The sequence below is a fragment of the Phaseolus vulgaris genome, chromosome 8, assembly GCF_000499845.2.
Source record: "Phaseolus vulgaris cultivar G19833 chromosome 8, P. vulgaris v2.0, whole genome shotgun sequence".
In the NCBI taxonomy this organism is placed as follows: Eukaryota; Viridiplantae; Streptophyta; class Magnoliopsida; order Fabales; family Fabaceae; genus Phaseolus; species Phaseolus vulgaris.
Window position 1 is genome coordinate 48,063,605 of NC_023752.2, and position 72,089 is coordinate 48,135,693.

At 38.1% G+C, this 72,089-nt stretch overlaps 2 protein-coding genes and 1 long non-coding RNA gene across 14 annotated transcripts; 2 read left to right on the forward strand and 1 right to left on the reverse strand.

Moving 5' to 3' along the window:
- The first annotated feature begins 27,684 nt into the window (after positions 1 to 27,684).
- LOC137824697 (2,3-bisphosphoglycerate-dependent phosphoglycerate mutase 1-like) lies at positions 27,685 to 36,456 on the forward strand. 4 transcript variants are annotated; one of them, XM_068630366.1, is made up of 9 exons: positions 27,685 to 27,859; positions 28,064 to 28,319; positions 28,530 to 28,753; positions 29,087 to 29,205; positions 29,304 to 29,460; positions 29,665 to 29,766; positions 29,859 to 29,978; positions 30,447 to 30,503; positions 36,201 to 36,456. In XM_068630366.1, the coding sequence occupies exons 2-8, from the start codon at positions 28,067 to 28,069 to the stop codon at positions 30,489 to 30,491; spliced, it is 1,020 nt and encodes a 339-aa protein (XP_068486467.1). In that variant the 5' UTR covers positions 27,685 to 27,859; positions 28,064 to 28,066; the 3' UTR covers positions 30,492 to 30,503; positions 36,201 to 36,456. The 4 variants fall into 4 exon arrangements, with proteins under 4 accessions (XP_068486467.1, XP_068486466.1, XP_068486465.1 ...); XM_068630365.1 differs by lacking the exon at positions 36,201 to 36,456 and adding an exon at positions 34,406 to 34,863; XM_068630364.1 differs by lacking the exon at positions 36,201 to 36,456 and adding an exon at positions 30,603 to 30,920.
- A 752-nt stretch (positions 36,457 to 37,208) lies between these two features.
- Positions 37,209 to 42,639, reverse strand: LOC137824698 (uncharacterized). Of its 2 annotated transcripts, none has more exons than XM_068630368.1 (6): positions 42,486 to 42,639; positions 39,781 to 39,893; positions 39,506 to 39,682; positions 38,986 to 39,084; positions 38,216 to 38,458; positions 37,209 to 37,795 (listed from the first exon to the last, which is right to left on the reverse strand). In XM_068630368.1, the coding sequence occupies exons 2-6, from the start codon at positions 39,853 to 39,855 to the stop codon at positions 37,394 to 37,396; spliced, it is 996 nt and encodes a 331-aa protein (XP_068486469.1). In that variant the 5' UTR covers positions 39,856 to 39,893; positions 42,486 to 42,639; the 3' UTR covers positions 37,209 to 37,393. The 2 variants fall into 2 exon arrangements, with proteins under 2 accessions (XP_068486469.1, XP_068486470.1); XM_068630369.1 differs by lacking the exon at positions 42,486 to 42,639 and adding an exon at positions 42,053 to 42,482.
- Positions 42,640 to 45,021: 2,382 nt separating this feature from the next.
- LOC137827088 (uncharacterized) lies at positions 45,022 to 48,556 on the forward strand. 8 transcript variants are annotated; one of them, XR_011083654.1, is made up of 7 exons: positions 45,022 to 45,841; positions 45,965 to 45,998; positions 46,214 to 46,523; positions 46,651 to 46,750; positions 46,949 to 47,137; positions 48,174 to 48,243; positions 48,341 to 48,556. It is a non-coding gene; the product is annotated as an uncharacterized lncRNA (long non-coding RNA). The 8 variants fall into 8 exon arrangements; XR_011083648.1 differs by having other exon boundaries at positions 45,022 to 46,370; positions 46,446 to 46,523; XR_011083651.1 differs by having other exon boundaries at positions 45,022 to 46,300; positions 46,446 to 46,523.
- The last annotated feature ends 23,533 nt before the right edge of the window (positions 48,557 to 72,089 follow it).

A 72,089-nucleotide genomic window follows, 5' to 3' on the forward strand; every position in this document is an offset into this window, starting at 1 on the left:
GTTATCACGTTATAAGTTGAAACAAAAAGATGATGATACTATTGAAGATATAGAAAAACATGGATCGCCAATGAAGGTTATGTGGTATCTTCCCATCATTCCAAGGATGAAGCGTTTGTTTGCAAACCCAAACGATGCTAAGAATCTTAGATGGCATTTAGATGAGAGGAAATGTGATGGCATGTACCGACATCTAGCTTATTCTATTCAATGGAAGAAATTTGATGATGAGTTTACAGAGTTTGGTAAAGAATCAAGAAATATCCAACTTGGTTTAGCTATAGACGGAATGAATCTGTTTGGTAATATGAGTACAAATCACAGTTCATGGCCTGTTTTACTAGTTATTTATAATTTACCTTATAACTTACCTCCTGGATTGTGCATGAAGCGAAAATACATGATGTTGTCTAAGATGATATCCGGTCCGAAATAGTCAGGGAATGATATTGATGTTTATCTAAGTCCCCTAATTGAAGATTTGAAGTTAATGTGGGACCAGGGTGTTGAAGTATTTGACGGATTTGCTAATGAAACTTTCAAGCTTCATGCCATGTTATTTTGCACCATCAATGACTTTCCGGCATATGGTAACTTATCAGGTTATAGTGTTAAGGGTCATGATCCTGCCTGTTGACCAGAACACTGGAACCTGCCTCGTCAAAGGATCGACGTGCGCACCGCTTCAAGCTTCCGTTCTTCTTTGAGATCCACCTCAAGAACCTGCAAAAGAACAGAGCGGCGCCGCTGCGGCCGATCGCACTCCAACGCCCAAGTCAGTGACAGAACCACCAAATACTGAGAGCAAGAACGCTCAAGAAATCTCAAGGAACCGTGCAATGTTCTCTCTTACAGTGTGCTCTAGAACTCGCAAGCGTAAAGAGTATAATCTGAACGTGCGTACCTCGAAAGTTCGTTGAGAACTCTTATATACCTGGTTACTTTCTCTCTCCTGGCAGTTACAGACCTGGACACGTGGCTCGCGTCCAGTCGTACACGTGTCACCATCTGGAGCCTCCTTGACTTGGACGTTGCTTCTACTCTCATTTTGGCTAAGTTACTTATGCATGGTACTGCCCAGTGCATAGCTAACTTGGGAGTGCGATCTTTACTGGAACGGGCGAGTTAGGGTGCTCTCGTACACCTTCCCTGTGGTCTCGCCGGCCGCCTTCATAATCTGCACCGCCTTCGTCTTCGGCGATGTGCTTGTTCTGGCGATCTCCAATCACTTAGTCGCCTGAGTTTACCATCTGGCGACTTCATCTTCAACTGGCGATCGCCTGGTATGCTGGAGATCGGAGCACGCCAACTTAGTAACTGGCGATTACACGAACCACCCGACTTCCTTCCCTTCTGCAACTCTGGCGCCTTGTCCACACGCCTACTCTGTGGCTTGGTGCCACGTCATCACTTCTGACTACCAGGGCGGTACACAAGCCCCCCAGTCTTAAGCGAAGACTTGTCCAGCGAAAAGACTGAAAGAGTCACGTCAACACCGGTCTACGTGGCACTGACGCAGAATTCCAAGCGGTTGTACTTTCTGCTTCTCTGACGCTCCACCAAACCCCTCACCCATCGCTCGACACGTGGCTTCATCAACGGTTACCTTCAGTTACCGTTTGCGCTTCCCAAACCCATTTCGAAAAAACTTTTAAACCCATTTTCACTCTACTGTTCCATCACTTTTCTTCGTATTCTCAAACGCTCTCACCTTCTCCTGCAAAAAACTCTCTCAGCGCTCTTCAACATTCTGAACCACCATCATCCTTCATCGTCTTCCTGATCATCAAAAGGTACCTATTTTCCTTCTTCTGCTGGTTTTTCTTGCATTTTAACCGATTCGCATCATCCTGTAACTCTCTGGTGCATACGTTGTGGGTTGTTTTTCCATTTCTCCTTTCTCGTTACTTAGGGCTTCGTCTATCGTTACAACGAACCTCCGTTCGTTCGTTTTTCACCCTTCTCCCATGATCGAGTCAGCCTCTGCGAACCCTGATCGTTTTTCCCTTTTCTTCTTCCTTTGCAGCTTCGAGAATGACTCGCTCAAAGATCACCCCGAACCCTCCTCCTTCATCGCGAAACCCTTCTTCTCAAGCACTCAACCCGCCGCGAGCACGCGGTGCTTCATCTTCCCAGGCTGAGAGGCCTGCACCTTCCCGCCCCAACCTGGCCCGCATCCGTAGACGTATTTTTGTTTCTCTTTGAAGCCAAGCACCCAGGAGACCGCCTGTGGGTTAGCTTGAATGGGATCGCTGGGAGGTTGATCTTCTCCATCTTTCAGCAATCCTATAAAGATTGGAAAGGGAAGTTCGTCCAAGTGCGCCCTAACAACAAGGACGCCTCCCTACTCGACGGCTTCCCCTTGTACTGGGTGGACAAGGGGAAGAAAGAGTCCAAGAGCTGCTTCAGGAGACCCAGAAGTCCTGACAGCATGGGTGCATTGGACAGAGATCTCTGCCTCTTTTGGAAGAGTGTGGCGGAGGCCAACATCACCTTCCTTACCACCACCCTGATCTGCTTCGAATTCTACGAGGACCAACTCGAAATTCGAATAGGTTAGAACATTTAAACTGTTGTTTTAATACTGCTTTTGTCAACTGTTTCTGGGCGTCTTGTGCGTTACGCGCAAGACTTTGGTTTTATTTTCCTGCACTATTTATCTGCTTTGCTGCATACTGCCTTATGCACTTATTTCCTCTCTGAGTTAACCCATGCATTTTCGCTCTATGCAGATAACATGTTGGGCAAGGGTATGCTCGCTGAATTGAGGGCGCTCGCCCGAACCCACGGGTTGGCGACGGGCTCTCAAACAGTACCAAATTCGGTGGTGGAAATCGCCGTCGCCCAGGGTCGATCGCCACCTAAGGGCCCAGCTCCCTCCGATGTCCAGCCCGCCGCCCAACGTAAGAAACTCGTCCTCAAAAGGCCCAAGAGGAAGGCTCCCCAGGTAGTCCACGAGGATGAGGAAGAAGATGACGAGGTCACCGAAGATGGCCTTATCACAAAGAGGAAGAGGGTGGCACCTTCTTCACCACCTGCCCCACCCCCTCTTCCAACCTCAACACCACCATCCACGCCTGCTCCTCCTCCATCATCGCCACCCCCACAAGCTCCTGTTTCACCAGTCCAAGCGATCCCGCTGGCCACTGCGCCACCTGCGGTTGAGGCCCCCGAGCAAAACTTCATGGAGGACCCCCCGAGCGCTTCCACGCCATATGTATCAGCTGGAGGGGGTCCCCCTTCAAATGCCTCAGCCGCAGAGGTTGCCCCAATCGGGGATGAGGTTGCTAATACCTCTCCAATTCTAATCACCGAATCCCCGACGTCGCCACCACGCCCAGAAGCGCATACTGAAGCACCAACTAAAGAAGGTGGCGACGAAAATCAACAACAGGCGCACCTGGTGCCTCTCCAAGCAGCAAACCTCCCTCTTGAGGTTACGAGGATGTGGGAGCCTCTTTCTGCCAAGCTGAAGACGATAGCAGAAGACATCCCCACCATCATAACCAGAGCTGTGGAGAGCTCCACCAGGAAACTCCAGGACGACCTCTTCAACCTTAAAACTGAAAACAGCACCATGAGGGTTGGGGTGGAGAAGTTGTCCTTCAACTTGACACTCGCGGAGATTGAACACTCCCGAGTAGAAGACGCAATGAGCACCGAGCTCAGATTGGCGCGCAAGGAGGCCACTGATCTCCACCATAAGGTGCAGCAACTTGCTCAAGAAAAGATTGAACTGGAGAGCAAGATTGTGCCTTATCGCGTCAAGGTGGCTGACCTGGAGGCTCTTATAAAAACTGACGCCGCCAAGGTGAAGAAATTGGAGAAAAGGTCAGCCGACCGAGAGACCCTCCTTGGGCAGGTGGAAAAGGCGAGGGATGACGCCATGGCTGAGCTCGACGAAGCCAACAAGGAAAAAGGGAAACTCGCTGCCGAATTGGGACAAGCGCAAGCAGAATCCAAGAAGGTTGCTGAAGACCTTCTCCAGGCTCAAGAAACCAATGAACAACTCAAGAAGCAAGTCGAGGAGCTGGAGCAGCAGAATAAGGAGCTGAAAGAACAAACTGAAGATCTCAAGAAACGGATTGAGGAACTTCAGAAGCAGATTGAAGAACTCAAGCTGAATTCTGCTCAGATTCTGGCAGCTGGATTCGAAGCTGCGCGGGAACAATTTGCCTGCTTGTTCCCCGACCTGGACCTCAGCATGGTGTCTCTTGATAACGAGGTAGTGGATGGAAAAGTGGTTCCCGCTGAAGACTAATCGATTCTCTCCATCTGCTACCTTCGTGCCTTTCCCTTGTATATAATTCTGTAATAAACTCGTATTTTCATGTACAGATGTTTGAACTGATATTTACTATTAATGACAAAAGTCTGTGTGTTTTCTCTTGCGACTTTTTCAACTGTTTTAACTCTCCTTGCGTGTTTTGCTTCAAAGAAATGACTTAGCAAAACTGTAGGCACGATCTTTGACTTAACTGCTTCGAACCACTTCAATTTTAAGCAACAATCACTTTAACAACTCGTAATCTTAAGGCAATTAACCTTATCATAAAAATATTCCTCAAGCAACAACTTTAACTCAGCTACTGGCTTAAACACTGCTTCACCCGATCTGCTTCATCAAAACGGGTCTTTTAACTTTCTTGCCACTGTTTGAACTTTTCCTGATCGCCAAAGACTCTTGGCGATCAGCTTCTTTCTAGCTTCACACCTTGGCCATCGTTCTTTAATCTGGGGGTAGAGGCGCCTTTCGGATCCTCCTCTACCTTCCTGAACTTCAGGACCAAAGGCCGGGTGGCTAGGCGCTCTCTTCGAACCTACCTTAGCCACCTTCCAAACTTCGTCCACCCTTAACACCATACCTGAACTCGTTCGAGACGAGAAGGATTTTATCTTGCCTGAACTCGCTCATAGGCGAGAAGGTCTTTAACTCGCCTGAACTCGCTCATAGGCGAGAAGGTCTTTAACTTGCCTGAACTCGCTCATAGGCGAGAAGGTCTTTTACTCGCCTGAACTCGCTCATAGGCGAGAAGGTCTTTTACTTGCCTCTACATTGTCCCAGGGGTTACATCTTCTCGCCCCCAAAAACACTGAGGACTTTTTACTGGTGCCTCTACATTGCCCCAGGGGTTACATCTTCTCGCCCCCAGAAACACTGAGGACTTTTCACTGGTGCCTCTACATTGCCCCAGGGGTTACATCTTCTCGCCCCCAGAAACACTGAGGACTTTTCACTCTTCCTTGCCTGCACTCGCTCGACGACGAGGAGGTCTTTAACTTGCCTCAGGACGCGCGAGGGCGTTGAGGTCTTTTAACTGGTGCCTCCGATCGCCGAAAGACGATGAGGACTTAAAAAACTTTAACTGATGCCTCCAATCGCCGAAAAACGATGAGGACTTAAAACTTTTAACTGATGCCTCCAATCGCCGAAAAACGATGAGGACTTAAAACTTTTCCAGAAAGCGTGCAATATATCTTTAACTTGCCTTAAGTCGCATATGAGTGACAAGGTCTTTCTTCAAAACTTTCTAAAAACAACAGGCACGCAATCTAAAATAACTTGTACTTGAAAACTCTTCTTTTATTGGGTGGCCTCGTTAAAAACCCTCCTTAGGGAAAAAAGAGTGCCCCCTTCAAACTGTTTTAACAGAGACATTGTAATGTAACTTCGTGTTTATCTTTACTTACAAAGTTCTTAACTGTAATACAACTTCAAGTGCGTGGCGTTCCAGGTGCGAGGAATCGCCCCTCCTTCCAATGTCTCTAAGCGGTAGGCGCCGTTCCCGAGCGCCTCGGTTATTCTGAACGGTCCAGTCCACTTGGGCGACAGTTTATTCTCCATCTCGTACTGGTGGGCTTTCCTCATCACCAGGTCGCCTTCTCTAAACTGTCTCGGCATCACCTTCGAGTTGTATCTTCGTTCAATCCTTCTCTTCACCGCCTCAGCCTTCAATCTCGCCTCTTCCCTGACCTCATCCAGTAGATCCAGGTTCAGCCTTCTCTCTTCATTCGAGTCTTCCCCTACAAAGTTCTGGAATCTCGGCGAGCTCTCCTGGATCTCTACTGGAATCATCGCGTCACACCCATAGACCAAGCTGAACGGGGTCTCGTGGGTTCCTGACTGCTCAGTGGTGTGGTACGCCCAGACTATACGGGGCACTTCCTCAGCCCAGCTTCCCTTGGCTTTCTCTAGCCTTCTCTTCAATCCTCCCAGCAACACCCGATTAGCTGACTCCACCTGGCCATTTGTCTGAGGGTGCTCGACGGATGCAAACACTTGTTGAATTCCCACCCCTTCGCAAAGCTTCTTCAACAAATGGCTTGCAAACTGAGTCCCATAGTCCGACACCAGGCGCTTGGGCACTCCAAACCGGCACACAATGTTCTTCCACACGAAACCTTCGATCTTGTGTGCGGTGATCTGGGCCACTGGTTCTGCTTCGATCCACTTGGTGAAATACTCAATCGCCACCACCAAGTACTTCATCTGCCTGATCGCCAGCGGGAAAGGCCCCAGGATGTCGATTCCCCAGGTATGAAACGGCCAAGGACTGTAGATCGACTTCAACTCCTCGGGAGGCGCTTTGTGCCAATCGGCGTGCTGTTGGCACTGTTTACAACACTGCGCATACTTCTTACAGTCTTCTCTCATCGTTGGCCAGTAAAAGCCTGCACGGAGAGTCCTCGCGGCCAGAGCTCGACCCCCGACGTGGCTTCCGCATATCCCTTCGTGGAGCTCTGCCATGATTCTCGTGCACTTCTCGCCATGTACGCATTCCAGGAGTGGGTGAGTGAACCCAAACCTGTACAGATCGCCATCAATCAATGTGTATTTGCTAGAATTTTTCTTTACCTTCCTAGCCTCTGTCGGATCCAGTGGGAGAAGGCCATCTGCCAGGCATCGCTTGTACTGTGTTATCCAGGTGTCTGGCTCATGGATAGCACACACCTGCGTCATGTTCGCCTTCTCTCCTCGACATGCTCTAATTCTCGGCGATCTCAGAGTTTCTTGCGTCAGGGACTTATGACTTCTCGCTGCTTTCTCCGTCGACTTGCTTATCTGAAGAACCAGGTGATCTGCCACAAATGCTCTTGGCGTCTTCAGAGTTTCTTGAATCACCGTCCTCTGTCTACCCCCCTTGCCTGAGATGGCGAGCTTAGCTAGCAAGTCAGCTCGGGCATTCTGCTCTCTGGGCACATGCACTACTTCAAAGGAGGCAAAGGAACTCTTCAATTCCTGCACATACTCCAAGTAAGCCGCCATTTGTGGATCTTTAGCCTGGAACTCGCCTGTTACTTGCCCCGTGACTAGCAGCGAGTCACTCTTAGCCATTAGCACCCTGGCTCCCATCTCTTTGGCCAGCAAAATCCCGGCGATCAGCGCTTCATATTCTGCTTGATTGTTACTGGCTTTGAAGGCAAATCTCAAAGATTGTTCGATCAGCACGCCGTTGGGTCCTTCCAAAAAGACTCCAGCACCGCTACCCTGCTGGTTCGACGATCCATCCACCGAGAGTACCCAACGGAAGTCGTCCCCTTCAACTCGCGTTGCCTCAGATGAGAGCTCGACCACGAAATCTGCAAAGATTTGCCCCTTGATCGGGCCTCGGGGCTCATATTTAATATCAAACTCTGACAATTCTACTGCCCACTTCACCATCCTTCCCGCAACGTCAGGCTTCTTCAAGACCTTCTGGATGGGCAGGTCAGTCATCACCAGTATGGTGAAGCTATGGAAATAGTGGCGCAGCCTCCTCGCCGAAAATATCACAGCCAGTGCAGCCTTTTCTAGGGCCTGATATCTCGTCTCGGGACCCTGCAACACCTTACTCACAAAATAAATAGGCTTCTGAGCCTGATCTTGATCCTGGGCGAGCACCGCACTCACCGCCCTCTCAGTTACAGCAAAATACAACCTGAGAGGGGTTCCCACCAGCGGTTTGCACAGAACCGTCGGGCTCGCCAGATATTCCTTCAGCTTGGCGAAGGCTTCCTCACACTCCTTCGTCCAAACAAACTTATTATTGCGCCTCAGGCACTGAAAATAGGGATGGCCCTTTTCTCCGCTAGCTGACACGAAGCGAGACAGGGCTGCCATCCGACCTGTTAGTTGCTGGACCTCTTTCACCGTAGCTGGGCTCCTCATCGCCAAGATGGCGGCACACTTATCAGGGTTGGCCTCTATGCCTCTTTCAGTCAAGAGGAAACCCAAAAACTTTCCAGCCTCCACGCCGAAAATGCATTTCTCTGGATTAAGCTTTAATCTGAACTTGGCGATCGTCGTGAACAATTCTTCCAAGTCTGCAACGTGCTTGCTCTTTTCCGGCGAGGTCACGACCATGTCATCGACGTACGCTTGCACGTTCCTTCCTAGCATTGGTGCAAGTACTCGATCCATCAGCCTCTGGTACGTGGCCCCCGTGTTCTTCAGCCCAAACGGCATCACCTTATAGCAATAGCACGATCTCTCCGTCATGAAGGCTGTCTTCTCCTCATCCATGGGATGCATCTTGATCTGATTGTACCCCGAGAAGGCATCCAGGAAGCTCAGCAACTTACACCCTGCAGCACTATCTACCAGGGCGTCTATACTTGGTAAAGGATACGAATCCTTTGGGCAAGCTTTGTTCAGGTCGGTGAAATCGACGCACATGCGCCATTTCCCGTTACTCTTCTTCACCAGCACGACATTTGCCAGCCATTCAGGGTACTGGACTTCCCTGATGTGGCCCGCAGCGAGGAGTTTCTGTGTTTCGTCCCGGATCGCCTGCCTCCTTTCTTCGTTGAACTTTCTTCTTCTTTGTCGCACTGGTCTCACCAAGTTATCCATCGCCAGATGATGGCACAAGAAGTCGGGGTCGATCCCGGGCATGTCCGAAGCGGACCATGCGAACGCATCCAGATGCCGCTCAATCACCTTGGCGATCTGGTCCTAGAGCTCAACCTCCAGGGATCTTCCTAGCTTGAAGATCTTACCCCCGATTTCTCTCTCGAGCCACTGCTCGACGGGTTTTGGCCTGGTTTCTCTGGCGATCACCGCCCTGACGATTCCCAGTTCTCTCGCTTCCTCAGGGCGATTCCTCGCTTCTTCCTCTTCCAAACCGGCATTCCCCTCCCCTAGCTCAGCATCCACCATCTCCACGTCCCTTCCGGCGGTCTCTTCTGTTACCGTCGATCTGGGCTTCACACCAGGAGGCGGGGTGGTTGTTACGTAACTCACCGATCTCTTGTTTTTCAGGCTATTCTCATAGCACTTCTTTGCTTCCTTCTGATCGGATTTGATGGTGATAACCACCCCCTCCATGGACGGCAACTTCACCTTCATGTGCCGGGTCGATGGTATGGCACCTATCCTGTTGAGCGTGGGCCTTCCCAACAGGATGTTGTATGCTGAAGGAGCGTTCACAACGAGGTATTTGATTTTCTCCGTTCTTGAACCCGCCACATCTGTAAACGTTGTCCTCAATTCTATGTACCCCCTGACCTCCACCTGGTCACCAGTGAACCCATACAAACACCCTCCATAGGGCCTCAGCTGGTCAAGGGGCAACTCTAGCTGTGTGAAAGTCGGCCAAAACATCACATCTGCCGAACTTCCTTGGTCCACCAGCACCCTGTGGACCTTTCTTCCTGCTGTAATCAACGAAATTACTATGGGATCGTTGTCATGAGGCACAACATCCCAGAGATCTTGCTTGGTGAATACAATATCCACTTCTGGCGAGTGGTCTTCAAACATATCCACCGTCATCACAGACCTCGCGTACCTCTTCCTCTGAGATGCGGTGCATCCACCTCCTGAGAAACCCCCTGCAATGGTATGGATCTCTCCGTGCGTAGGCATCTCGTGCTGCTGAGCTTCAGCACCTGCTGGCTGGGAGCTCGATGCACCCCCCGTCCTTCTGTCCAGCAAATAGTCATTTAGAAACCCGCTCTTTACCAAATCGTCGAGCTGGTATCCTAATGCTAAGCACGAGTCCACTGTATGGCCAAAGCCCTGGTGAAACTCACACCAGGCGTCTGGCTTTGGTCCCAGCACCTTGTCGCCCACCTTTTCTGGTGCTTTCAACCTAGCGGATATGTTGGGAATGGCGATCAGATCCGCCAATCCCATGACAAACTTGTGCTTAGGCGGGCGATTGTATTCCCGACGTGCTGGTTGCTGGCGTCCTTGGCCCCTACCCTTGTTCTTCCTTGGATCATAAGGATGGCGAGTCCTCTGATCCCTCCTGGCCGCCGCTGTCTCCAGCACCCTCTGTAGCTGGATCCTCGTCTGGGCGCGTGGCCTAGCGGGAGCCACGCTTCCTCTCTTCTCGGCGACTTCGCTCTCGTCGGCGATGTGAGCCACCGCAAGTCGCCTAACCTCAGCAAACGTGGCGGGGTGTGCCCTGATCAACGCCTCGCAGAATGGTCCCGGCAACACGCCCTTCTTGAATGCATAGACCAGCATTTCTTCATCTTTGGCCGTGATCTGACCATCTGCGCCCCAAAGCGATTCAGGTAGTCTCTGAGGGACTCTCCCTGATATTGCCTTATATCAAACAAATCATAAGACACTCTGGGCGGTGCCTTATTCACAATGTACTGCTCGACGAAAATCTTCGAGAACTGTTGAAAATTGGTTATGTGACCGTTAGGCAGGCTCACAAACCACTCCAACGCTGTTCCCTGGAGCGTACTCACGAACATCTTGCAGTAGACGGCGTCTGACCCTCCTGACAGCATCATCTGCGTATGGAACGTGGTGAGATGAGCCTCGGGATCCTCCACACCGGTAAAAACAGCCTTAACCGGAACCACGCTCGCAGGAATGGGCGTGTCAGTAATCGCCTGATCGAAAGGCATAGGAAAAACGCGAGGTGGCGACGACGGCGCGACCTCTTCGGCAACAGAACACCCCTGCTGCTCCTGAAGGGCTTGACGCAGCTCCTCAGTCACCTTGCTGAGCTCCTCATTCCTGGCGCGAGAGGCGACCAGGTCCTCGTGCATTCTCGCCTGTTCTATGCGCGAGGCTTCCACAGTTGCCTGCAACGAACGCATCATCTCCGCCATCTGCGCCATGGTCATGGCGGCGGCGCCTTCAGCAGCGACGGGCGCAACTGGACTTGAACGATTGCTTCTCATTTTTCTCATGAAACTCAGCGAATCACAGAATGCAGCGAACAACACTTACTTCAGCTACGATCGATTCAGCGATCAATCGGAGAAAACTGTGCGAAACTCCGCAAGAAAACTCAAGAACACCGCAAACCTTCAAACAAACCTGCAACTCCACTAGAAACCACCGCTTTTCCCGCGGATAACCAAACGAGCGAAAGAACTCAACTCCACCGAACAAATTACGCGTAAACAGCAGAAAAACCTCACTTCACCGATCGAAAACCCAAACGAACGGTATGAAAGGCGAATTCACCGAACAAATCTCGAGCAAACAGCGAACGACGGTTGCACCAGCACACAACCACGCAGAAAGCTTCGAAAACCTTCAAGAACTCACGCTGTGGATGGGAGCAAGTTTTACACGTCCCCACGGTGGGCGCCTGATGATCCTGCCTGTTGACCAGAACACTGGAACCTGCCTCGTCAAAGGATCGACGTGCGCACCGCTTCAAGCTTCCGTTCTTCTTTGAGATCCACCTCCAGAACCTGCAAAAGAACAGAGCGGCGCCGCTGCGGCCGATCGCACTCCAACGCCCAAGTCAGTGACAGAACCACCAAATACTGAGAGCAAGAACGCTCAAGAAATCTCAAGGAACCGTGCAATGTTCTCTCTCACAGTGTGCTCTAGAACTCGCAAGCGTAAAGAGTATAATCTGAACGTGCGTACCTCGAAAGTTTGTTGAGAACTCTTATATACCTGGTTACTTTCTCTCTCCTGGCAGTTACAGACCTGGACACGTGGCTCGCGTCCAGTCGTACACGTGTCACCATCTGGAGCCTCCTTGACTTGGACGTTGCTTCTACTCTCATTTTGGCTAAGTTACTTATGCATGGTACTGCCCAGTGCATAGCTAACTTGGGAGTGCGATCTTTACTGGAACGGGCGAGTTAGGGTGCTCTCGTACACCTTCCCTGTGGTCTCGCCGGCCGCCTTCATAATCTGCACCGCCTTCGTCTTCGGCGATGTGCTTGTTCTGGCGATCTCCAATCACTTAGTCGCCTGAGTTTACCATCTGGCGACTTCATCTTCAACTGGCGATCGCCTGGTATGCTGGAGATCGGAGCACGCCAACTTAGTAACTGGCGATTACACGAACCACCCGACTTCCTTCCCTTCTGCAACTCTGGCGCCTTGTCCACACGCCTACTCTGTGGCTTGGTGCCACGTCATCACTTCCGACTACCAGGGCGGTACAGGTCATAAAGCATGTCCAATATGCGAAGAAGACACTGCTTCTCAACAATTGAAACATGGAAGGAAGACAGTATATCTTTGGCATCGGAGGTTTCTTAGAATTCATCATCCTTACCGGAGGTTGAAAAAAGCCTTTAATGGACACCAAGAGGCTAGTGGTCCACCAACTCCATTAACTGGAGTTGAGGTATACGAAAAGGTAAATAACATAGACCACACCTTCGATAAGTCAAAAAAAAAAGTCATATGTGACAAACATTTGGAAGAAGAAATCAATCTTCTTTGATCTTTCGTACTGGTCGAGGTTGTTGAACCAAGTGATGTTCAAGCTTTGAAGAATCCAAACCCTCTGAAGGATGTTGATGGCTAGGCTATGCTTGTTGTTACTGAGTTGTCTTAGATAGGATCTGGGGTAGATTGTTTATGTAATCCACTCTTTATTCAATCCAAAGCATAAGCACTCTCAATCCTTTTAAAAGAAAAGTGTTTTTCAAGCTAAGTGAAAAACAATCGATTGTTTTGTCGAAACAACAGATTGTTTTATACTTAGGTGTGTTTAGAAAAGATTGAAAACTGTTTTTCAAATGGTTGAGCTGTCAAAACCAAAACAACCGATTGATTCGTGGAAACAACCGATTGTTTGTTTTGGTACCATAATAGAAAAATGGTTTGTGCTTTGACTGAGCATTAAATGATTTTTTAACTGTTTACGCTCCAGGTTTTAATGCTTTGACCAATCTTTAAATGCAATTAATAGTTTGTTAAGATTTGATAACAAACAACATCTTTGATATATACAGAAAAACAGATTTGAGTTTTTCACAGATTTTGAGTTTTTGAAAGAGTTGAAATTGCTTAGAGATTAAGATTGATCAAAGTGTGTGAGCTAGGATTTTCTCTTGTATTGATTTCAGATTTTCTTCTGTAACAAGTGTAATCCTTGTATCTGTTGAAAGAAACCTTGTGTGTTTGCTGAGAAGTGTTGTGTGTTCTTGAGGGGATCAAGATCAGCATTTTTAGTGTTGGTGTGTTAACCGAGAGAAGTGTGTGTCTTGAGCGAATCAAGGTCACTTTTTTGGTTGTGGTGTAAGTGATATAGGTTTGATTGCTTAGTGAAGTTCCTCAGTGGTTTCTGAGAAGACTGGATGTAGCTCTGGGTTAAGAGTGAACCAATATAAATCTTTGTGTGCATTTTCTCTATCCTTGATCTCTTTAAATTCAGTTTTAATATTTGCAAACTGGTATAAACAACCGATTGTTTCTGCGAAACAACTGATTGTTTTTCTGGTGCTGTGCTTTTTGCTTTGTGTTTTGAAAAACCGATTTCTTAATTAATATATTCTCAAAGTAATTTCATTCGAGGCTTAAAAGATTGCGAAAATCCTCTTTAAACCATTCACCCCCTCTCTAGTTTAAAGCCATACATTCTAACAATTGGCATCAAGAGTTTGGTTCTTGAAAATTATTCAAGTTGATCCAAAAATCTTTTTTCTATGGCTAGAAAACAATCTTTTGAGGAAGGTGTTTCAATCTACAAACCACCTTTATTCTATGGACTGAATTACAAGTATTGGGAGGCCAGAATGAAAATCTTTGTGGAATCTATTGATCAAGGAATTTGGGATTCAATTGAGAATGGTCCTTACATTCCAAAGTTTAAAAAGAATGGTTCTTTCATTGCAAAACCTTGGTCTCAATGGACCAATGATGAATGTAAAATGGCCAAGCTTGATTGTACTGCTCAAAACATAATAGCTTCTGCACTAGATACTAATGAGTTTTTCAGGATATCAAAATGCAAAATTGCTAAAGAGATGTGGGACACACTCAAGGCTGCTCATGGAAACAATGAACCAAAGGAGGCAAGGTCAAAGACTCAAGCAAGAAGGAAAAGAAGGCAAAACAAGAAAAGCCTCAACCTCTGCTTCATGGTCAGAAAGGAAGATGACTCAAGTAGTGTAAGTTCATCTAACTCATCAAACTCTAAAAATTATGGTCAATTGCTTCAAGCCTTTCAAGAAACGCATGAAGAAGCCAAATGATTGGCCCTCTTGAATAATTGGTTAAAGGGAAAGAATAGCTGGCTTGAAAACAGAGTCAAATCACTGGAAGAGGAATTAGAAAATTCAAAAATAGATTTTGAAAACCTTGAAATTGTTTACAAAAACTCCTCTTGCAAGTGTGATACTCTTGTTTGTGAAAATTGCGAAAATCTTGAAAAGAAGGTCCACTATCTTGTTAAAACTGTGGATAAGCTTTTTAAAGGTCAATCCAACTTTGAGAATGTCTTGGCATCTCAAAACTGTGTTTTTGGAAAAGCCGGATTGGGTTTTAACCCACAAAACAAACAAGATAGATTTTCAAAATCATTTTCGAAAATGCCAGAAAAACAATCGATTGGACCATCGAAACAACCGATTGTTACATGCTTCTATTGCATGAAAAGAGGCCATTCTGTGAGGTTCTGTAAAATCAAAAAATATGTTGTTCATAGGGGCTTTATGAAGTGGATTCCTAAGTGCAGTAAAGGTTCAATTGACGAATGTAAACCAAATGGACCCACATTCATAAGGGGACCAAATCTTTGTACTTGAAAATCTTCTTTGTAGGAAATCTTGGAGGAGAGCAAGCAGCGATGATACTTGGACAATGGATGCTCCAAGCATATGACAGGGGACAAATCAAAGTTCCTAAGTATCTCCTTTAGGCAAGAAGGGCATGTCACCTATGGGGACAACAACAAGGGAAGGATTCTTGGGAGAGGATCCATAGGAGACAAAGACATCTTGGTCATCCATGATGTGCTCTATGTAGAAGGTCTAAAGCACAATCTGCTGAGCATTAGCCAACTATGTGACAAGGGATATCAAGTGATGTTCAAGATATCTCTTCACCATGTTCAATTGGTTGTCTTCTATCCAAGCAAGATGAGTCTTGGCTTTGGCATAGAAGAATTGTTCATATTCACATGAATCACTTGAACAAGTTAATTTCAAGGGATCTTGTGATTGGGCTACCAAAGCTCAAGTTTGAGAGGGATCACATTTGTGAAGCTTTCCAAAAAGGGAAACAAGTGAAAATCTCTTTTAAAATAAAAAATTTTGTTTCTTCTTTAAAACCCCTTGAGCTTCTTCACATGGATCTTTTTGGACCCTCAAGAACTATGAGCCTTGGTGGAAATTATTATGCTCTTGTTATTGTTGATGACTTTTCTAGGTTCACTTGGACTCTTTTCTTGGAATCAAAGAGTGATGCCTTTTCTGCATTCAAGAAGCTAGCAAGAAGGTTGCAAAATACAAAGAACAACAACATAGATTCTATTAGAAGTGATCATGGAGGAGAATTCCAAAATGAGAAGTTCAGCAAGTTTTGTGAAAAGATCGGGATTCTACACAATTTCTCTGCACCAAGAACTCCACAACAGAATGGTGTGGTAGAGAGGAAGAACATGTCTCTTGAAGAGCTAGCAAGGACAATGCTTAGTGAATCATATCTTCCTAAGTACTTTTGGGCGGATGCAGTGAGCACTTCTTGTTATGTGATGAATAGAGTGCTTATTAGGCCTATTCTGAAGAAGACTCTCTTCAATGGAAGGAAGCCTAACATCAACCATCTCAGAGTTTTTGGCTGCAGTTGTTTCGTTCTCAACAATGGAAAGGAAAACTTGGGGAAGTTTGATGAGAAAGCGGATTTTGGCATCTTCATAGGGTATTCTCTCACAAGTCATGCATACAGAATCTACAACAAAAGGTTGATGATTGTAGAAGAGTTAGTTCACATTGTCTTTCATGAGGTAGATCGCAAAAACATCCAAACCCCGAAGACCAGTGCTGAAGAGGATGAACAGAGCATCAGTTTGGAGAAGCTGGAAATCTGTGCAGAAAAACAATCGGTTGATTCGCAGAAACAACCGATTGAAATTCTGCAACAGAGTGAGATGCCCAAAGAGTGGAGGATTCCTAGAGATCTGTCAGTGGAAAACATCATTGGGCCGATAAAGAAAGGTGTCTCCACACGTAGCTCCATCTCAAACTTCTACAGGCACACAACTTTCGTCTCACAAATTGAACCGAAGACAATTGATGAAGCTCTCAAGGATGAAAAGTGGGTTGAAGTTATGCATGAAGAGTTGAATCAGTTTGCAAGGAATGAGGTATGGTTTCTTATCCCTATAACAGCTGAAATGAACATTATAGGTTCGAAGTGGGTGTTCAGAAACAAGTTGGATGAAGATGGCGTGATCACAAGGAACAAAGCAAGGCTAGTTGCCAAGGGCTACAATCAAGAAGAGGGCATAGATTATGGTGAAACCTTTGCCCCTGTTGCAAGGTTGGAGGCTATAAGGCTGTTGCTGGCTTTTGCTTGTATGAGTGGTTTCAAACTCTTCCAAATGGATGTCAAGAGTGCCTTCTTGAATGACTACATCAATGAGGAAGTGTATGTGGATCAACCACCGGGCTTTGAAGATCATCAACATCCCAACCATGTCTTCAAGTTGAAGAAGGCTTTGTATGGACTGAAGCAAGCTCCAAGGCAGTGGTATGAGAGGCTTAACAACTTTCTTCTATCTCATGGTTATCAAAGGGGAATGGTAGACAAGACTCTCTTCATCAAAAAAGTCAAATTCAAAAATAATTCTTGTGCAAATCTATGTTGATGACATCATCTTTGGTGCTACACAAGATAGTTTGTGTGAAGAATTTGTGGTTGCAATAAAAGGTGAGTTTGAAATGTCTATGATGGGAGAATTGTCTTTCTTTCTTGGATTTCAGGTTAAGCAAACAAAGGATGAGATCTTTCTATGTCAATCAAAGTATTGCAAGGAGATTCTCAAGAAATTTGAAATGGAGAGTTGCAAAGAAGCAAGCACTCAAATGCCATCAAGCTGCTACATGGATGTTGATGCTGCTGGAAAGAGTGTAGATCAAACCAAATACAGAGGACTGATTGGCTCTTTGCTATATCTAACAGCTAGTAGGTCGGACATCATGTTTGCGGTGTGTCTATGTGCAAGATATCAAGCAAATCCTAAAAAGTCACACTTCAAAGCTACAAAAAGAATTCTGAAATATCTCAAAGGAACATCATCTGTTGGGTTATGGTATCCTTCTCACTCTCCAATACATTTAATTGGTTATTCAGATTCTGACTTTGCATGTTGCAAGCTAGATAGGAAGAGCACAAGTGGCACTTGTCACCTTCTTGGCTCAAGCCTAATCTCATGGCATAGCAAGAAGCAAGCATGTGTTGCTCTCTCTACTACTGAGGCTGAGTATATAGTTGCTAGAAGCTGTTGTGCACAGATTTTGTGGCTCAAGCAACAACTTGCAGACTTTGGATTACAAATCAGCAATGTTCCTTTGATGTGTGATAACACAAGTGCCATCAATCTTACCAAAAATCAGATTCAGCACTCAAGGACCAAACATATTGAGATAAGGCATCATTTCATCAGGGATCATGTAAACAATGGGAACTCTGAAGTGAAGTTTGTGGAGACCAAACTGCAGTTAGCTGATATCTTCAATAAACCACTACCAAAAGAGAGGTTTTTCTTTCTAAGAAATGAGTTAAGTATCCTTGATCTTAATAATCTCTCCTAAGTAATTTCATTCAAGGCTTAAAAGATTGCGAAAATCCTCTTTAAACCATTCACCCCCCCTCTAGTTTAAAGCCATACATTCTAACAGAGGTTAGAAGTCAAGCATTGTATAGATGTAATGCATGTTGAGAAGAATGTGTGTGATAGCTTAATTGGTACACTTCTTAACATTAACAAGAAGACAAAGGATGGTCTAAATGCTCGTTTAGATTTGATTGAGATGAACATACGAGGAGAGTTGGCACCCATAGAAATGGGTAAGCGTACATATTTGCCCCCAGCCTGTTACACAATGTCAAAAGATGCAAAAATTAGTTTTTGTCAATGTCTAAAGGGTGTGAAAGTGCCACAAGGACATTCCTTTAATGTGAAGAGCCTAGTGTCAATGCAATATTTGAAGTTAATTGGGTTGAAGTCTCATGATTGCGACATCTTGATGCAACAGTTGTTGTCGGTAGCTATTCGTGGGATCTTACCAAAAAATGTTAGACATACCATAACCCGTTTGTGCTCATTCTTCTCTTTTATCTATTGTAAAGTCATTGATTCATCAAAACTAGATGAACTTCAAAATGAAATTGTTGTTATCTTGTGTGAATTGGAGATGTTTTTTCCTCCATCTTTTTTTTACATCATGGTTCATCTAGTGATGCATCTGGTAAGCAATAGGTCTTCCCGCTAATTCATGGCACCACAGACGTTCTACAACTAAATGTTTACGTAGTGTGACTATTGTAAGCAAATCTCGATTAGAAGTCTTGCAAGCACATTTGTATATATTGAATAACACAAATGGAGTTATACCTTACATAGAAGCTCATAAAGCCATTGTGAAGGAAAATAACCCAAGACAAGCAGAGAAATGGGTCTTGATGGAACATAATAGAACTTTCATGCCTTGGTTTAAAGAGGAGGTGTTCAAGGATTCAATGACATCAGAGACCTTGACCTGGTTGGCTGCTGGATTGAAGTTTGATGTCATCTCATGTACAGCGTACGAAGTGAATAATTGTATATTTTACACGAAGTCTATGGATGAAAAGAGTACAATTCAAAATTCTGGTGTTACTCTTGAAGTCGAGTCAATGCAGCTTTCAACTTCGAAAGATACAAATCCAGTACTTGGATCAATGGCATACTATGGGTTTATAGAAGAGATACGGGAGGTTGACTACACTAAGTTTTTCGTTCCAGTTTTCAAGTGTAAATGGGTTGACAATAAAAGTGGGGTTAAAATTGATGAATCAGGATTCACACTAGTGGACTTTCGAAATATAGGGTATCAAGATGAGCCATTTATAATTGTTCAACAAGCATCTCAGGTTTTCTACGTGAAAGATCCTACGTCAGAACATTGGTATGTCGTTTTACACGGAAAAAAACAAGGGGAGGCAATAGATGATATTGAAAATGGTGACCCCCGTTCATTCACACCAGTGACAATTAATAAAGATGACGATGTACTTGATGATGTACATGCAACCCGTAAAGACCACAGTGAAGGAATTTACATATGAACATTCAACCCACATGCAACCCGTAAATAAGCATTTAGAATTTTATGTATTATTTTTATATGATTTTAATTCGATGCAGATTAACTAATGTTTGTTACCTAATTTTTTTAACAGAGATATGGATGATGATCAGACTCCAATCAGACCTCGATTCGGACGTGGCAGTAGAGGACCTACTTGATTGAAGCGTCTCGCATTGAAACGTGTTGTTGGTGAGAAGACACGTGTTGACATTGACGTCAACACTGGAGTGGCTTTTGGTCCTAAAGCAGATGAGTTTATGAGTTATCTTAGAGTTGTTTCTTGTGAGAGACTCTCCATTTTGATTAATTCATGGGATGAGGTGTTAGAGGTCGATCGGAACATGATTTGGGAGGATGTTCTGGTAAGCTCTACATTATTATTGTTATCATATAATGTTTTTTAATATTCATTGATTAATTTTAATTTGGTCATGTTATTTTCTAGGAAAATTTTGAAATTCCTGATGTGGAACCACTTCGATCAAAGATTATATCCAATATCATACTTAAATTTCGTCACTTTAAGTCAAGATTGACTTCGAGATACGTTTTTGGTGACCTTAAAGACGAAAATTCATATTTAAAGTACAAACATATTGATGAAGAGACATGGCGTTTTTTTAAAGAAAGCCGTGAAAATGAGGCTTGGATGGTAAGTGAAGTAACTTAACTATTTTTATTTATATAACATTAATAAGTTTATCTTATTTAATTCACTTTGTTTATTTCAATTATGACAGGATCGTTAGAAGAAAGCTCAAGAAATAGCTTTGAAGAATGTTACCCGCACGTACTCTCTCTCGTTCGTGTATCGAAAACTTGAGCAATCACTGATGGTGGGAAAGGAGAAATCTAGACAGGGGACGTCGTCTGAGAATGTGGAAACAAGGGTCACTTCTCCTCCATCACCACCTTTTCGCCATGTAAAATGGAAAAGGGCCCGAATTAAAAAGTTGGGTGCACCAAGTTCTGAGCAATTCGAGGTCATCATCGAAAAAATTGTAAGTTATTTTTAGTTTTTTTTCATTTATTTTAAAGCATTAATTATATTAAAAACTGATATGATTTTTGTCTCTTGTAGGATTCCTTGGAATCCCAAGGTAATTTTGTTCCTGAAGGTCGTCATGATATCCTGGTTGAAGCAATTGGACAACCTGAGCACTGTGGTCTTGTTCGTGCAGCTGGACAAGGGGTTGGAATTAAACTATATTTTGGAGTTTCACAATGACAGTCATCCTCCTCCCCCAAAGAGAGCGAAGCTCAAATGAAGACTAAGATAAGTGAAGAATTAATGGAGGAGATGAGAAAGGAGACTGATCGGATGCGGCTAGAGATGAGAAAGAAGAATGATCGAATGCGAGAAGAGTTTTTATCGCAAAAACTTTGTGCTGAGCCGATTCAACCCCTTATTAGTCCCACTCCCAAGAGCACAGAGGGGAGTTGTGCGGCTCCTACAACATCAGGGGATGATATCATTGGGCAGACGAAGGAATGTGAGCTACTGGTAGCGGCTGGCAAGCTTCCTCAGGTGGTGGCCCTTGGAAATGTCTATGAAGTGGCCACCACCTTACATAACATTCCTCTCTCCCCTGATGTGGCGAAGGTAACAGTTGAAAAAGTAGGAGTATCTGATGCTTGCGTTCCACTACCTTCAGATGAGATAACCACAGTAGCCGATGCATTTTAGACATTCGTTGCCTGGCCTAGACACCTCATTCGATTTATGCCACAACCTCATGTAATAATTTCATTTCATTATATTAATTTATATTTATATATTACATATAATTTAATACAAATGTTCTTTATTTTGTAGAAACCTTTTCGGAAACCAAGTCCGAAGAAGAAGCATGAGATTCCAGTTGACGATCCTATAGCTTCCTTAGGTCCAGTTGCTAGTCAGATTGGTCATCAACCTTTTGAAGTTTCGTGAGATGATACGTTTTTTTCAAATAAACATTGAATTGCCACTGTTGATGTACAACACAGATGATGTGATTCCACTAGCCATATGGAGAATGATTCTTGACATTCTTAGGAATCACCTTGAGCTGGACATTATTGAGGCACTTTTCTTAGAGTTGGATCATTGTTCTAAGACAAGAACTCACCAAAAACTAGTACCAAATCCCAAACTCATTTGGATGTTCCACATATTGTCAAATTGAACCAAAAGAGATGGAGGAAAGGAAAAAACACTAATTAACAACACAAAACAGTAAGGAACCGAATCAAATTGCTGGAATTGAAGAAGAAAAGATGAAAAACAGCCAAGAACACAAATGAACCATAGCTACGCAAAACAAGCTGAAATTGTCGAACCAAAACAACTAGGAAACAAGCTAAGACAAGGAAATTAACAAGATAAGAAAGGAAGGAGAAGAGAATGCTCATGAAGATGGAAGAATGGTTGGATGATCACGCCACTAGAAGTATGGATGCTCCTAGATGAGTGTGCAAGCCGCCACTTGAGGAAACCATGATCCTTCAAGATAAGACTAGAGAAGAAGGCTCAAAAGCTCTCCAATGCTCACTCCAATTTTGAGTATAGTTTCTTTAGATAAATTCAAATCTGAAATTTACAAAGAGAGCACCTCTATTTATAGCCTAAGGTGCTGAAAATGTAAGCTACAAAAATTCAAAAACTCTCTCCCAAAAAGCTTCTAGAATTGGCGCCTAAAACAAAGCATGAGGAAGGTGTGACCTCTTCCTTCACTTTGGCACCTCCTTTTCTACTCCTACACCTATCTACTAATACACCCCCCCTCCTAAAGCTCCTAACTAAAGCCTAAAAGATGTTATAAAAGAGGTTTCTAATGTTTCCCTCTAAGCACCTTCAACTAAAGAAATTACAAAAAGAGAAAATAAATGTCCCCTAGCTCCTAAAGCTTTGAACAGGCTTCTTGTAATCCTTTGAGGTGGGCTTTGACCTCCATGGGCGTCCTCCATTTGTGCCTCTACCTCTTCTTGATCTTGTTGATTGGCCTCCATGTCCTCTTGAGCTTGATCTCCATCAACAGATTTATTAGAATTTGTAGCTGGGAATCAGGAGCTCAATATAAATATAATTCAATTTTTTATGATGTAAGTATCTTTACCTATATTTCAATTTACTTTATGTTAAATTATTATTGATTATGCTTTAACTAATAACTTGTAGGTTTTGGCATGGAGTCTGTCTCACTGAGGAGAAGGAAAATGTGTATGGATTCTTAGATCCTACATATACTAATCCCGTTGGACCAAGGTCATATGAGACCCAAGCATACATCACTAACACCCTGGAAAAAAAGGGAAAACAAATTTATTTATGCCCTTATATTAATGAGTAAGTTTAATTATATGTCGTCAATTATTACTATTTAATGTTTTAAATATTTACTAACTCTTTTCATGGATGATATAGGCATCATTGGCTATATTTACTTGTCTTATCAATGGTTGATATGTCTGTTGTGTGGTTTTGTTCCCTACACAAGAAGATACCCACAAATCTTAAGAATATCATTGTTACGTAAGTACACTATAAACTTAACTCTGTATGTTACTAATTAACCATCTACTAACGAGGTTTTTTGTATTAACCAGTTCATGGCGTGGATATAACATCCTAAAAGGTCGATCCAGTTCAAATAATTTGAACTGGATAAGAATAAAGGTTTGTAATTTTTCTTTGTCTTTTCATTGTTTATCAATATACTAACTTTTACTTTTTATTGAATGCAATGGATGACTGCCATTGTAAGACTAGGTGTTAAAACTGGTTGGAAAGAGGTAACATGATATGTTAAATCATTTTTATAATTCTTGAACATATATGTATCTTAAAACTAATTTATGTCATATTTTGAAATGCAGTTATTCACAGAAGAAATATCAATAAGTTCGAAAGCCATATCATATGTGAGGCATTCTTGGTCCACATATTTCATAAATTTTTATAACTCTAGGATAGTTGATCAATAATGTAGGGATTATATGTAATTTGATTAGTGTTTGTAATGTACATTTTGATCAATATATATTTGATTCTCTGAATTCATCTGAATTTATGTATTTGTCTGGCTGAGTATATATAATTGAACAAGTTAATTTATATGGGATTAACACTAAACAGATTGCACTAAAAAAAAACCACTATTTACAAGTGCGACTATTTACCAAAGCTGCATTTGTAAATCCAGCGCATGATTTACAAATGCGGTTACCAAAGCCGCATTTGTAAATGTTATACCCCTAAACCCTGTCACTTGATTCAGAAGCATATACACATGCGGCTACCAGAAATAGTCGCCCTATAAATAGTATTTACAAATGCGGTTATATAGCCGCATTTGTATCCCTTTGATTTACGAATGCGTGCTGATCAAATGCGGCTTTATAGCCGTCATTGTAAATGTAAAATAGTCGCCCTTGTTTAGCATTTATGCGCTAGTGTACATCAAAGGATCACCGGGACAAAGATTGTTATTGCCATCCGAGAACAATCTGACATTGACAGCTTATTGCGACTCAAACTCAGAGATCAGTATCTAGGTATTGCATTTTTTCTTGGTTCTTCTATTATCTCATGGAAGTCAAAAGAACAGACAAACTTATCAAGATCATTAGCGAAAGCAGAATACCGTGCGATGGCCAATACTTGTTTGGAGATAGTTTGGTTGCGATATTTGTCGCGGGATTTAAAGGTGCCATGTAACTTGCTAGCTCAATTTTTCTGTGACAATCAAGCGACATTACATATAGCAGCAAATCCAGTATTTCATGAACGCACAAAACACATTGAGATAAACTGCCACATTGTGCGAGAAAAATTACAAGCCGGGATAATCAGTGCTTCATATGTACCGACACAGTATCAGCTTGCAGATATTTTTACGAAGGCACTGGGCAAGGAACCATTTTTTACGCTATGACACAAGTTGGGGTTCATGATCTTCACCTACCAACTTGAGGGGGACTATTAAGGAAATAATAATTATCAAACTATACGCAATTATTGTATGCAATATTGTACGGTATTGTATGATATTGTACCCAATTATATGCAATTAATTTAATAATGATAGAATCTCATGATTAGTGGATCCCTACCTAATTAGATTGTAATTTGGAGAGAGAAAGTCTCCCTACACCAGTATATATTTCCTATACATGAAGTGATGTACATATACACATAAGAGAATAAAAACTTTTTATTTCTTCTTACATGTAATTTTCTTATAAATTTGGTGATTTTGATAGAGTTGGAGGCAAGTAGAAAATGGCAATAGGTGAGAAATTGAAAATTTTGTTCGCCATAAAAAATATCAGTGTTGTAGTTGAAATTAATAATTTCATTTACAACTGAAAAAGAATCGATTGCTAAAAAAAACACTACATTTATTTTCTTCAACACAGACACCGATTTAGTAACCGAACTTTTTGCCACTTTCACATTTGGGCATTATTTTAGTCGCTAAAAATATTAATCATTTGATTGTTGTTTCAGTCGCAAAATTGAGACTAATGATAATTAGTGGCGATTTTTGTCACGATTTGTCATTATTCTATTTCGGTCGCTAAAATCGGTGAATAAATTGTTATTTTCTTATAGTGATACCGACTCACTATATCATAGGATCTACATTTAGTTATCTAATCACCCTGATTAGACAAATCCACTATATTTTTAAGTTTTACAAGAACTTAAGTAAATACAATATATACAACAAAATCTTCAACTCTACCAGACCTTCTACCACCATTTATTAAACCTTATCACAAGAAACACTCTTGAAAAACCCTTAATCAAGATCAAATACACAATAGAAATTATAGAAAAGAAACAAAATCACCTAGACAAACTGTGAAAAACAAAAAAAAAAAAAAATTGGTCACAATATCAACTTCATAAACTAAGGATTTGAATAAAAAGATTAAGATAAAAAAAAACTCTAATAAGTACTAACAATCTCAAGTCAAACTCTTTTTCAAATAGTAAAATAATTTTTTGAATTAATGAAACTCACTAGGTATAATTTCGTTAAAAAATGAGAGATATATGATATGTTTTACACTTGATTATTTTAATCGATTAAAATTAATTTAGTTAATTAAAATTGAATTTAGATTTAAGCTCTCAAAATTTAGAATTTAAAATTTAAAGTTTGATATGTTAAAATAATATTCTAATATATTAAAATCATTAAGTGATTTAAATCGAATAAAAAATCGTTTTACACGATTAAAACATACCAAAAAGGACTTGAGATTTAAGTGATTTTAAATAATTAAAAAATCATTTTTAATTGATTAAAACTTTGAGTTTTGAGTGATTTTAATATATTAAATTATCAAAAACATTTTAATAAATTAAAATATATTTAATCTATTAATTTATAACTCCAAACGTCTGACTCCACGACACATTCAAAGATTCTTTAACTTAGTCAATCTTCAAATGAAAGTTAAAGAAACTTCTACAACATGATTAAAATAATAAATTACAATCCAAATTCAAGATCAATCAATATCTTTTAACACTCACATCATCATCAACATAGTATATTGTGTCCGAAAGCATTAAATTTCAGGCTTGAAAACATTAAATCTTTATATTGCAAGCTTTTATATCAACACAAAGGAAAAGCTTCATTTTAATTTAGAAGAAAGAAGAGGCTGTTATACGTTCAAAAAATATTTATACATCGAAAGAGTAGTTACTTCTCAAGCAAATTGAAAACGAAGTTATATATTGATCTTCAATCAGTGAAGATGTTACAAGGAACATGAATATGGTAACTATTAATTGAACATATTTATGGCTAAAAGTGACAAATAAAACTTTTACGAGACATAGTATAGAAATCACATAATATATAATAACTTTTAGAAATCCAAATAATAACTTTTTAAAAAGGTCGATGACAAAAATACGAGTACTCATTTATGTAAACGTAAAAAAGTGAAATTGATAAATAGAACAATATTATTCTTTTTCTTTGTAAGTTATTGATACTTCTTTTATGTTTTCACTTTTACCTTTCTTAATCTATTTAAATTCTTAGTCATTTCTTTTCATTCCAATTGTCTTTTATATTAAATCAATATTTGAAAATTTCTTTCATACAGTCCAATAATTTGGTGAGATAAGAGACAATCACCGTATTTAAAATATTGTCCACTTTGAAATTCAGACAGTTGTCATCACGATTTTGTCCATAAAAAGTGTTTCGGTAGATTAAGAAATACAATGACTACATAGATGAGCACAATCCAAATTACGAACCATAAAAAAATTACTAATTAAACCGATCACAGTAATACCAGTTACAATACCTATTATCTAAAGAGAAATTCTTCTAGTGGTATTAGTCATTTATCCCACTTAATTAAAAAAATAATTTGAAAATAAAACTTCAAGTACAATATATATAAATTTTATCTATATATAAATTTTATCTAAGTGATGTGAGATTATATTGACAAATACTAAAACAAACTATACAGATAATATTATTATATCAAATTGTATTATTAATATCTCAAGTTTGTTTATTAAATAATAGTGTAAGAAAATATTTGATTTAATGTTTTACTTCATTCAAATTAAAAACGATTTAAACTTGTTATTCAAAATAAATAAATAAAAAATCGGAAAACTTGTTTATTTTTAATTGGATTTTATTTTTTTTACTTATACCAATTTTTTTATTTATTTTTTACTTATACCAAATTTCATCCGTTTTCATCCAAAACCTTTACGGATGAAATTCATTATTTATCCAACTTTTTTATTATTTTTTTAACAAAAGGCTTGGACCGTTGTGCTTGAGAATTATGGCTGCGCTCGTAGTTTTTACCGAACTACATAAACTGTCTTATGCTGCTATATCGTGACATTTTGGAACAAACCAAATCAAACATCTAATGTTCTGTGCCATTAGTTATATTGACTCTTCTGCATTTCAAGGGAGTTGTGTAACAAATACTCACACTAACTCCCTTTTCCTCTCAATAATCGACACCTTTTTCATTCATCAATTAGTTGGTTGGTTTGGAGTGAATACGAGTAGCTTATGTAATTAACTCCATCAACTACTACTACTTCTACGTAAACTGCATTGCTCCACCACCACCTCGTTTTCTTCGCCACCACCCTTATATAAAAGGAGGCCAATAAATGTTCCTGCCTTTTATCTCTTTATATATATACTCTTTCACTTTCACCTTCACATATGCACTGATATAAGGGTGCTGCAGGTACTCTGAATGAATCACTTTATTGTAGAAAACAGAAGGCTTTTTGTTGCTTTTTCTCCTCCTGGGGTCATCTTGATGTTTTTGCATTCATCCTCATAGATCTGCATTTTTTTTAGTAAGGGGTGTTTAAATTTCCCAAGGATTCACTTTCTTTTCCTGTTATTTTGGCATTATTGATGATCAACAACATGTCTTCTAAGCTTGTGTGAGCTTGCTTTGTTTACTTTTCGTTGATTCAAACATGGAGGATACGTTTTGATGCTAATATGGACAAATAAATCTCTACATTCTTGATGAGTAGTTTGTTTTCAATCTACAGACAATGGCTACTGGAGTGTACAACCAAGCAATTGGGGCTTTTCAATCCAATTCTCACATCAACAATTTTAATCATCAGCACAAGTTCAACTATATTGGAAGACTGGTGGTGACAAAGGATTTTTTCAGCAGTTACGGTTTGTCAAAAAGGGATCTTCGTGTAAGTAAATGTATAGAATATCAAACATCTGTGGTTGACTCGGTATCATCCGCTTCAAGAAGCAGAACTAGTGATAGAGACACTCACAAAAAGTCAAGTAAGACAAACTCTTCTCTCAATTGACATTCAATATTGCTAGACATGTTTCAGTGTCAAAGCTTGTTCATGTGGATTGCACCTGCTGATAAAAAAAAACATGTGGATTGCACCTTGAACTTTGATTAACCATGTTTTAGTTGATTGCCACATCCAAGAAGTTGGAACTATTAGAAATCTTCTAACTGCCATTCAATTCATTCCTACTCAGATGAGGCTGCTTTGATCCTTGTTCGACACGGCGAGTCCTTGTGGAATGAAAAGAACTTGTTTACGGGTTGTGTTGATGTCCCCCTCAGCAAGAAGGGTATCGATGAGGCAATTGAAGCAGGCAAAAGAATTAGCAGTATTCCTGTGGATCTCATATTTACATCTGCTTTGATTCGAGCACAAATGACAGCCATGCTTGCCATGACACAGCACCGCCACATGAAGGTAACATGAATACTTCAAGTGTTAAAAAAGACATAACATATCCACTAAATTTCACTTGAGAAAGTTCTGAGCATATTTGTAAGCATGGCCTGTGCCTAACCAGTGCTTAACTAAGGAAGGGGAGTTTAACAGTATTTATACAGGTATCATAATCCAAAAAAGAACAGACAAATATGCTATATATATTGCAGATATGCATTTTTCTGTTGCACTGCATTAATCTGTAGTTTAAACTATTTGGAGAAATATATTCATTTGCTACAAAAATGTAGTTTAAACTATTTGTAGTTTAACTGTATTTGTCTAAACTATTAGGGATCAAACTTCCTGCAGGTGCCTATCATAATGCACAATGAGAGTGAACAAGCAAGGGAGTGGAGCCAAGTTTTTTGTAAAGATACAAAAGAGCATTCCATTCCAGTCATAGCAGCCTGGCAATTGAATGAAAGAATGTAGTAATCTTCTTCCTACTTACAATGTTTGCTACTCCTTCTTTACAACCTTGTGTACAGAATATAATCTATTTATGCCATACTGGTTATCATTTCAGGTATGGAGAACTACAGGGTCTCAATAAACAAGAAACAGCACAAAGGTATGGCAAAGAACAAGTACATGAGTGGCGTAGAAGTTATAACATACCTCCCCCAAATGGTGAAAGTCTGGAAATGTGTGCTGAAAGGGCAGTTGCCTATTTTAGAGACCAAGTATGCTCTTGTATAGATTTTTTGTGTCATGCTCTTTTTAATAAAGAATAAAACATATTAGTAATATTCTACATGTTTTTCTCCTTTTATGTTGTTATATTCTACATGTTCTGTCATTATATAATTAATAAGTCAAGTGTTATGTGTGTTAACTTTATATTGCAGCATCTATAAGAAGCTGATTCCATTGACATTATACTGCAGATTGAACCTCAACTTTTATCTGGAAAGAATGTTATGGTTTCAGCTCATGGGAATTCACTGAGATCCATTATTATGTATCTTGACAAGCTAACTTCCCAAGAGGTGATTGGTGAAGTGTTCAGAGTCATCGTAATTTCTATGTTCACATGTCATAAATAGCAATGCTTCATTTTTATTTCTCACATTTTTGGCAGGTGATTAATTTAGAATTGTCAACTGGAATTCCAATGCTTTATATTTTCAAAGAAGGAAGATTCATCAGGAGGGGAAGTCCAATAGGACCAACTGAAGCTGGAGTTTATGCCTACACTAGGGTATACACCTATGTCCCTTTTCTACTTAACTCGATTTTGCATTCTAGATAATTATTTAAGAATTGATATCTTTTACTTTGAAAAGATGAAATAGCCCTTACTCACAAGAAACAGATCTAAAGATACATTTCAAAGTAGTTTCACTATTGACAGCTATGATTTAAAACTACTACCTTATCTCTTCTGAATTGATTCTTTATAAAATGGTATTGGTAATTTCAGGTTGTGCTTCTATATTAAGCACCTTTTCTTTCTCACCAAAATGTTTATTTCCATGGCTCTTTTTAAAAAATTTCAAAGTATAATACTCTTAGAAGGTTGTTACACAAAATATTTCAGAGATGCGTATACAAATCTTGTTAGGGACAAGATATTATGTTGGTACATTATGTTCGGTTCTTCATTTCCTCAAATCTTGTTAACCAAATCTCCAAGACACTCGGTTACAATGTTATTACTCGGTTACAGCGTTTGGCTCATTACCGACAGAGGTTGGATGATATGCTTCAGTAATGTCTTTCCAAGGTTAGATAATAGATATACACACTATTCTTCTGTTTATGCTTCTTTCTTAGTGTACTTTTTCTTTTGCTTTTTATTATCATTTTATTATCTTCGTTTCAGGGAATATATATATCACACATTAATCAGCTGGATAGTAGAGTTATATTGATTATAAAAAATATGTAAGAGTTATATTGCATGGAAATCTAAGTACATCTTTAGAGTTTAAGACAGTTTCGTGCTAGTGGATTAGAATCTATGCTCCACTCTAGTGTTGTTTTCATATGGTAAAGGAGTAATTGCTTTCATGTGCCTATATAAATAAATCATTGAATTTTAGAAATATCATGTCTACTATAAATTGTAAACAGTTAGCAACATGAATTTTTACTCGACATCTTCAATGTTTTCAGGTTTAAATATATCTCCATTAATTACCGGACTTTGTGTTTATCCTTAACAATAACAACTCAGAAAACTTATCAATAAAAATATACTCATCTCAATACAAAAATGTTATAAAAAATCAAATACAAATTCCTCTCAATCTAAACTTCCTAAAAAAACCTAATATATTTATCTTAATCTAAATAGTATTTTAAAAATTAAAACATAAAAAATAATCTTAAAAACTAAAATATATTTAAAATTATATTACAAATATTTAAACAAATACATTATCATTAAAATCATTAGTTATTAATATAACAAATAATAAGAGTAAAAAAATGTAAAACACCTACTTGGGATTGAAGCAACCCAATGCATATCAGTGGAGACAACAAAAAATGCGGAATCAACTCAACTTGTTTCAGACACCAAATCGCCACTGCAAGTGACGCGGAACCAAACCAACAACACAACCCAGCACCAAATACCTCTATGGTCCAAAAATGCAAACACATAACCTAAAAATGAGACAATGGAAAGAGTAATCAACGATGACAAAACAAAAAAGTGCAAGCTCCCTTGAGGTCCAAAAAATCGAAACCAACAAACGAAAAAATACAATGCGACAACGGAGATAGCACAACATGATGTGAGAGAACATCGAAATAAGAAGACCAAACCCCAACCAGCGACGGCGAAACTCTCGCACCACCTACCACTGCGACCAATGTCATCGGCACTCCAAAGAACCCAACCCCAAAAACAAAAATGAAAAATGTAGCAACTAAGATTGTACACGACACAACGAGGGAGAAGAAGCGGCAAATGTCTAGCACAACCCACCACCACGACCAACATCACCATAGATCGAAAGAACCAAAACAAAAATAGAAATGCAAAGAATCATGAGTACGCAACACAAACGAGTGCGCGAGAGGACAATGAACGTCACAACGCGAACCTGAAATTTTAAAACAATAAATATCACATCGATTTCCCCATGCAACCGATTTTATATGTGTTTTTCTTTTTTGTGATTTTGAACATATTACATTGGTTGTGAGTACAACTGATGTAATATCTGAGATAACGGTTGAATTGTTTTCAAAAGATTTTCACAAAAGTTAGAGTCATATTGAAAACTAATAAAATCAACTAATTGTTTTCTTCGTTCAACCAATTATAAAAAGCACAACAAGCATATATTCAAAATATAAACCATTTTTTATGTGAATTTAACCGATTAATTTAAACACATAAAAATGTAAAGCAACATATAAACAGATATCAGAGTGAGAGAGAGAATTGCATAGGAGATTTATATTGGTTCACTTTTACACCAAGAGATACATCCAGTTTTCAACAAAACCACTAAGAATTCACTAAACCAAACACAAAGTTTTACAAAAGAGACAATCAAGAGTATTGATCATGAACCCTACAAGAAACACACACTCTTACTCACACAACAAAAAATTGGAAACTCTATTTGAATCCACTACAACAATATACAACCTGAATAAAGGTTTGAATACACCTGAATTTTTACATAGGAAGCACACTAAAATTACAAATCGAGAAAAACTTCTTTGCAACACAAGACTTATCCAATAAGCAAACTCAATCTTCAAAAATGATTTCAAAACTTTTTGTTTTTCTCTCTTATGAAATTCGTTGTTTTAAAATGATAAGATTACATCCTTATATAATGTAATAATGATTGCAAAATCGGTTTGATAATTTAATGAAAACAGTTGTATCAATTAAAATCGGATTGGTTAATATAACATAATTATGTTAAAGACATTTAATTTATTTTGAAATAACTTACTTTTTTTCTTTTAACAGAAGAAATTAATAGATTTTAAATTGGTTCTTTTGTCGAAATAACTTGTCGATTTCACTTAACACTTAACAGAAAAAACAAAATAAGAAACAAAACAGTTTTAAATCTTTAAAAACTTTAAGTATTTTCAACCTATTGATAAAACAGTTTTAAATCTTTAAAAACTTTAAGTATTTTCAACCTACTGATATGATAAATCAATCTATTAAAAATTCTTACTATAGTCAACCGACTTGAATAGAAGTAATTTTAATTGATTAAAATATGAATCAACTGATTAAAAAATAAAATAGATTTAGAAAAAAAAACTTTTTAAGGAGATAGATTATGAAGTGCCTTGGATCATAATGTAATGCAAAGTTACACATCAAAATCTACCTAAACACACACACAACTTGAAATCTTCAAGACAGATTGATTCATAAAAGTTTCTTGGTAAAAAATATTTGTCATAAATTACAAAAAATATCATTATGTGATGCTTTACATCGATTTAATAGCTTGTTGTAATATATGTATTTTGCACTAGTATATAGCACATGTGTAATAGTTGTATTGTCTTGTATTCTTCTTCTTCATCTTGTTTCCTTTATATAGGCCTTTGATGATGATTTATGCTTCATCATATTAGTTACGATATGGCTTTTATGAAAAACTTTCTTAACTACATTGATTTAGCATTGTATCCCTTTATGTGTGTTGACTGGAAGCTTGACATGCAAGGTCTAGATTACATTGGAGCTTTTTACTTCTCTTTGAAAGGAAAACATTAAAAAACATGTACCGATAATAAGATTTAATTTCATTTTAAGGCATAACACATTTTCTTTTGATTCCGTTTTTATGTTCTAATATGAATGTTGTAAGATATATACCTTTTTTTTATATAAAAACTCTTTCTAACTAAGCACATTTCAACGTATATGAAAGTTTATTATTACTACATATGTTTTCCTTTAATATTTTCAAATCATTTGTTGTTACGCCTTTGATTACACAAACAAATTAAGCATAAGTAAAGAACAACAAATAGATCATTTGGTACTGGTAACTTCCACTCGATGGTTTGGTGCACTTAAGCTAGCATAAAACACATATTAAAAAGTTCATATCATGCACACACAAACACACAAACACATACACACATATATGACTGATCTTCAACAAATTTATATTAAAGAGGTGTGGCAGGTTAAAGGGAATACCTACCAGCAGATTATATACAATAAGCTTTCCATACTCAATTATGTGATCTTTGCAACAAAACCTCACAAAGAAACTCTCAAAGAAACCCCCAAAGAAACCAAGAAGGACAACCAACATAAAGTCACAAAAATCATAAAGTTTTGTCTTGTAGTTTTCTTTCTTTCTTTCCTCATCTTGGAACACAAAAGAAGGAAGGTAAGATCAATAATTTGGAATTATTCTAAGAAGATATATCTCACACCAAGACAACCAACAAGCTCTTCAAAGTAAGTGAGTGATCTTCCTATACACTAAACTTGAGAGTGTTGAGAGACTTTCTTCCAAAATACACACAATTTCTTTCTTTCTTTTGTGAGGTTTTCTTACAACTTTCTTGGAACTAACTTGGCTTATAAAGCCATCATTCTCTCTCGTGTTTTCTTTTATCTTTATTAAAATATCTAGGTTATCCTCACCAAGCTCTTCACCCATGGAAATGCAGAAGGTAGAAGGTGTATGAAGAAAGAGAAAAAGAACAACTAGCTAAGGAGAAAGAAGAAAGAACAATGAGTTCCCAAGAAAGGAGACAAAGAACCTCCCACTTTGAAGATGAACATGAACATGACTACTATGGTCTAATCATACAAATTGAGGAAGATGTCCACTTTCAATGTGCATCTCCTAAATTGTTTTGGATCCCATACAATTGTACCTTCAGTAATTTGAAGGAAAAAGTGTGTACTACTTTTGGACGATCACACAACAATGAACAAGTTGTACTACCACCAACCTCAACACACGGATCACAATCTAATTAGGTATGATGCTACTGAGATATTAATTGATATCCTTGTATCTCAAATGTTAGCTTGTAGGTCTTAATTTCCTATTGATACAATTATTGAATTGCATGCTAAGTTTACAAAGACTACAGAAGAAATTATGATGCTTCTAAACCAACCCATTGTAAGCTTTTCCACAAACCCCAACCCCATTGTTCCATCGAAATAATACTTTACTTCGAAAAATTTATCCAATGAACTACCATAATGGAAACTTGACATAGTTATTGTCTAACCTACAAATGTTGCAACACTAAAATAATGACAATCCAACACAATTAGTATTTCAATCAGCTACTTCATAGCATAACAAAAGTACTACAATATGGAGACTATAAACAAGTCACAAAATCAATCACTTACGTACGATTTGAGTTGTTAATAAAAAACTTGTCCACAACTCAATACAAATGAAAATTGACACTCATGTCGAACAATTGATCAATCGTTGGAAAATGATTGAACTTTTCACCCACATGTGCATTGTGTAGCTTGAACAATCATGGAGAGAAATTGAATTGTTTGTCCAAACCAAATATTTATGTAGGTTAACACCTAATGAAATTATTCGTGACATACAAAACTACCTATATCGACAAACGCAATATAACAAGATCTACACTTGAATGAATGAGTATCCATTTGATTTCAATTATATTTATGTTTTGTCAATTTCATGTATTTTATTTCCAAGCACCTTTAACTCTAAAATAAACTAAGTTTTAGTTAATCTTCGCTAAATATTTAAATTTTATTTATTAAATACTAAGGATATATGTATTGTTCCAATAAGCTTTTCCATATATTGTCATTAATTTAAATTATTCTTACAAATTTGTAATATTAATAATTTAAATTTATGTAAATATAAATTAAAATTAAATTTAATCATAAATTTCAAAATTAGATTTATTAATAATAATTTTAATAGTTTACATGTATTAAAATAATATTTTAAAATTATTATATAAACTATTTTAAAATATATTTTAAAACAGCTGCATAGAAACCAGTTTACAAGAAACAAGTTTACTCTCATAAATAAAATGCGGAAGGATTTACTCCAGAATTATTTTTTTTCTGTTTTTTGGTTTATTCAAGAAAAAAAAATTCAGAGAATAACATTTCCACTAAAAGTATTTTAATCAGAATTAAAAAAAAAAGAGAAATAAAAAATTACAAAAAGGAAAACAAACTATTTAATGAAAGAGAAAAAGAGAATAATGGAGAAAGAAAATATAAATATTTGCATTTTGAAGAATATTTTATTATACTCGTATTTGCTTACACAATTATTATTAGCCTTGAAGTGTTTTCCTTATATAAAGAGAGTTTTTACAAACTTTTTGTATTGGTAAATTTGAAAGTGAAATAGAAAATGCATTTTAAATAGTTATATTTAGAATCTATAATTACATTCTCAGATTGAATGTTTTCCATTAATTTGGTAAAAAGGGGTGGAAATAGAAGGTTCTTGAAAACTCCTGCTTATGGTCACTTTGGAAGAGAGGACACTAACTTCATCTGGGAGGTGGTTATGTCTCTCAAATGGGAGAAGTCCCGGGAGTAAGCTTCTTTCCCATGAGGGTTATGATGTGTTGGTTCGGTTCTTTAGATACTTTCTTGCTAGAGTTATGATGTGTTTCTTCCCTTTTCTTTTGGGTCTTGTTTGCCTTTCTCTATCTTCACTTTGTCTTACTAATTTTACAATCTCAGAGTTCAAAAATATTATTCTGAATTGTTGATGTAAAATACTTTCAATAAAGTGATTTCCTATATTATACAATTCAAAACTTATCTCATTCTCTTTAAATATTGATTTTCTAGAAAGTATTATCCAATTACTGTACAATTAAAAAAATAACTTTGAAAAACAATGTCAGATACCTCCATACATTTTATAAAATGAAAATGGAAAATTGGTCATTTAAAAATAAATATAAATGTAGGATGCAGAAAGCAAACGAGGAAAAGAGAGAGAGAAACGTTTTCTTCGTATCAGCACTTTATTGTACTGTGATACAAGAGGATTCATGCTTTGAACGGATAGAGTTCATAAATACAATTAACAGTAATTTTCCTACTACATATCTAGTGTCTATAAATCTCTTACCCTCACTCTTGGTAAAGGTTGTTAGGATAGACATGAAAAAGGTTTAAAGCACACGAAGTCAGATACTAAAGTTAGTTTAAATAAAAAAGTTAACTAATTTTAAATACTACAGCCTGGTTAAGCACACGTAATCAGATACTACTGCTGATTTGGATTAAAATACGTTATAATCTTAATTAATTTTATGTAAATGTACGTTTATCATTTTTACTTTGCACATATGATTTCTTTTAAAAGAAATGATATTGAGTGAAGAGTAATATAAACCAGCTTGCTGTAAATAATTTGTCCATCCAGGAGGGATAGCAAAAAAATGTCTACCACAACAACAGCAGCAAAACACTACTAAAGGCACAAGAAAGCATTCTACGCATGTTTTATAGGGAAAAAGCTAGAATTCCCAAAAGCAAAAACATCTGTGATCACGTTAAATCCAGGGTTAACAAAAGGTCACTTGATTCTAACTTCAAAATAATAATGACACAGCATCTTGATTGTGTCTGTATGTTATTTCAAAGGAATCTAATTTCTCATTCTAATCTGCACTGGTATTTCTTTCTCCTTCACTAACCAAGCTTTTATGGTCCGGGTTAATGATACCTGTGTCCACCACGAGGTCAGGGGAAGAGTCTAGTTTCTCATTGTCCGAACCATCAGTATTTGAGTCTAACCTAGTAGAATCTAAAGAAGGAACATGATTTGGAACTGATGATGGGGAGTTTTCCCTAGTCCAGAAAGCAGGAATCTTCTTGTCATCCTCTTTCATTCTATCAGCATATTTGTTTATGTCAAATCCTGTATCATCATTCCCACCAAATGCAGTTTCAAGTTGGTCAAAGTCAAACAAATCCTCCATAATCTTCTTGGTGTTCTGATCATCAGAGTATGCGAACTTGACTTTATTATAAGTCTTAGGCTCTAGTATCGGCTTTACCATCTACAGCAGTACATATTTATCATCAGACAATGTACAAGATTAATGATGAAAAGTATTAGCAGCTATAAATAAACACACTAATTAACAGGTTTTGAAAAATTTTAAAAATCAAATGAAGATGAAAACTTGTATTCTGTCCATGACAGACAAATAATAGCTTGGATCCAGAGCTTCAATTCTGGACCAAGTGGACTCCAATTTTCATCTCATCTTGAGTGGCTAAAATACACCTGAAACAGAGTTTCTCAACAACAACAAAATATCATTTTTGGACTCATTTTAGTCTAGAATCTAAAGTATTTGCATCACATTATCAACTTGTGGTTTCATTCAATACTTCACCAAAACCAAAAATAGATATACCGGACTTAATAGATAGCGAGGCACTAATTGTGATAGGAAAAACTTTCATTTAATTACCGTGAAAAATGGTTCAAAGAACTTGGGTGCATTGTAAAGTATTGCCAGACCCAGGCGTTCAGGATAATGTTCTTGTAATACATGGGCAGTTTCACGTGTCACCTTTATTGATATATGTGACATATTGAAACCCTGGAAGTCAATCAACCAGACCATTTGTTCTTGTTCTGGTGGAAGATTAAAAACAGCATTCTCCATGCAGTATACCAAATATTTAATTTGTCCTTTAGTTGACTTTGAGTTCTGCACCCAAAAAAGAAAGAAAATAAATTGAAACATGGATAACATTCCTCTACTAAAACAATAGCACTTTAATCAGTTATGTAGGCACAATCTATTAAATCTGATCTCTGTCTTAAAGCAGGGAGCATAAGAGTGTTTTCTGATGGAAATAATATAAGTCAGGTTTGAACAACTTCAAGTATGGTATCAAAGCCTGTGTAGTCTACAAGTCAAGCCAACTGAATATGTTGAATCCTACGTGTCCAATTCTACTTTAAATTCAATCCATTTCGAATATGGTATCAAAATCTATCTAGTCTTCAACATGGATCACCAACATATGTTGTCTTGCAAACTTCATGCCCTAGATGTTAAGTCTTTGGGCATGAGCGGAGCAGAATGTTAAAAGAAATGAAACCTGAGATGGTAGGTGGACAAAATATGTTTGAATACATCCCTCATTCGCATTCTTCCCTATTAACTTATTTTGACAACTGACTTAGATAAACATGTCATGCTAGAGATTAGAAGTGATTTTCAGAAGATACCTGTCGACTAGGTCTCATTACTAGGACAGTTCTCCCATGCTTGTCAATATAATTTGATCTATATATTTTTCCTGTCTCTGCTTCATGAGCAACATCTTCCTGCATCAGTAAAATATATACATCGAATCGAACAACTTTTATCAAAAGATAATTACAGAAAGAGTGATGGTTTGACATAAATGTTCAGATCACTAACATTCTGGGTGAGTCAGTGAATAAATGTGTTAAAAAAAAGAACTCGTCAAGACAAATATGGTATTCAGTACAGTAATTCAGGTAAGATATTTATCAGAATCAGATATAGCCACCAAGGCAAATGGATCCAGTTAAGAACCTTTAATAATGTTTATTAAAGGTAACAAGAGAATAGATGCAATGCGACACAAAATACTCAGGTCAACATAACTATATAGAAAGATTTTTTTACAAAATACCAATACCAAGAAGGACACATCCCTTCCCTGCTATGCATTACGCGCAAAAAGTCAGACAACAAAAATGAAGAAAGGCAGCTACTCACCCAGCGGATTTCTTCCGGTTTGTATTCTTGTCTCCATTTCAGGGTCAGTTTCAACATTTTAGCTGCCTTCTTCACATTCCAATTCCGTGCCCTCAAATACCTTGAGATGGAGGCATCAGAACAAAAAATAGATGCCTTACCAGACTGTGGCCCAATTAACCTTCTCACCTCATTGATCTAGAAGGAAGTAAATTACTATGAGATACAATGCTCCTTTGCTCAAAAGGTTACAGTTTAATATTTACAAATATTAAGAAAAAAGCTACTGGACATACCAATGCCTGCTGTTCTGGTGATGTTAACATTTTCTCCTGGCCGATAGAGGCCGCTTTCTTTGGATCCACACTCATTGGTCTGGTAGACTCACACTAAATGTCAAGATAAAATACTGCAAAAGAAAATTCCAATTTATCTAAGTACTAACCCATCTTTCCAAATAATTACAGCTAACCAGAGAGCTAGAAACAAAGCTACATTATTATCCAATAGCTCATCACGCAGACAGGCTGTTATTCTTGTATAATTACAAGCTGTAAAGAACAAATTTTGTACCACTATTATAGCTAAACTTTTATGGGGCCAATGTAAATCCATGGGAGATATTTTTTTACCTTGGTTCATTTGTTAAAATGTCACCATTCATTTATAATTACTCAGGAAAGTTAATTTATCAGTTAAAAATATATATTGGAGGTTAGTCGTAAATTTAAATAATACAAATACGACACAGAACAGGAAAACCATTTAAAATTACAGGGACATAGCACCGCTAGAATACGACAAATAAATTAACATAAAATGAAAATAAATTAAATATAAAAAATTGGAGCAAAACCACATTTTAGCAAATGGGAGGGTGATGGGAACCCAAAGCAATTAGAACTACAAAATAGACCATTAGGTTATAACTTCTAATCTTGCCTACAATAGAGTTTTCACTTGATTCACCCCCATATGCTCATGTGAGAGTGTGTGATGGAACCAACTAAACTAATTACTAATTTTCTTAATTCCACTTGGGATAGGAAGAATGACACAACAAAACACTAAGAAAGACAAAGCTTCATTGTAAAATATCAAAGTATTACCATAGTAGCTAAGTATTACCAATTAATGATAAAATATAGATGGATGAACTGAGTTATAGACAACATTGGTTCATATGGGTTTAGAATCAATTCAACATGTCTGGCCTGGAATCAATATTTTTTAAGCTTGACATTTCTCTATCTGTTTCCGTCTGTTTATTTTCAAACAGAAAGGTACATCCTATACGCGACATCAAGCAAATTGGACCATCCAAATACCCTAGAAAACAAAAATGCAATTTAATCTTTACTATTGAGAAAAACTAGATCTACTATGGGTAGGACTTCGGCATTCTACAATTAAATTAGAGTTACTTTACTTTCTAAATTTCACTGATTAAATTGTTACAATCAGGCCTAGTAATAATACTAAACTTCCTATTTGTTTATTCACCTATAGTCAAGGAAAATTGTAATTTAAAGTAATCACTTGTGAGAGAGGATTTAAATATTGAATAAGCAATCTCAGGTACTAGCCATCCATCAATCAAACTTAAACCATGTCCTTCCATTGACTCTCTTTGATTAGTACATTTCTTTCCCTAAAATATTAATCAACATTTACTTCATATCTCATCAAAAACCATTTGCTCATAAAGGACAGAAGTACTCTGCAGCAGGTTCGAGAGAATCTTGATAGACAAGACTTCAGCTTCTAATCGACACTCAGAAGAGCACAAATTACTAAACATCTAATCCTTGTTACATCTTTCCAAAAGGTTTAATCTTATGATACATGCATACGGGTATCAATTAGAAAGCTAAGATAAATACTAGAATTACGTGGTGATATCATGTTTCTTAAATTTAGGATGTGAGTAGTACAAGGTATATAGAACAAGAAGAGTCTTATCCCACTACTACTAGCTGAGATTAGCTACATGAATAGTGAATAGCACAAAATCATTAGACTTGATTAAGGACCAAATTCTCATGCATATTATTCATGATCAAACCTTTCTTTATAATTTTCATAATTCAAGCTTAAAGTTTATATTATTATAACAATGAAAATAACAATCGTAATAATAATAATTATATATAACAATAATTATTATTATATAATAATAATAATAATAATAATTATTATTATTATTATTATATACGCACACTTTTCAGACAAAAGTAAACACCACGAAATATTGACAGTAAAAATGACAAAATTGTGAGGCGATCACATGATTAACTTGGTAAAGTTGAGAAGATAGCCTTTTATTTTTGTATTTTAAGCATTAATCATTCGAAACACAACAAAAGGTTAGCTTTTACAAAATTCTCATGATATCTCACCTAAGTTGGGACAAATTCAAAAATAAAAATTACAGGCAAGCTAACAGCATCTCCTACAAAGAGAGTATCTTCTGTATATAGTACAGAAAATATCTTGAAGTGAAAATAAAAACCAGTACAGTTCCTGGGTTTAATAGATGATTTAATAAAATTTTCCGAAACCACAAACCTTCCCCAAATTCAAAAGGTGGTTGAACAGGTAGATCCAGCTATGCTTCGTATTCAAACATTATAGGGTCAATCAAGATTCAAGCACAAATGTAATAATATATTGAATAAATCGAACCACGTAGCCAATTCAATCACCAGCACGGTTCTATAAAGACATTGACAAATTCCCTGTTTCATCCCTCAGTAAAATGAAAATAAATAAATAAACAATCCTATAGTTGCGGAAAAGAACCCATGCGCACAAAGTGATATTTTTCATGAATTAAAGACAAAGTTTAATCGAAATTGATCACAGGGTGATATGGAGGGTTCAGATTCGAAAATCCAAAGGAGATTCCAAGACTGATATAATTAGAAAAGGGATTTGAAAGAATGTGGAGTCGAAAAGGCACGAAAGAAGGAAGTGAAGAAGAGTAAAGTGGGTGACTTACCTGAGGATAGTGGTGGGAGATTGTAAAAAGTCAACCCTGGTTCTTCTGTTGTGTGTAACTTTGGCGAAATGAGGAAAAAGAAAAGGAAATGGTTTTGGCGAGAGTGTGTGATGTTGAACAGAATCCATCTGATGACCCCACGTGTAAACAACCCATCCACTGTCCATTTCTTTCCCTCTTTTTCAACTAATTACCACATCATCAACTAAATTTAAAATAATAAACAATTCATTTATGTAACATAATATTAAATTAATAAGTTTATAAAGAAATTAGTTTATAATTAATAAATTTTATTATTATTACATATTTTTTATTATTTTTATCTATATATATTATTTATATAGTTTAAATTAAAAGAGATTTACCATTAACTAATATTACATTATGTCCTGTCAAGATTACATACTAAATTACACATAATAAAAAAATCATTCTAATATTAGTTTAAATTAAAAAAAATTAAAAAAAAAACTTAAATTAAATTAATATTCATTACATCAATTCATTAAAATAAAATAATTTGCACAAATAAAAAAATTTATTCAAATTTTAAAAATAATTAAAAACACTAATAAATAAATTATTTTTAAATAAAATTTAATTAGATAATAATATATTTTTATCTAAAAAATAAAAAAATTATTTATATAATAAATTTTATGTAAATATAATTATTTTATTTTTATTTATTAATTAGTATATAAATTAATTTTACTAAATAATTTTAATTCTATAAATTAAATTCTCAACTTATATATTAATTGAATAATATTATTTTAGTTTTATCAAAAAACGTGAATTAATACCGTCTAAATTTATTCAAATTACCGAATAAATAGATCAAATTAACATTAATTTATTTCCATTTAAGTCATTAATTTATGAATCTTACTTAACTCCATTGAATGACTGTGTGTAAATATGATTATTAAACTCTTTAGTTTTATGAAAATATGATGCATTGAATTAGGTTGTTTCTTATTTGATTTAGTTTGCTTTTTTATTAAAGATAGTATTTGAACCAAATATAAATATTAAATTCAAATTAATTTAATTTAATTTTTATTTAATATAAAATCGGAATTAATCTAAAAAAAATCATTAAATAAAAATCAATTTAAAAAGATAATTAGTTATTATATTAATTAAATTAAATATTATTTTAAAGACTAACAAAAATATTATTTTAAAATAGTTTCTATTATTAATAAAATTTATAAATTAGTTTAGTTTCTAAATTAGTATCTAATTAGTTAGGTAAAATTTTTGTAGTTATTTAGATACTAATTTAAAAATTATAAATTTTATTAATAATAAAAATTATTCAGATATTAATAATTTTTTAATTTTTAAAATAATATCTAATGTAGTTAATGTAGTAATTAATTGTTTTTATAATTTTTTATTTAATAATTTCTTATAATGTTAAATAAATAGATTTATTGTAAAAAAAATATATAATTATCATAAAATACTATTTTAAAGACTAACAAAAATATTATTTTAAAATAGTTTCTATTATTAATAAAATTTATAAATTAGTTTCTAAATTAGTATCTAGATAAAATTTTGGTAGTTAATTAGATACTAATTTAAAAATGATAAATTTTATTAATAATAAAAATTATTTAGATATTAATAATTATTTAATCTTTAAAATAATATCTAATTTAGTCAATGTAAAAATTAATTATTTTTTTATTTTTTATTTAATGATTTCTTATAATGTTAAATAAAAAAATTTATTGTTATCATAAAATATTAAATCTGTTGAAATATAAATTGTTAAATAAGAAAATTTAGTATGAAATTTTCTATATAATATTTATGATATTCAAAGCTTCAATCTTTTATAATGAAAAGTATAATATGTATAATAGTTTAACAGTAAACAAACTTTTAACTCGTATCACTAAAAAAAAAAAGTTGTGAAATAAGCACATAATGATGTGATTTTTGGAAAGTGAAGGGGTGATTTTTTAAGTGCAAAGAGTGAAGGAAGAGGTTACGGCAAATCCCTTGAGTTCTAGAATGTAAGAGAGCGTCATAGAGAGACTTGAAAGAAATGTGTTGAGAGTTTTAGAAACACAAATTCAATATATCATTCAAGTCTAAAGATTTACAAAAGAGAAACATCTTATTTATAGGCTAAGGAGGCTCCTAAGATGACTATTAGAGTTCTACAATTCCTCTCAATTCATAACGTGACATGTGGAACCTAATAATCATCTCCATTGGTGGGTGTGAAATTCCAAGATATTAAGAAACTCTCCATTGGCATCAAGACAAGTGGCATTAGAAGGTTGCATAGGCATCACATGTGGTGCACAGCACAAGGAGTGGAGAAGCATAAAGAGTCACCTTTGGAAGAGAAGCACATGACACCTATTTGGATGCCTTGAAGTGGCGCCATGTGGATGCCTTTTTTTTAGACTTTCAAGGCCCAAATTCTTACTCTAAATTGGTCTAGAATATAAGGCCCAAAATACTAGTCTACTATTTACTAATTTCAAATTTATACAAAATAAGGTAGAAATTTTCATCTTGTATTCTTTAAGGTTGATCCTATACTCTTAGCTGGAAAAGATGGTGGCTTCAGCAAGGATGGTCCTCCTTCGAGTTTCCTCTACCAACACTTAGTCATCTCCTTTCTCCACCTAACCACGTTGTCCAACCACCGCAATTTCGTTGTCAACGACCTTACTCAGCACCCCTTCAGCGAGCGCGATATCACGATTTTCCGTGGCAACTACCTTGGCGTCATCAATCTTGTCCACGACCTCCACAATTGCTGCTTGCGCCTTGATAAGGAGCCTACTACACTACAAAAAATCGTGTATAAAGTGGCGGTTTTAATATGGCGGTTATTAATAACCGCCACAAGTTTATGTATAATACGACATCTTAGTAACCGCCACAATTATCCTTCAGAATGTGTCATTTTGAACTGCCACAATTCTCTTTCGAAACAAAAACCCTGCCTTTTTCTTCCCTCTATACACCATTCCTCATTATTCCAATTTTTTTTGAAAACCTCCTTTGACTCTTGGGAAAACTCATCAGAAACCCTGTCATTGGATTTTGAAATCAAACATGACTCTTCCATCTCTATAAGTTGCCTTCTGTTACAAAACCCTCTCGCTTTCACGAAACCCTCTCGCCTTCACGAAACCCTCTACCACGAAACACTCTCGCCTTCACTCACTCTCGTGCGCCCTAAACCTAACCCTTACTCTTGCACCCTTCACTCACTCTCGCGCGCCCTAAACCTAACCCTTACTCTTGCGCCCTTCACTCACTCTCGCCGCCTCCTTGCAAGGATTTGAAACTTTTGTCTGCCATTGTTGGTTCAGGTTTGTGTTGTATAACCTTGTATTTGAAATCTATTGTTGCATTGCCTTTGCCATGTGCAATCCATTGTGGTTCTTAATTGTGAAATCTATTGTGAACAAATATTGTGTATGGCTTGAACGAAGCCTTCCACGTCAAATCGTATTCGTCGTCGCAAAGGTTGGTCCTTCGTTCCCTTTCCCAACTTCACTGAGTTGTTTTGTTTAACCTATTTTGTGTAAATTTGGTTAGTTAATTTGATTACTTGTGTGATAATCTTGGCTGGAAATCGTGGATGGTAGTGTGTATTACTTGGGAAAAACTAAGTTATTTTCTTCTTTTTCTTTTGGTTTGGAATATGTGTGGTTACTACTGACTATTATACATGAAAGCAGGTCAAAGCCATTTCATTTTGGAATCGTTGATGAAGTGGTTCTGTCTTGATAGACGAGGGAAGAAATCCTTTGTTAATTAGTGGTGAGGTAGGCTTAACAATTTTTAAGTTTGCTTGTTGTGGTTCGCCAAATCATTACCATCCTCTTTCATACCCAGGTTAGCAGTATTAAAAAGAATATTTCAACTGCTCAATCTCAATGAAAGATGACTTCTTCTCCTTTTTTATTGCAGGCTAGTAAAGATGTTGCACGAGATGTTGTACGATTCCCTGTTGCTGCAAAAGTAGCTGAACTGCTTATACAGAGCATTGTGAGTATATTCTCTTGCACTTCATAATGTCATTTACTCTGACTTTCTCCCTTTTCCCATTTTGATCAATTTATCCAAATAGTTCTATACACTGATTTTATTTTATTAACAACATTACAAAATGGAGCTTAAAGATAATTCTGTGGAGTTAACTGAGGAAGGAATTGGTCTTGCCAAAATGGCTTTAGAAACTAATGACCTTTGGGATGAAAATATCCCTGGGCAAGGTGAATATTCTTATACTTTAATAATTTGTTGTTCATTTAACATTGGTTGGTGTTTACTCGTTTTGTAATCCCAATGATTGTTTGGCCAAAAATAGGTTGGCATTGATCTCATCATATCTTTATTCATTGTTTCCATTATGCTCTCTCTTTTTGATGAATTTATAACATAATCATCATTGTTATATTTATTTAATACAGGGTGCTTTATGTGAAGTTTCTGGCTAAAAGGTTGGAATTGGAAATTCCTGTCCAATTAGTTAAATTACATATGAGTAGTAAGAGTTGAGTTACTGCAGATTTGTGATGAATGCTATAAAAGCTAAAGAATTATATCGTCGGAATGTGCAATACATTGTTAAAGATGGAAATGCTTTGATTATCAATGAGGTAATACTTTCAAGGCTTCTTTATGCTTTCAATATTATGCACCTTTTATTTACCTATGCAAGCAAAGATTGACAACAAAACATGACACAGGGACACTGTTAAAACACAACCTCCTATTACAAAGGTCTATGAAAGAAAAAACAAGGGAGAGAGAAATAGAGTTATTTTGATTTAATTCAAGTAGCTGGGAGTTTGTTAGAGAGCTTTTGCAAATTTTAGGATGGGTAGAGAAAATAGACCGCATGGTCGTCCAACTAAACCTTGTTACATAGAAGATATTTTAATATTTAAAACAAATACACTCTTTTCATGGAACTACTAATTACATACATTTTATCATTAAATAAATTTATTTATAATCAGTTTTGTTAGATAAGAGATAAATTCTAATAATTTAGTAAGACTCGCCTAAAGTTTACACAGAATAAAATAAATAAAGAGTAAAGGTCCAAATTAATTCTTTACAATTACAATGTGTTCAAATGGAGCTCTTAACATAAAAAAAAAAAGACGTTGTCTTAACATAAAAAGAAATGGAAACATTTAAACAGAATTTCATAAATGGTTATTGTAATTTTTTTATATTAAAAATAATATAATCCTATTCTACCCCCGTAACCCTTAAATTTAATTGAATTCAATTCTACCTCGCAATGCTAATTGTTCAATAATTATACAATCAAATTCTATATATTTTCTGTATTAAGATGTAACGTGTTTTCTCTTCAACTAATATAAGTAATTATTAGTGAAGCGGCTATATGCAAAATAATGAGGATATGGGTGTAATTTATCCTAGATTTTGCTCTTCAACTAATATAAGTAATTATTATTTTTTCTGTTGCTAAACTCTTTCTTTATCTGCTATATGTTCTGTTATGCTCTTATATGATAACAAATTATATTATTTTTTGAAATGGTTTGAAGGTGTTAACATGATAATTAAGCATTCACTTTGGAAGGTTTGTAAGGAGTATTTTAGTTTTTATTCTTTAGTGCCTATTCCTTCATTCATGTATTCTTAATATCTTCACAGTTTATCCTACATTGATTTTAGATCAGACGTGCGGGAATATTTTGCTATAATAGAAACATCTATTAATGAGGTATAAATTACTATACTCAAAATTTTATTATAGTACTATTTTCATTTAATTTTTTAAAATTGTCAATTAACTTTAATCATATTTTAACTTATTCCAGGCACCGGATGTTGACAATGGTGTTCCATCACCAAACCAGAATATAGGATCAAGTAGAGGCAGTAAGACATATTAGGATTGGAAATTTAGTTGTAATATGTTTAGAAAGTGAAACAATTTATATTTTGACAATTTAATTTACTTGTTGTTTGGATTAGTTTGACATTATAACTTTGTTCTCTCAATGAAAGAATGAAGTCATCTTTTGATTATTATATTTATCAATTTTAATTATATTATGAAATTAATTTATGTTATAATTTAATTATATTATGAAGCATAACTTTGTAATGAAATTTAATTATAATATGAAATTAATTAATATTATAAAATAGAATTAAATAAATTATTATAAATATTAAAAATAAAATTAAAGTTTAATTACAATATGAAATTAAATAATATTATGAAATCAAATTATAAAATAGAATTAAATAAATTATTATAAATATTAAAAATAAAATTAAATATTTAATATTTGAATTATGACAGTTATAAAGGGTATTATAAATGTCATACTATATTGTATTAAGTGGCGGTTAAAACTGCCACAATTTAAGCCAGAATTGATTTACCCAGTTTTAAAATTACGACATTTATAATTGATGTAAATTACACGCTTAAAACTGTCACTTTATACAATGCATAATATGGCGTCTACTACAACGGTTCTCAATTGACCGCCACATTAAACTTTGTGGCGGCAAGAATTCTGGTGGTACGCGGTACCGCCACAGACGTATAATGTGGCAGTTAAAAATGCCAGTTTTTACGAAAATAACCGTCACCACATACACGTTTTTTTGTAGTGCTATGCTTAAGTTCGTTGCCTCCAGGCGACCACTTTTTCATGGCCGTTAAGGAGAAAGTTCTTTTCCACAACTAAGGATGATGCACATATATTGTTTGAATTGGAATACTCCAAGCCCGTTCTACGCATCGGTCTTGCTAGAAAGAGTTGCATATCGCTAGGAAGCCACACATAATCGAAAGCAAAGGTAGAGCAAGTGGAGATGGTTAAGGAGTGCGTGACTAGATAGGTGGATTCAACATTCATGGCAATCACTTGCCATTCCAGTAGGCAAAGGTTCAGGCCTACTTGATCCCAATTAACAGTCCCTCCTTATCTTTGTACACAACATTAGGTTCTATGGTAACATTAATGATTAGAATGTGCATCTTGGGGTAGTACTTGTTCCATAAAGGTAATTGATTCACATGCATTTTCTAATTCTTACGATCCAGTTTTCTATTATGCTCAAAATGTTATATTTACTTTAATACGCATTCAATATATCATTCAAGTCTAAAGATTTACAAAAGAGAAACATCTTATTTATAGGCTAAGGAGGCTCCTAAGATTACTATTAGAGTTCTACAATTCCTCTCGATTCATAACATGACATGTGGAACCTAATAATCATCTCCATTAGTGGGTATGAAATTCCAGGATATTAAGAAACTCTTCATTGGCATCAAGACAAGTGGCACTAGGAGTGGATAAGCATAAAGAGTCACCTTTGGAAGAGAAGCACATGATGCCTATTTGGATGCCTTGAAATGGCACCATGTGGATGCCTTTTTTTTCTAGGCAATTGCTTCTTGCACCATATCACTACACCCAATTATAGAGGAAAAAACAAAAATACCCTTAAAAAATGGGGTACATATAAAATTACATTCCGGATCCCCTTTTCTGGAACACAATAATCTCTTCTGCATAAATTTTTCCAGAATGTATTATTTTGAATTTCATATTTTTTTTATCCAGAATGGGATTTTGATTTTTGTTTCCGAATTTTTATATCTGGAACACAATAATCTCTTCCGGATCTACTTTTTCGGAATGCATTATTTTCAATTTCGAATTTTCATTTCCAGAATAAAGGCAATTTTTGCAATTTTTGAAATTATGTTGGGTGCAGGTTCAAAAGTGTTGGGTGCAAGAAACAATTTCCTTTTTTTTACTTTCAAGGCCCAAATCCCTACTCTAAATTGATCCAGAATACAAGGTCCAAAATACTAGTATACTATTTACTATATACAAATTTATACAAAATAAGGTAGAAATTTTGATGGCGGCATCAATCTTGTCCACGACCTCCACAATTGTTGCTTGCGACTCGATAAGGAGCCTACTGTTGTTAAGTTCGTTGCCTCCAGGCGACCACTTTTTCATGGCCGTTAAGGAGAAAGTTCTTTTCCACAACTAAAGATGATGCACATATATTGTTTGAATTGGAATACTCCAAGCTCGTTCTATGCATTGTTCTTGCTAGAAAATGTTGCATATCGCTTGGAAGCCACACATAATCGAAAGAAAAGGTAGAGCAAGTGGAGATGGTCAAGGAGTGCGTGACCAGATAAGTGGATTCAACGTTCATGGAAATCACTTGCTATTCCAGTAGGCAAAGGTTCAGGCCTACCTGATCCCAATTAACAGTCCCTCCTTATCTTTGTACACAAAATTAGGTTCTATGGTAATATTAATGATTAGAATGTGCATCTAGGGGTAGTACTTGTTCCATAAAGGGGTAGTACTTGTTCCATAAAGTTAATTGATTCACATGCATTTTCTAATTCTTACGATCCAGTTTTCTATTATGTTCAAAATGTTATATTTACTTTAATGCACATTTTTATTTTATATTGATGGAATGAAAATTATATCCAGTAGTGTGTTTTTACAATTCATTGGTGTTAATGTAATAATGTGTTCTAACGTTTTAGGAAAGTTTCATATTAATACTATGTTTGATTCTTTTTATATTTGTCACTGATTTATGTTATTTTGTAGTTGTCATTGTAGAGGATAGAGCGAAGACTTATGCTTCGCCAAATGACGTGTTCAAAGTAAATTTGTATTGGTGTACCACTATGTGTCAAGTCATCACTCACTTAGCGACATTGAAGACAATCTAAAAGAAGGAACCATATTAAATTAATTAAAAAAATTGAAACAAAATTAAACTTTTTCAAAATATTGGGACTAAATTGACTTTTGACCCTTAATAAAGGGACTAAAAGGCTAATTTGAGATGGTGGAGGAGCATATGATGAGGAATGTGGATAAATAGAGGAAGAAGGGTTACAATTTTGAGGATAAGAGGGGTAAAAAATTGGTATGGCTATTGTAGATGATTATTCAAGATTTACATAAGTATTTTTCTTAACCTAAAAGCATAATAATGAATCTTGTATAGGGGATTCAGACATGCTTCCATGATAATTTATGGTCGCAAGTAAAGCACAATCCATTTTTTCATTGTAATTGCTTTTCTATTGTTGACAATTTCTTCATTGATGGCAAAGGCTTATGATGTGTTTGTTTATGCATATACATTGTTGGCGAAGATAAATTTGTAGGATGAAGCATGTTTGCATCTACAGATGTGTGAAGATTGGAAGCGCGGATTTGTGGGATAGTTAGATTTTGAGATCCTCTGGGATGCGAAGGTGGATGGGGAGGCGAGGAAAGTCCATGTAAGCAGCAGGTCAAATATTGATTTGCCCTCACTTTTTGCAATGCTATGCACTTGCAGTTTATTTGTCATTGTTGAAGCCGTGTGGAATTGAGCATGAAGTAGATTTACTTTTGTATTTTAATAAGTTATAAAATGGTTGAATATTTATTTGGAGTAATTTTTTTTATACGTGAATTAGTTACTGCAATATTTTTTTAATTTTTATTTATTTATGTTATTAATTTTGATTTTGTTTATTATATATATATATATATATATATATAATAACATAATTTAAAATAATATAAATTAAATAATCATAAATAATATTAAAACTATCTAAATACATTAATTTAACTAACAAAATTAATTTTAAATTAATAAAATGAAAAATAATATAATTATATTTAAATTTTTTAATTTTATTTATTTATTTTATATTCTTTTATTTGTAATATAATATAATAATAAATCATTAAAAAAATTAATCTAAGAATAATATACATTAAATAAATTTATATAATAAAATTAATAAAATATTGCTATTAATAAAATAATAGTAATAACCTTTTACGATGATGACGATGATGATGATGATGATGATGAGGATGATGATGATGAGGACGATGATGATGATGATGACGATGATGATGATGATGATGATGATGATGACGATGATGATGATGATGATGATGATGATGATGATGATGATGATGATGATGATGATGATGATGAGATGATGATGATGATGATGATGATGATGATGATGATGATGATGATGATGATGATGACGATGATGATGATGGATGATGATGATGATGATGATGATGACGATGATGATGATGATGACGATGATGATGATGATGATGATGATGATGACGATGATGATGATGACGATGATGATGATGATGATGATGATGATGATGATGATGATGATGATGATGATGATGATGATGATGATGATGATGATGATGATGAGATGATGATGATGATGATGATGATGATGATGATGATGATGATGATGATGATGATGATGATGATGATGATGATGATGATGATGATGATGATGATGATGATGATGATGATGATGATGATGATGATGATGATGATGATGAATGATGATGATGATGATGATGATGATGATGATGATGATGATGATGATGAGATGATGATGATGATGATGATGATGATGATGATGATGATGATGATGATGATGATGATGATGATGATGATGATGATGATGATGATGATGATGATGATGAATGATGATGATGATGATGATGATGATGATGATGATGATGATGATGATGATGATGATGATGATGATGATGATGATGATGATGATGATGATGATGATGATGATGATGATGATGATGATGATGATGATGATGATGATGATGATGATGATGATGATGATGATGATGATGATGATGATGATGATGATGATGATGATGATGATGATGATGATGATGATGATGATGATGATGATGATGAGATGATGATGATGATGATGATGAATGATGATGATGATGATGATGATGATGATGATGATGATGATGATGGATGATGATGATGATGATGATGATGATGATGATGATGATGATGATGATGATGATTGATGATGATGATGATGATGATGATGAATGATGATGATGATGATGATGATGATGATGATGATGATGATATTTACTTTAAGAGGGTTCAGCCAAGAAATGACCCGTTCCAACAAAAAATTGATCACTTCTAGGACCTTTCGAGTAATAGTTATTCTCATTTGAAGACTTACATCAATTACGAATGATTTTATAGGATTTTACAAAATTTACAACTTCCCTTGAATCTTTTACACTTATTTCTTTAACAATCTTATTTAATTTTATTAAAATTTATTTTGAATAATTTTGCATGTATCAATAATTTACATTTTTTGCAATTGACTTCACAAACGGTAGGGGAAAAATATTTTAATCACATTCGAGTTGCATGAAAAAATAACTAATAATATTTCATTTTAAAATAATTTTAATCACAATTGCAAAATTGTAATCTTTGAATTTTATCAATTAAATTTTTTTAATCAATCACACTCATCACATTACTCATAAACTTTTCCTTCATTTTTGATAATTTTTCACTATTTTTTTCTTAATCTAAACAACCTCACTTTCTCATCTCTTACCCCTTAAATCCATCATTTTCCATTCTCTCAAATCCATCCTCAAATCCAAACAAAACATTATTGTGTCGCCTCTTATCCTTCTTTCATGTCTTTGTTTTTTCTATGGCGACCTCCCCCCATTCCCTTCACCCCTGCTTATTTTTCTAGGTTAAAATTAGTTTTTGTACGCTCTCTATGGATCCAGGTGAGTATTATTCCCAGATGGAAAAAGAGAGGAAATGTCATTTGGTTTGAGAGGATGTGAGGGTGCAAATTTGCGAGAGATGAATGAAAAGGGTTACTTTGTGAGTTGCAAAGATAAATGGAGAATACAAGTGAAAAAGGTTGATTTAGGTAAGATTTTCTCTCACTTTATTTCTTTGTGCATTTTCATTATTCTTTGGTGAAGGTTGTAAAGATTCATGCATCATGCATGCTTCAAGATTCCTGAAAGTATGCACGAGAATCCTTTGACTTGTTCACCATTTGGATTGGCAACTAAAAACTCATTGCATCATAAGCGTGGTGCACCTTTGGTTGAGTTTTTTTTCTTCTTTCTCGCATGAGCTTGAGGTGTTATGTTCGGTTTGATTGATAATTGGTCTTGTGTTAGCTTTGATTGTGGCTTGGTTATGTGTTTTTTGTTAATTGGTTGGTGCGAGAGTTGACTTTACGTTGGTGTTGTGTGAAATGTTGTTAGTGTTGGTGTGACCAAAGGTCGTGGAAACCGTGGTGGAAACGTGGGGTTTTTGTGGTGATTTTGTGGCGTTCATGCATTAAGGTAAGGATTTTGAATGATGACAAAAGTGTTACATGATGTGTGTGTTCGAGAGTTAGATGGTCTGTGTTTTACAAACTGTTAGAATGTCCATATTTTGATGGATTATATATATCGCTACAAGAAAATCTGAAATTACATACCGATTATTACATACGAATAAAAATTTGTATGTAAAGTTAATGTTACATAGAGATTCTAATTTGTATGTAAGATATTTAAAATTTAATTTAAAAAATAGAAATTATTACATACGGATATAATCCGTATGTAATTTATTTCAAATTTAATTAAAAAAAAGTGTTACATACGAATTATATCCGTATGTCATGTATTAAAAATTTAATTAAAAAAATTGTTACATACGGATCTGTATGTAACTTATTTCAAATTTAAGTAAAAAATAACTAAAAATGTTACATACGGATAAAATCTGTATGTAACTTATTCAAATTAATTTAAAAATAACTAAAATATTAATAATATTAATAATATTAATAATATTAATAATATTTATAATATTAATAATATTTATAATATTAACAATAGGTTACATACGAAAACAAATATTTTATGTTGTACATTCTTCTACTCTTAGTCTTTGTGTTTGGTGGCTTGGAGCTTGTGAATGGTCCTCCATCAGGCTCCCTCTTAAAAAAGGATTTGTCCTCATATCCGACTTTGGGTGTCACCTTATTTAAAGACATTGTAGTCAACATCCACGAAGTTCGTGTATCCACCTAAAATAGATAGCAAACATAAGGAGAATGTAAAAGAATAAAAATTCATGGAAATGTAAACATAAAACAAACAAGATTTTTTGTGTGGTACCTTTATTGTGGTTCTTATTTCCTAAGGTAGATAAATGAAACAGCACAAGGTTGAGAATGATACAAGAAAAGTAAGATAATGAAAAATATAGGCAAGATAGACCTAATAAGTATTATCTTGTTTTTCAACCTTATGAAGCTGCTTAATCTTTTGATTTGAATGTTTTATTTCAAGCAATCTTTCACAAGGTTTTACAGAGGAATTTATGTGTTTGTCTGGTTCAACCCGAGACAAAAAAAATTTCAAAATTGAAATGTTTTGTATTTGGTTTTCCACTACTTGTGAAGGTATTGAAAAACTAGCCACAAAGTTATTTTCTCTGTAAGTGAAAGGAATTTTATTAAAACAACCATAGTAATCAAATATATGGTGAAAAGGATTAGGTTGTTATTGTTGAACCAAGTGGTGTTCAAGTTTTGAAGAATCCAAATCCTTTGAAGGATGTTGAAGCCTCTGCTGTGCTTGATGTTGCTGTGCTTGTTTAGCTTAGTTCTGGGGTAGTTTGGATGTTGTAATCCACCCTTTGATTAAATCTAAAGCATAGGCAATCTAAATCTTTGTGAAAGTAAAATGTTTTCAAAACTACGTTAAAACAACCGATTGTTTTGTTGAAACAACCGATTGTTTGTACTTAGGTGTTTTGAGAAAAAGATTGAAAACTGTTTTTAAAATGGTTGAACTGTTAAGTACCAAAACAACCGATTGATTCGAGGAAACCACCGATTCTTTGTTTTGGGACCATAACAGAAAAACTGTGTTAGCTTTGACTGAGCTTTAAATGATTTAACTGCTTACGCTCCAATCATTAAATGCTTTGACTAATCTTTTAATGCAATTTAACAGTTTGTTAAGATTTGATAACAAACTACATCTTTGAATATATTCAGAAAAACAAATTTGATAACTAAGAATCTTTTGACAAGTTTTGCAAAGAGTTTCTGAGTTTTTCAAAGAGCTGAGATTGCTAAGAGTTTTTGATTGATCAAAGTGTATGGAATAGGATTTTGCTTGTATTGATTTCAGATTATCTTCTGTAACAAGTGTAGTCCTTGTACTCTGTTGAACAAGTATTCGTTTCTGTGTTTGCTGAGATTGGCTGTGTGTTCTTGAGGGGATCAAGATCAGCAATCTTGGTGTAGGTGTGTTGACCAAGGAGAGTGTGTTTCTTGAGGTGTTCAAGGTCATTCTCTTGGTTGTTGTGTAAGTGATCAAGGTGTGATTGCTTAGTGGATTTCCTCAGGGTTATGAGAAGGCTGGATGTAGCTCTGGGTTTGGAGTGAACCAGTATAAACAATTGTGTACAATCTCTCTATCTCTAACTCTTTAAATTCAGTTTTTTTTGTTTGCTGGTATAAACAACCGATTGTTTCTACGAAACAACTGATTGTTTTTTCTGGTACCTCAGCTTTTGCTTGCTGTTTTGGCGAACTGAATTTCTGAATCAATTGTTTCTTGAGATAATTTCATTCTTGTTTGAAAAGTTTGCGAAAACCCTCTTTAAACAATTCACCCCCCTCTAGTTTAAAGCCATCTATTCTAACAATTGGCATCAAGAGTTTGGTTCTTGAAAGTTGTTCAAGTTGATCCTAAAAATCTTTTTTAATGGCTGATAGACTACCTTTTGGGGAAGGTGCTTCAATTAACAGACCACCTTTGTTTTGTGGTTTGAACTACCAGTTTTGGAAAGTAAGAATGAAAATATTTATGGAATCTCTTACAAAGGAATTTGGATTGCAATTGAAAATGGTCCTTTTGTCCTAAAGTTTGAAAAGGATGGATCTGTCATTGAGAAACCATGGTCTCAATGGACTGATGTAGAAAGCAAAAAGGTCAAATTCGATTGCACTGCCAAAAATATTATAACCTCTGCTTTAAATTCTGATGAGTTTTTCAGGGTCTCGCAATGCAAATCATCAAAAAAAAAATGGGACACTTCGGAAGTCACTCATGAAGGAACAAATGAGGTGAAAAGAGCTAGAAAGCATGCTCTTATCCAAGAGTATGAGATGTTTATGTTAGAAAAGATGGCTTTAAACTAGAGGGGGGGTGAATTGTTTAAAGGGGTTTTCGCAAACTTTTCAAAGCTAGAATGAACTTATTTCAGAAACCAATTGATTCAACAATTCAGTTAGCCAAAACAACAAGCAAAACTGTAATACTAGAAAAAACAATCGGTTGTTTATACCAACAAACAACAAACAAACTGAATTTAAAGAGTTAGGGATAGAGAGATTGTACACAGTTGTTTATACTGGTTCACTCCAAACTAGAGCTACATCCAGTCTTCTCAGAAACCCTGAGGATATCCACTAAGCAATCACCACTTGATCACTTAGACCACAACCAAGAGAATGACCTTGAACACCTCAAGACACACACTCTCCTTGGCCAACACTAAGATTGTTGATCTTGAACACCTCAAGAACACACAGCCAATCTCAGCAACATATACAAACGAATTGTTCAGCAGTTTACAAAGATTACACTTGTTAAAGATGAATATCTGAAATCAATACAAGTAAAATCCTATTCAGCACCTTGATCAATCTCTCAACTCTTTAGCAATCTCAGAACTCTTTTAAAAACTCTTGTTGTCAAAAACTATGTTTCAAGATTCTTAAAACATTAAAACAGTTTTTCAGAATATATCTAAGAATATAGTTTGTTATCAAATCTTAACAAACTCTTAATTGCATTTAAAACAGATTGGTCAAAGCATTTAATGACTAGAGCGTATTCAGTTAAAGCATTTAAAGCTCAGTCAAAGAAAACCGTTTTTCTGTTATGGTTTTAAAACAAACAATCGATTGTTTCCTCGAATCAATCGGTTGTTTTGTTACTTAACAAAATTCACCATTCAAAAACAGTTTTCAAACTTTCTCAAAACACCTAAGTGTAAACAATCGGTTGTTTCGACAAAACAATCGGTTGTTTCAACTTAGTTTGAAAAACATTTTGCTTTGATAAAATTGAGATGCTAATTGCTTTGAGATTTAATCTAAGGGTTGATTACAACATTGAACTACCCCAGAACAAAGCTAAAACCAGTACAGCAGCATCAAGCAAAGCAGAGGCTTCATCATCCTTCAAAGGATTGGATTCTTCAAAACATTGAACACCACATGTTTCAACAATCTCCCCCTATTTGATGAAGACAAATCCCTGATGCTTGTGTTTTTCTTTGATTAAATCTGAAGCGATTCCTGCAATAGTACTTTGAGCAATACATTGAACTTCTGATATTCTGTTAGTATACAGATTAACAATTAAAGCTTAAACATCTAATATCAGAACCAAATAACATCACTCAAATTGTTTTTAACTTTGAAAAACACAAACTTAAAACAAATTGGAAACACAACATATATCTCCCCCTATTTGTCTTCACAAATAGACAAAGATAAGAGATAAAATAAAACATTGTTCCCATTATATCAGAAATAAACCAGCAACAGCAGAAGGAAAGAAATTTTAAAACCAGAAAAGAGAACAACCAAAAACAATCGATTGTTTTGATGACCAATCGGTTGTTTTTCTTTCAATCTTCTTCATCAGCAAACTGAAGATCAAAGATTTGATTCTGGACAGCTTCAATTTGTTCGTCCAGAGTCATAAACCTTGCATCCATGTTTTCAAACCTTGTGTCAATCCTCTGAAAGTTACTAACACATAGATCATGAAGGCTCCTTTGATTTTCAGCAAAGGTATCTAGCCTATTCACCATGAGTCTTTCAAAAGGAGACATGGTTTGCATTCTTTCTCCTTGATGTTCAGCATCAGCACTAGGACCTGCATCTTGAAAATCTTCAGCTGGATCTTCATGTTGAACATCCATGTCAGTAGATTCATCTTGTTCAAGATGAGCAGCACCACTAGAAGATGCACCATGATCACCATCCTTACTTATCCACTTTCCACCTATTTTTGTAAAGCCCATCTTGCTGAGTGATCCATTGTTCAACTCTTGAGTTGACTCATGGCTTTTTGCATATGTTCTTTGATTATGTGAATCCAATTGATCTTCACTTTCTTGGAGATGCAGAAGATGTAAACCAAATCTTCTTCAGTCAACACAGAGTGATTACTCCCCCTTGGAGTTAGGATCCAAGTTACAATGAGAGCAAGCAACCTCTCATCAAGCTTCAAACCTCCAACCGAGCATGTGCTAACTTGAGATTGATTGTTCTTCAAGCAACTTTTGTAGAACTGGATTTTGTTGAAATCTTCCACCACACCAAGGTTTCCTTTATTGATTCTTAATCCAGAGCACTTAAGCCCAGCAACAGCTGCCCAAACCTCATGGGTTATCTCCATCTCCACACCTTTCACATGAGAGACTAAGTTGTTTCCCTCAAACTTCAATTTGGTGTAGAAAACCCTCACCAAATCTGGATATATGTTCCCTTTGAGCTCTAGAAACTTTTTGAGTGATTGGTCTTTGAGAAGCCTCCTCACATTGTCAAGCTTTTGACTTTTCAGCCAGTCAAAGCACACAACCTTGGGGTTGTTTATCTTCTTGACACTTGTTTCATATCTATACTTCTCAATGAGATCGGTGTCACCAGAAAACCAACTTTCAAGCCTTTGATGTGATTCCACTAGCACAATTAGAATGATTCTTGACATTCTTAGGAATCATCTTGAGTTGGTTAAGAGCTAGGCACTTTATCATAGAAATGGATCAAGGTTCTATGAACAAGAACTCACCAAAAACTAGTACCAAATCCCAAACTCATTTGGATGTTCCACATATTGTCAAATTGAATCAACAAAGAGAGGTAAAATTAAAACACATCGAACAGAAAAGGATGATAAGCAAACTGAACCGAACAAAGTGAAATTAAAAGGCAAAGAACAGAACATAGGTGCTGGAAAACAAGAACAGCCGAACCAAAACAACAAGACAACAAGCTTAGAACAAGGAATTAACAAAGAAGAAAGGAAGGAGAGAAGAATTGCTCATGAAGATGGAAGGATGATGGATGATCTCGCCACTAGAAGTGTGGAATGCTCCTAGATGAGAGTGCTGCCGCCACTTGAGGACTCCATGGATCCATCAAGATAAGACTAGAGAAGAAGGTTCAAAAGCTCTCCAATGATCACTCAAAATTTGAGTAGAGTTTTCTTAGATTAATTCCAATCTGAATTTTACAAAGAGAGCACCTCTATTTATAGCCTAAGGTGCTGAAATGCAAGCTACACAAATTCAAAAACTCCCTCCTAAAAAGCTTCTAGAATTGGCGCCTAAAACAATGCATGAGGAAGGTGTGACCTCTTCCTTCACTTTGGCACCTCCTTTTCTACTCCTACACCTATCTACTAACACCCCCCCCTAAGACTCCTAACTAAAGACTTAAAGATGCTTTAACAATAGAGGTTTCTAATGTTTCCCTCTAAGCACCTTCAACAATATTCTTTATTATTTAATACTTGGCCTTGCCCTTCATAGGATGAACTTGGGTTTGGGCTTGGGCTTTGAGCTTGGGCCTCTCTTTATTTTATGTCTTCTTTTAATTTTGAGAAGACTAGAAGGAAGAACTTCAAGTGTGATGGTGAATTGCCTCTTCCTTCATTAATAAAAACCTCCTTTACTTGACTCTCATCAGCCTTCCTCCAGACCTTACAGCTCTGATTTTGACTCTTTTAGAGGTGGGAGGGGTTGATTCCATGACAGCAGAGACGAAAACTCACTTCACAGAAATTTGCAAGAGATGGTGCAAGAGATGTTGCAAGAGATGTTGCAATTGGTTGTTCTTTGAAGAAAGAAATCTGCACCTGATTTTATAGTAGAAAGAGAATCAATTTGAATTTAATTTCATTCAATGGGTACCTGATTTTTCAGAGAGAGGACTTGACTCAGTTATGCACTGAAAATGTTAGAAAAAGCTGAAAATCACATGGTCTTCACATGAGATCTTTGACTAGTCATTAAGGCTCTTGAATTTCCAAGATTTTGGAATATATTCCTTTATGACTGTTGTGAATCCTTTCTGAACATGATCAACTTTCAACACAGATCCTTTGACCAAGATTCTCCCTTTGAAAAATATCTGCAACGGCTAGAAATTCAAAAAGCAGTTAAAACAATTTCTACACAGTGCTGTCAGACTCAAAACAATCGGTTGTTTCGAAGAAACAATCGGTTGTTTTTCTGCAGCAGTTAAAAACTTGATTTTGTAATTTTTAACCATAAACAAAAACATATTAAAGTACATGACATTGATTAAAAAAACAATTAAACATAGGAAATAACTTTGAAACAAAAATTGAGAACAAATAAAAGGAAGGTCTTATTCTTGTGTTGTTTCTTCAATGAGCCAATTGTTTGCTGATCAAGAAAACTTCTTTTCACTGTTTTGACCTTTTGCATAGCATTGATTCAGCTTCAATGACTGCCTTTTTCTTCAACAGCTTGATCAGAAGGCTCAATTCTTCCTTTTCTCTTCATTTTTCCTGCATAAACAAATTCAAGTTGCAAGATTTGGTCCCCTTACAAATTTGGGTCCATTTGGCTTTTCTTTGCTGTTAGAAACATCACATCCCTTAGGAATCCATTTCATAAAACCTTTAGGAACATAATATTTTCTAATTTTGCAGAATCTAACAGAGTGACCTTTCTTCATGCAGTAAAAGCATGTAACAACCGGTTGTTTCGTCTTAACAATCGGTTGTTTTTCTGATTTTCTCAAAAAGCTTTTTGAAAACCTATCTTGCTTGTTCTGTGGAATGAAGCCTAAACCAGCTTTTCCAAAAACGCAGCTTTGAGATGCTAGGACATTCTCAAAGTTTGACTTTCCTTTTGAAAGCTTGTCCACAGTTTCAACAAGATAGTGAACCTTTTTCTCAAGATTTTCACAATTTGTGGAATTGAGAGTATCACACTTGCAAGAGGCATTTTTCAAATGATTTTCCAAATTTTCAAAATCACTTTTTGCTTTTCTCAGTTCCTCTTCAAGTGATTTAACTTTCTTTTCAAGCCCATTGTTAAGATCTTTCAATCGGTTGTTTGAAAGAACCAATCTATTAGCTTCATCATGTGTTTCTTGAAAAGCTTCAAGCAATTCACTATAGTTTTGTTCATTTAAGGAAGCACATGAACTAACCTCACCTGAACTGCAAGAATCATCATCATCATCCTCAGCAACTAAGCATATGTTGGCTTTTTCATCTTCACTTGATGAAGAACTTGATGATGATACTTCATTTTCATCCCAAGCTATGTAGGCTCTTTTTGTCTTGCCTTTCTTCTCCTTGTAGCTTGTCTTTTTCTCTTTGCTCTTGTTGGGACCATCTGCCTTTATGTGATCTTGTTCACCACAACCAAAACAAGTATAGTTATTTGAATTAAATTCATTGGGTTTCTTGTTTCCATACCTATCCTTGTTGTTGTCTTTGTTGCGGTTTCTTTTTAGGAATTTGCTGAATTTTCTTGACAACAAACTAAGATTTTCCTCATCACTTGAATCTTGCTTTCCCTTATGTTTGGATGCTTTCAAGGCTATGCTCCTTGTGTGCTTATCTTCACTCTCTTGAACATTGAGTCTATTCATCTCTAGCTCATGTTCCCTAAGCTTTCCAAACAAAGAGGCAACACTTAATGATGTTAGATCTTTAGATTTGGAAATAGCAGTTACCTTTGGTTGCCATGCTCTATCAAGACATTTTAAGATCTTGATGTTCAGCTCCTCTTTATCAAAGGTCTTGTCAAGGCTCATAAGGTGATTGATGATGTGTGTAAACCTTTTCTGCACTTCAGCTATGGTTTCACCTTTAAGCATTCTAAACATCTCTGTACCGCCCTGGTAGTCGGAAGTAATGACGTGGCATTAAGCTATTGTATAGGCGTGTTGAGAGGATGCCAGGCTGGCAGAAGGGAAGGAGGTCGGGGGTTCGTGTAGTCGCCAGTTATTAAGTTGGCGTGCTCCGATCTCCATCACACCAATACCGGCGGTCACCAACTTGAAGATGAAGTCGCCAGATGTAAATTCAGGCGACCAAGTGATTAGAGATCGCCGGAGCAAGCACATCGCCGAAGATGAAGGTGGTGCAGATTATGAAGGCGGCCGGCGAGACCACAAGGAAGGTGTATATGAAGGCACCCTAACTCGCCAATCCCAGTAGAGATCGCACTCCAGGACAACTATGCACTGGGTAGTACCATGCATGAGTAACTTAGCCAAATGAGAGTCAGAAGCAGCGCCCAAGTCAAGGAGGCTCCAGATGATGGCACGTGTACGGCTGGATGCGAGCCACGTGTCCAGGTCTGTAACTGCCAGGAGAGAGAAAGTGTCCAGGTATATAAGGGTTCCCCAACGAACATCTGAGGTACGCACGTTCAGATTGTCTTCTTTACGCTTGCGAGTTTCTTGAGTATACTGAGAGAGAACTGGTTCACGGTTCCTTGAGAGTTCTTGAGTGTTACTCTTAGTATTTGGTGATTCAGTCACTGACTTGGGTGTTGGAGTGCGATCGGCCGCAGCGGCGCCGCTCTGTTCTTTTGCAGGTTCTTGAGGTGGATCGTGGCGAAGGACGGGGGTTGAAGCGGTGCACACGTTGATACAAGTTTGACGAGGCAAGCTCCAACGTTTTGGTCAACAGGCAGGAACATCAGGCGCCCACCGTGGGGCCGTGTAAAACCTGTTCCCATCCACAGCGTGAGTTCTTGGAGGTTTTGTAGTTTTCTGCGTGGTTGTGTATTTGGTGATTCAGTCACTGACTTGGGCGTTGGAGTGCGATCGGCCGCAGCGGCGCCGCTCTGTTCTTTTGCAGGTTCTTGAGGTGGATCGTGGCGAAGGACGGGGGTTGAAGCGATGCACACGTTGATCCAAGTTTGACGAGGCAAGCTCCAATGTTTTGGTCAACAGGCAGGAACATCAGGCGCCCACCGTGGGGCCGTGTAAAACCTGTTCCCATCCACAGCGTGAGTTCTTGGAGGTTTTGTAGTTTTCTGCGTGGTTGTGTATTTGGTGATTCAGTCACTGACTTGGGCGTTGGAGTGCGATCGGCCGCAGCGGCGCCGCTCTGTTCTTTTGCAGGTTCTTGAGGTGGATCGTGGCGAAAGACGGGGGTTGAAGCGATGCACACGTTGATCCAAGTTTGACGAGGCAAGCTCCAACGTTTTGGTCAACAGGCAGGAACATCAGGCGCCCACCGTGGGGCCGTGTAAAACCTGTTCCCATCCACAGCGTGAGTTCTTGGAGGTTTTGTAGTTTTCTGCGTGGTTGTGTGCTGGTGCAACCATTGTTCGCTGTTCGTTTGAGATTTGTTCGGTGATTTCGCGTTTTCCACCGTTCGTTTGGATTTTTGTTCGGTGAGGTGAAGTTTTCTGCTCCTTGCGCGAAATTTGTTCGGTGAAGATCTGAGTTCTTCGGTTTGTTTGGTTTCTCGTGGAAGAAGCGTTGGTTTTTGGTGGAGTTGCAGGTTTCCGTGGAGGTTCGCTGTGTTCTTGAAGGTTTCTTGCGAAGTGTTGCGAAGTTCTGACCGAGTGATCGCTGAATCGATCGTCGCTGAAGCAAGTGTTGTTCATTACACTCTGTGAATTGCCAAGATTTCATGAGAAAAATGAGAAGCAACCGTTCAAGTCCAGTTGCGCCCGTTGCTGCTGAAGGCACCAACGCCATGACCATGGCGCAGATGGTGGAGATTATGCGTTCGTTGCAGGCGAATGTGGAAGCCTCGCGCATAGAACAGGCGAGAATGCATGAGGACCTGGTCGCCTCTCGGGCCAGGAATGATGAGCTCAGCAAAGTGACTGAAGAGTTGCGTCAAGCTCTTCAGGAGCAGCGAGGGCGTCCTATTGCTGAAGAGGTCGCGCCGTCAATGCCGCCTCGTGTTTTTCCTATGCCTTTCGCTCAGGCGATTATTGACACGCCTATTCCTGCGAGTGTGGTACCTGTTAAGGCTGTTTTGACGGGCGTGGAGGATCCTGAGGCTCATCTCACCACGTTCCATACGCAGATGATGCTGTCAGGAGGATCAGATGCCGTGTACTGCAAGATGTTCGTGAGCACACTCCAGGGAACGGTGCTGGAATGGTTTGTGAGCCTGCCTACCGGTCACATTACCAACTTCCAACAGTTCTCGAAGATTTTCGTCGAGTAGTACATTGTGAATAAGGCACCGCCCAGGGTGTCTTATGATTTGTTTGATATCAGGCAGTATCAGGGAGAGTCCCTCAGGGACTACCTGAATCGTTTTGGGGCGCAGATGGTCAGATCGCCGGCCAAAGATGAGGAAATGCTGGTCTACGCATTTAAGAAGGGCGTGCTGCCGGGACCTTTCTGCGAAGCATTGATCAGGGCTCACCCCGCCACGTTTGCTGAAGTTAGGCGACTTGCGGTGGCCCACATCGCCGACGAGAGTGAAGTCGCCGAGAAGAGAGGAAGCGTGGCTCTCGCTAGGCCGCGCGCCCAGACCAGGATCCAGCCACAGAGGGTGCTGGAGAGAGCGGCGGCTACAAGGGATCAGAGGACTCGCCATCCTTATGATCCAAGGAAGAACAAGGGCAGGGGCCAAGGACGCCCGCAACCAGCACGCCGGGAATACAATCGCCCGCCTAAGCACAAGTTTGTCATGGGATTCGCAGACCTGATCGCCATTCCCATTATATCAGCTAGGTTGAAAGCGCCCGAGAAGGTGGGTGACAAGGTGCTGGGACCAAAGCCAGACGCCTGGTGTGAGTTCCACCAGGGCTTTGGCCACACCGTGGATTCGTGTTTGGCTTTAGGATACCAGCTCGATGATCTGGTTAAGAGCGGGTTCCTAAATGACTATCTGCTGGATAGGAGGACGGGGGGAGCGTCGAGCTCCCAGCCTGCAGGTGCTGAGGCTTAGCAGCACGAGCTGCCTACGCACGGGGAGATCCACACCATTGCAGGGGGTTTCTCAGGGGGTGGATGCACCGCATCGCAGAGGAAGAGGTACGCGAGGTCTGTGATGACGGTGGATATGTTTGAATCGCCGGACGTGGACATTACGTTCACGAAGCAAGATCTTCGGGACGTTGTGCCTCATGACAACGATCCCATAGTCATCTCGTTGATCACAGCAGGAAGAAAGGTCCACAGGGTTCTGGTGGACCAAGGAAGCTCGCAGACGTGATGTTCTGGCCGACTTTCACGCAGCTAGAGTTACCCCTTGACCAGCTGAGGCCCTATGGAGGGTGTTTGTATGGTTTTGCTGGTGACCAGGTAGAGGTCAGGGGGTACATAGAGTTGAGGACTACGTTTACAGACGAGGCGGGTTCGAGAACAGAAAAGATCAAATACCTTGTCGTAAACGCTCCTTCAGCATACAACATTCTGTTGGGAAGGCCCACGCTCAACAGGATAGGCGCTATACCGTCAACCCGGCACATGAAGGTGAAGTTGCCGTCTATGGAGGGGGTGGTGATCACCATCAAATCCGACCAGAAAGAAGCAAAGAAGTGCTATGAGAATAGCCTGAAAAACAAAAGGTCTGTAAGTTATGTGACAACCACCCCGCCTCCTGGTGTGAAGCCCAGATCGACGGTGATAGAAGAGACTGCCGGAAGAGACGTGGAGATGGTGGATGCTGAGCTGAAGGAGGGGAACGCTGGTCTGGAAGAAGAGGAGGCAAGGAATCGCCCTGAGGAAGCGAGGGAACTAGGAATCGCCAGGGCGGTGATCGCCAGAGAAACCAGGCCAAAACCTGTCGAGCAGTGGCTCGAGCGAGAGATCGGGGGAAAGATCTTCAAGCTGGGAAGATCCCTGGAGGTTGAGCTCCAGGACCAGATCGCCAAGGTGATAGAACGGCATCTGGATGCATTTGCATGGTCCGCTTCGGACATGCCCGGGATCGATCCCGACTTCTTGTGCCATCATTTGGCGATGGACAACTTGGTGAGACCAGTGCGACAAAGGAGAAGAAAGTTCAACGAGGAGAGGAGGCAGGCGATTAGGGACGAAACACAGAAACTCCTCGCTGCAGGCCACATCAGGGAAGTCCAGTACCCTGAATGGCTGGCGAATGTCGTGCTGGTGAAGAAGAGTAATGGGAAATGGCGCATGTGCGTCAATTTCACTGATCTGAATAAAGCTTGCCCGAAGGACTCATATCCTTTACCAAGCATAGACGCCCTGGTGGACAGTGCTGCAGGGTGTAAATTGCTGAGCTTTCTGGATGCCTTCTCGGGGTACAACTAGATAAAGATGCACCCCATGGATGAAGAGAAGACTGCCTTCATGATCGAAAGATCGTGCTACTGCTACAAGGTAATGTCGTTTGGGCTGAAGAATGCGGGGACCACGTACCAGAGGTTGATGGATCGAGTACTTGCACCGATGCTGGGGAGGAATGTGCAAGCGTACGTGGATGACATGGTCGTGACCTCGCCAGAGAAAAGCAAGCACGTTGCGGACTTGGAAGAATTGTTCACGATGATCGCCAAGTTCAGGTTGAAGCTGAATCCAGAGAAATGCATCTTTGGCATGGAGGCTGGGAAGTTCTTGGGTTTCCTCTTAACTGAGAGAGGAATAGAGCCAACCCTGATAAATGTGCCGCCATCTTGGCGATGAGGAGCCCAGCCACTGTGAAGGAAGTACAGCAGCTTACAGGTCGGATGGCCGCCCTGTCTCGCTTCGTGTCGGCTAGCGGAGAGAAGGGGCATCCCTATTTCCAGTGTCTAAGGCGCAATAATAAGTTTGCCTGGACGAAGGAGTGTGAGGAAGCCTTCGTCAAGCTGAAGGAGTATCTGGCGAGCCCGCCGGTTTTGTGCAAACCGCTGGTGGGAACTCCTCTCAGGTTGTATTTTGCGGTAACTGAGAAGGTGGTGAGTGCGGTGCTCGCCCAGGACCAAGATCAGGCTCAGAAGCCTATCTATTTTGTTAGTAAGGTGCTGCAGGGCCCCGAAACGAGGTACCAGGCCCTGGAAAAGGCTGCGCTGGCTGTGGTATTTTCGGCGAGGAGGTTGCGCCATTACTTCCATAGCTTCACGATTCTGGTGATGACCGACTTGCCCATCCAGAAGGTCTTGAAGAAGCCTGACGTTGCTGGGAGGATGGTGAAGTGGGCGATGGAGCTGTCGGAGTTTGATATTAAGTATGAGCCCCGAGGCCCGATCAAGGGACAGATCTTCGCAGATTTCGTGGTCGAGCTCTCATCTGAAGCGACACGAGTTGAAGGGGATGACTTCCGTTGGGTGCTCTCAGTGGACGGGTCGTCAAACCAGCAGGGTAGCGGTGCTGGAGTCATCTTGGAAGGACCCAATGGCGTGCTGATCGAACAATCTTTGAGGTTTGCCTTCAAAGCCAGCAACAATCAAGCAGAATATGAGGCACTGATCGTCGGGATTTTGCTGGCCAAAGAGATGGGAGCCAGGGTGTTGATGGCTAAGAGTGACTCGCTGCTAGTCACGGGTCAAGTAACAGGCGAGTTCCAGGCTAAAGATCCACAAATGGCGGCTTACCTGGAGTCTGTACAGGAGTTGAAGAGTTCCTTTGCCTCCTTTGAAGTGGTGCATGTGCCCAGAGAGCAGAATGCCCGAGTTGACTTGCTAGCCAAGCTCGCCAGTTCAGGCAAGGGGGGTAGGCAGAGGACGGTGATTCAAGAAACTCTGAAGACGCCGAGAGCATTTGTAGCAGATCACCTGGTTCTTCAGATAAGCAAGTCGACGGAAAAAGCGGCAAGAAGTCACAGGTCTTTGACGCAAGAAACTTTGAGATCGCCAAGAATTAGAGCATGTCGAGGAGAGAAGGTGAACATGACGCAGGTCTGCGCTACCCATGAGCCAGACACCTGGATAACATAGTACAAGCGGTGCCTGGCAGATGGCCTTCTCCCGCTGGATCCGACAGAGGCTAGGAAGACGAAGAAAAATTCTAGCAAGTACACAATGATTGATGGCGAGTTGTACAGGTTTGGGTTCACTCACCCACTCCTGGAATGTGTGCATGGCGAGAAATGTACGAGAATTATGGCAGAGCTCCATGAGGGGATATGCGGAAGCCACGTCGGGGGTCGAGCTCTGGCCGCAAGGACTCTTCGTGCAGGTTATTACTGGCCAACAATGAGAGAAGATTGCAAGAGATATGCGCAGTGTTGCAAACAATGCCAACAACATGCTGATTGGCACAAGGCGCCTCCCGAGGAGCTGAAGTCGATTTACAGTCCTTGGCCGTTTCACACATGGGGAATCGACATCCTGGGACCGTTCCCGCTGGCGATCAGGCAGATGAAGTACTTGGTGGTGGCGATTGAGTATTTCACCAAGTGGATCGAAGCAGAACCAGTGGCCCAGATCACTGCACACAAGATCGAAGGTTTCGTATGGAAGAACATTGTGTGCCGGTTTGGTGTGCCCAAGTGCCTGGTGTCGGACAATGGGACTCAGTTTGCAAGTCACCTGTTGAAGAAGCTGTGCGAAGGGGTGGGAATTCAACAAGTGTTTGCATCCGTTGAGCACCCTCAGACGAATGGCCAAGTAGAGTCAGCCAATCGGGTGTTGCTGAGAGGGTTGAAGAGAAGGCTAGAGAAAGCCAAGGGAAGCTGGGCTGAGGAGGTACCCCGTATAGTTTGGGCGTACCACACCACCGAGCAGTCAGGAACCCATGAGACCCCGTTCAGCTTGGTCTATGGGTGCGACGCAATGATTCCAGTGTAGATCCAGGAGAGCTCGCCGAGATTCCAGAACTTCGTGGAGGAAGACTTGAATGAGGAGAGAAGGCTAAACCTGGATCTATTGGATGAGGTCAGGGAAGAAGCGAGATTGAAGGCTGAGGCGGTGAAGAGAAGGATTGAACGAAGATATAACTCGAAGGTGATGCCAAGACAGTTCAGAGAAGGCGACCTGGTGATGAGGAAGGCCCACCAGTACGAGATGGAGAATAAGTTATCGCCTAAGTGGACGGGACCGTTCAGAATAACCAAGGCGCTCGGGAACGGCGCCTACCGCTTAGAGACATTGGAAGGAGGGGCGATTCCTCGCACCTGGAACGCCACGCACCTCAAGTTATATTACAGTTAAGAACGTTGTAAGCAAAGACAAACACGAAGTTATATTACAATGTCTCTGTTAAAACATTTTGAAGGGGGCACTCTTTTTTCCCTAAGGAGGGTTTTTAATGAGGCCACCCAATAAAGAAGAGTTTTCGAAGTTTAAGTTGTTTTAGATTGCATGCCTGCTGTTTTCCAAAGTTTTGAAGAAGAGACCTTGTCACTTATATGTGATTTAAGGCAAGTTAATGATATATTGCATGCTTTCTAAAAAGTTTCTAAGTCCTCATCGTCTTTCGGCGATCGGAGGCACCAGCTAAAGTTAAGTCCTCATCGTCTTTCGGCGATCGGAGGCACCAGCTAAAGTTAAGTCCTCATCGTCTTTCGGCGATCGGAGGCACCAGCTAAAGTTAAGTCCTCATCGTCTTTCGGCGATCGGAGGCATCAGTTAAAAGACCTCAACGCCCTCGCGCGTTTCGAGGCAAGATAAAGACCTCCTCGCCGTCGAGCGAGTGCAGGCGAGGAAGAGTGAAAAGTCCTCAGTGTTTCTGGGGGCGAGAAGATGTAACCCCTGGGGCAATGTAGAGGCACCAGTGAAAAGTCCTTAGTGTGGGGGAGAGGAGATGTAACCCCCGGGGCAATGTAGAGGCAAGTTAAAGACCTTCTCGCCTATGAGCGAGTCCAGGCGAGGTAAAGACCTTCTCGCTGATGAGCGAGTTCAGGCAAGATAAAATCCTTCTCGTCTCGAACGAGTTCAGGTATGGTGTAAAGGGTTGGAAGAAGTTTGGGGGATGGCTAAGGTAGGTTCGAAGAGAACGCCTAGCCACTCGGTCTCTTGTTCTGAAGCTCAAGGAGGTAGAGAAGGATCCGAAAGGCGCCTCTACCCCCAGACAAAGGAACAATGGCCAAGATGAGAAGGCAAGAGGAATCTGATACCGCCAAGAGTCTCTGGCGACCAGGAAAGCTCAAGCAATGGCAAGAAAGTCAAGACCCGTTTTGATGAGACAGATCGGGTGAGCGATGTCTTAAGCCATTAGTTGAATTGAATTCGTTATTTGAAGAGTGATTTTACATTAAGGTTCATTGCCTTAAGATTACAAGTTGTTAGATTGATTGTTATTCGGAATCGAAGCGGTTCGAAGCAGTTAAGTATATGATCGCGCTTACGAAATCGCTAAGTTAATTTCTTGAAGCAAATTGTGCAAGGAAAGTTAAAACAGCCAAAGAAGTTATAAGAAGAAATGCAAGGACTTTATCATAAAGTAAGTATCAGATTAAAGGTACATGTACAGAAAAAGAAAAAAAAAAGGTTTATTACAAGTAGTTTGTGTAGGGGAGAAAGCATAAAGGTAGTGGATGGAGGGAATCAATTAGTCTTCAGCAGGAACAACCTTCCCATCCACCACCTCGTTGTTAAGGGACACCATGCTGAGATCTAGATCGGGGAACAAGCAGGCGAACTGTTCCCGGGCAGCCTCGAATCCAGCAGCGAGAATCTGGGCAGAGCTCAGCTCGAGATCTTCGACTTGTTTCTTTTGCCCCTCATTCTGCTGCTTCAGCTCTTCAG

Coding starts and splice junctions, on each gene's coding strand:
- LOC137824697 (XM_068630366.1), top strand. CDS start 28,067: ATGGCTACTGGAGTGTACAACCAAGCAATTGGGGCTTTTCAATCCAAT. Junction 28,754..29,086: donor CACAGCACCGCCACATGAAG/GTAACATGAATA, acceptor AACTTCCTGCAG/GTGCCTATCATAATGCACAA. Junction 29,767..29,858: donor ACAAGCTAACTTCCCAAGAG/GTGATTGGTGAA, acceptor CATTTTTGGCAG/GTGATTAATTTAGAATTGTC.
- LOC137824698 (XM_068630368.1), bottom strand. CDS start 39,855: ATGAGTGTGGATCCAAAGAAAGCGGCCTCTATCGGCCAGGAGAAAATG. Junction 39,683..39,780: donor CACCAGAACAGCAGGCATTG/GTATGTCCAGTA, acceptor ACTTCCTTCTAG/ATCAATGAGGTGAGAAGGTT. Junction 37,796..38,215: donor TCTTTGAACCATTTTTCACG/GTAATTAAATGA, acceptor GTACTGCTGTAG/ATGGTAAAGCCGATACTAGA.